The 72,089-nt window shown below is 44.5% G+C and overlaps 1 protein-coding gene and 1 pseudogene across 1 annotated transcript; one reads left to right on the top strand and one right to left on the bottom strand.

Annotated features, from left to right (window-relative positions):
• Positions 1-20,166: 20,166 nt before the first annotated feature.
• On the bottom strand, positions 20,167-46,153 carry LOC112229920 (prolyl endopeptidase). The gene is made up of 15 exons (XM_024396068.2): positions 45,963-46,153; positions 38,304-38,378; positions 38,063-38,196; positions 36,260-36,390; positions 35,771-35,980; positions 28,084-28,205; positions 27,653-27,758; positions 26,909-27,100; positions 24,771-24,968; positions 24,342-24,445; positions 24,116-24,252; positions 23,454-23,548; positions 22,915-23,046; positions 21,445-21,601; positions 20,167-21,305 (listed from the first exon to the last, which is right to left on the bottom strand). Exons 1-15 carry the CDS (start codon positions 46,002-46,004, stop codon positions 21,011-21,013), a joined length of 2,130 nt encoding a protein of 709 aa, XP_024251836.1. The 5' UTR covers positions 46,005-46,153; the 3' UTR covers positions 20,167-21,010.
• Positions 46,154-66,792: 20,639 nt separating this feature from the next.
• LOC112229355 overlaps positions 66,793-72,089 on the top strand; it is a 13,046-nt pseudogene continuing 7,749 nt past the window's right edge.

Genomic DNA, 72,089 nt, shown 5'->3' with positions numbered 1-72,089 from the left:
GGGTGGAGATTATAACAGAACATGGCCAAGATGTTCAAATGTTCATAAATGACCAGCATGGTCGAATAATAATAAGGCAGAACAGTTGAAACTGGAACAGCAGCACGGCCAGGTGGACTGGGGACAGCATCATGTCAGGTAGTCATCATGGTCAGGTAGTCCTGGACAGGAGAAGTACAGATATAACAAACTGACCCTAGCCCCCCGACACGAGCATAAATACTGGATGAGTTTTCATTGGGAATTCAGATTTTTAAGGGACCTTCGTGCAGTTCCTACCGCTTCCACTGGATGGCACCAGTCTTTAGAAATTGGTTGAGGTTTTTCCTTTGTGTAATGAAGAAGTAGCCCTGTTCAAAACGAGGGTCACTTCAAGTGTACTGTTACACGGACCCCAAACCGGCTGCGCGCGTGCGCCATCGTGCACTGTCGTGCATTATTTTGCCCCCCCACACCAAAAGCGATCACGACACGCAGGTTAAAATATCAAAACAAACTCTGAACCAATGACATTAATTTGTGGACAGGTCGAAAATCATTGAACATGTATGGCAATTTAGCTAGTTAGCCTGCGCTTGCTAGCTAACGTTAATTTGTCCTATTTAGCTAGCTTGCTGTTGCTAGCTAATTTGTCCTGGGATATAAACATTGAGTTGTTATTTTACCTGAAATGCACAAGGACCTCTACTCTGACAATTGGGGCGGCAGGGTAGCCTAGTGGTTAGAGCGTTGGACTAGGAACCGGAAGGTTGCAAGTTCAAACCCCTGAGCTGACAAGGTACGCTGCCAAACATACCCTTGTAAAACTGACCATCCTACCAATCCTCGACTTTGGCGATGTCATTTACAAAATAGCCTCCAATACCCTACTCAACAAATTGGATGCAGTCTATCACAGTGCAATCCATTTTGTCACCAAAGCCCCATATACTACCCACCATTGCGACCTGTACGCTCTCGTTGGCTGGCCCTCGCTTCATACTCGTCGCCAAACCCACTGGCTCCATGTCATCTACAAGACCCTGCTAGGTAAAGTCCCCCCTTATCTCAGCTCGCTGGTCACCATAGCATCTCCCACCTGTAGCACACGCTCCAGCAGGTATATCTCTCTAGTCACCCCCAAAACCAATTCTTTCTTTGGCCGCCTCTCCTTCCAGTTCTCTGCTGCCAATGACTGGAACAAACTACAAAAATCTCTGAAACTGGAAACACTTATCTCCCTCACTAGCTTTAAGCACCAACTGTCAGAGCAGCTCACAGATTACTGCACCTGTACATAGCCCACCTATAATTTTGCCCAAACAACTACCTCTTTCCCAACTGTATTTAATTTTTTATTTATTTATTTATTTTGCTCCTTTGCACCCCATTATTTTTATTTCTACTTTGCACATTCTTCCATTGCAAAACTACCATTCCAGTGTTTTACTTGCTATATTGTATTTACTTTGCCACCATGGCCTTTTTTGCCTTTACCTCCCTTCTCACCTCATTTGCTCACATTGTATATAGACTTGTTTATACTGTATTATTGACTGTATGTTTGTTGTACTCCATGTGTAACTCTGTGTCGTTGTATCTGTCGAACTGCTTTGCTTTATCTTGGCCAGGTCGCAATTGTAAATGAGAACTTGTTCTCAACTTGCCTACCTGGTTAAATAAAGGTAAAATAAAAAAATAAAAAATAAAATAAAAGGTACAAATCTGTCGTTCTGCCCCTGACCAGGCAGTTAACCCACTGTTCCTAGGCCGTCATTGTAAATAAGAATTTGTTCTTAACTGACTTCCCTAGTTAAATAAAGATAAATAAAATAAATAAAATAAATCCACACATAAAACGGCCAACCAAATCGTTTCTAGTTATCTCTCCTCCTTCCAGGCTTTTTCATCGTTTAACTTATATAGTGATAGCATCTAAAATGTCATTGTTTTACCACAACTACCGGCAAAACAGTTCGTCTTTCAGTCACCAACGTGGGTATAACCAATGAGGAGATGGCACGTGGGTACCTGCTTCTATAAAGCAATGAGGAGATGGGAGAGGCAGGACTTTCAGCGCAATCTGCGTCAGAAATAGGATTGAGTTCTATTTTTGCCCTTGGTGTCGCAGACGCTCGTTGGCGCGCGCGAGCAGTGTGGGTGAATTGAATAACATGGATTTCTAAATTTAATTTGGGACGTTCGCGCACGCGACGTGTCCGGTCTGGTCAGCATGTTAGATAGAGGCGCATAACCAGAAAGGCAGCGTCAGTTTGTTTTCTTCCTGTATTGAACACAGATCATCCCGTCTTCAATTTTATCGATTATTTACTTTAAAAAATACCTAAAGTTGTATTACAAAAGTAGTTTGAAATGTTTTGGCAAAGTTTACAGGTAACTTTGAGATATTTTGTAGTCACGTTGAGCAAGTTGGAACCGGTGTTTATCTGGATCAAACTCGCCAAATAAATTGACATTTTGGATATATATCGATGGAATTAATCAAACAAAAGGACCATTTGTGATGTTTATGGGACATATTGGAGTGCCAACAAAAGAAGCTCGTCAAAGGTAAGGCATGTTTTATATTTTTATTTCTGCGTTTTGTGTCGCGCCTGCAGGGTTGAAATATGTTTTATCTCTTTGTTTACGGAGGTGCTATCCTCAGATAATAGCATCGTTTGCTTTCGCCGAAAAGCTTTTTTGAAATCTGACATGTTGGCTGGATTCACAACAAGTGTAGCTTTAATTTGCTATCTTACATGTGTGATTTCATGAAAGATTTTTATAGTAATTTATTTGAATTTGGCGCTCTGCATTTTCACTGGCTTTTGGCTAGCGTCCCACATATCCCAGAGAGGTTAAAAACAGAGTATGTTACAATCCCAGATGTCTCTCTGGAAAGTGTTGTGGAAAATCTTGAGTCAAATATTTGCACAGATCCCGGAACCTGTAGATTCAGTTAGACTTTATTACAAAGTAACAGAGCCGAGCAATTCCATGAAACAGCTACATTCTCATATCACAGAGCCCTGCTTTTATTGAATTCCGTATTTGCATAACCAATAGAATCCCCTCCCTCTATATGAAAATAGCTTGACCTTCCTCCACCATTATCTTTCCGTCTCAGTTCTTGCTTGTTAACTCCCACATCTGACAGCTGTCTAGGTTATAATGGTAGCGGGGCCCTGGTCCTATATGTTCCATTCGTTATATAGCCATTCTATCTCAGCTCTTCAAAGTGGACAGTCTAGATGCTGCTAATAATGGAAATGTTATCATAGTCATGAGTTTAGCTCCCACAAAAGCAGCCACAGCCCTCCGTCTACCTTGTTATCTAGAGACTGGACATTAGCGAATAAAATACTTGGAAGCGGTGGGTGTTGAGCACGCCTCCGAAGTCTGACCAGTAGGCCGCTCCGTCTACAGTGTGTGCACTCTGTTCCCTCTGTCTTTTTTTCGGTTATTGTTCCCATGTCCATTGGCCATGTGAGTACCTATGCGTTGGTGCAGCTGTAATGCTGCGTGCTTTATACTATATTGTGTATTACGGGTATCGTCCCATGTCGTTCAACAAGGTTTACCCTCACTCTTTCGTTTGGGTACAGCCCAGTGTTTTTGTATATGTGTTTGTTTTGGGTGTATTAAAAACCACTATTGTGTATTCCTGTGCCTGTCTCCAAATCCTTTATACCAGCGTGACAATTGCACTGTGATACCAAAAACGGCATCAGTGTGCTTTAGGACCATGCCGACACCTCAGAGCGGTCGGATAGGCTGTTTAGAGGTTTCAGTCGGCTCTATTTAGGACTGCGCCGACACCTCAGAGCAGGAGGACAGGCTGTGTGAAGGCATCGCTTCTGAAAGGCTGGCTGGACCAGCATGGGAACGTTGAACAGAGGCAGCTGCTGTCAGTCTGTTGGTGTTGCGCTCTTTCTCTGAGTTGTTAAAGTAAGCAGAGCAGAAACTCCCCTCGTGACTGAAGGGAATGAATTAGCTAGCTAGTAGCTTCCACAGCCAGTTCAGCTCTAACCTGTAGCTATCTGTCAGATGATAATAATAGTAGCCATCTCATATCGCTAACAGCTGTTGTTTGTATGGAAATGTTTTGTATCCTTTTTGTCCCGTTTCAACAGAAGTAAATTTACTCCGCCTGTTGATGTACCGTTAGAGAGAGCTGGCCAAAAGACCTGAATCAAATGATGAAACCAGCGGCCCAACGTTTCTGATGTTTTTATTAGAGTCAGTATTGCAATGTCATGTTATTGATTTGTTTCCCTAGCTAATTCCCTACTTTTCACCATCAGTACACAACACTTGGATCATCATGTCGAAGCAGGGTCAGATGGTGACAGGTGTCTCAGTAGGGTCAGACAGCCAGGCAAGACCAGTCAACGGAGCTCAGGTGAATTTATCGGTATATCAGTTAAACAATCAAGTGGATTTATAAAGCCTTTTTTACATCAGCAGATGTCACATAGTGCTTATACAGAAACCCAGCCTAAAACCCCAAACAGCAAGCAATGCAGAAGTAAAACTGTATCTTAACAATATCGGTGAATTAACAATATCAGTGGATGATGCAAAGTTCCATCTTGAGTTGATGGGTAGACTTACAGTAGCTAAAGGACAGCATCTTAAGCTTAAAGCTACAGTCTGGGATCTGAGAATAATGGTCATTTCAATTGTTGAACCATTGATTCTATTCTTGGATAATATAATGTATAAATGTACACCAATGTATTTCTTCGGTCATGCCTCGTCTTAGGAGGATCAGATGGTGACTGGTCTCAGCAAAGTCAGGCAGCCAGGGAGGACCAGTCTGTGACAAAGTTGAGGTGAATTTTTGCAGATGTTGGGTTTGCGCCAGACATAGTGTTTTCCTTGATGGCCAAAAAGCTCAATTTTAGTCTCATCTGACCAGAGTACCTTCTTCCATATGTTTGGGGAGTCTCCCACATGCCTTTTGGCAAACACCAAACGCGCCTCTTCTCTTCTCCTCTGGCCACTCTTCCGTAAAGCCCAGCACTGTGGAGTGTATGGCTTAAAGTGTTCCTATGGACAGATACTCCAATCTCTGCTGTGGAGCTTTGCAGCTCCTTCAGGGTTATCTTTGGTCTCTTTGTTGCCTCTCTCATTAATGCCCTCCTTGCCTGGTCTGTGAGTTTTGGTGGGCGGCCTTCTCTTGGCAGGTGTGTTGTGGTGCCATATTCTTTCCATTTTTTAATAATGGATTTAATGGTGCTCCGTGGGATGTTCAAAGTTTGGGATATTTTTTTACAACCCAACCCTGATCTGTACTTCTCCACAACTTTGTCACTGACCTGTCTGGAGAGCTCCTTGGTCTTCATGGTCCCGCTTGCTAGTGGGGCCCCTTGCTTAGTGGTGTTGCAGACTCTGGGGCCTTTCAGAACAGGTGCATATATACTGTGATCATGTGACAGATCATGTGACTCTTAGATTGCACACAGGTGGACTTTATTTAATTAATTATGTGACTTCTGAAGGTAATTGGTTGAACAAGATCTTATTTAGGGGCTTCATAGCAAAGGGGGTGAATACATATGCACGCACCACTTTTCCATTTTCTTTTTAAAATTTTGAAACAAGTAATTTTTTTCACTTCACTAATTTGGACTATTTTGTGTATGTCCATTACATGAAATCCAAACGAAAGTATTTTTTAAATTGCAAGTTGTAATGCAACAAAGTAGGGAAAACGCCAAGGGGGTGAACACTTTTGCAACACACTGTATGTCTTTTATCTCAGCATGTATACAGATTCTCCCTTTTCCCTATTTCTGTTTGCTTGTGAACGTTGATACTGGAGACTGTTATCAAATGAAACTGTTTAAACCAAACATCTAAGAAATGCATTGCCATTAATTGGAAGGTTGGTTATCCTCCCACAATGTCCCATTGGATGGCAGAAATGTCGAGCTATGTATCACTAGATTTGATTTATTACAAGATTAAGGTTATACTGGGCAACTTTCATAAGGTCCGGATGCCTTATATGGAATACAACGCGACAAAAGGAGTCTGTATTGAAAACATGCCCACGCCAGGGGAGATACCTATTTAGGCAATCCCTAGCTGCTTGGCTGCTCAGTCCGGGCCCTGGTGGTCTGCGATCCTGTGGGTTGTCACGCTGGCCTTGGCCTAACACACCCAAAACCAATAAGTTAATGTTTTACTAAGATCCTAAAGCTGAGTGGGGTGTGTTGTGGTGCCGCAGGGTGGTGGACCACTAGGGACAGGACAGGGTGATCCAGCTACATACTGTAGTGTGCAAGTAAAAAGAGCTCTACAATACTATTAGGCCTATGGGATTATAATTATATGAAGGATGTGCTGTTTCTGTGTGTTAATGTATATGTGTAGTTGTATGTTTTTTTTTTAAACCTTTGTTTCCAAACCTTTTCCTTGGGAAAATAAAATACCAAATTGTTTAGGTATTGACTAGAATGGTGGGGGCAGGTGGGCTGGTGGCTTGGGCTCGCTGGACAGTTTTTAAGAGTTGTTAGATTTGTTAGGCTATTAGTTAAAGGTACAACACAATATTATTGATTGAATGACCTTTTACCTAGTTCAGTCTTACCACGTAAACATATTTAATAATGATCTCTTACCTAGCTTGATGACTGGGGGCATTTTTGCTTTTTTTTATTGTTCTAAATAGGGACGGCTAGAGGGGTCATATTGGATTGTGTAGAAATGCAGGAAATTAGCTTCCGATGCCCCCCCAAAAATCATGTCCCCCCCACTTCTAAAACCAACGTTGCACCCCTGCACTCCAGTACAGTAGGTGATGGTTGAATGGGATCCGCCAACTCAATCCCGAAGAATAACAAGAAGAAGAAGGGAACGCCTACTCTGTGAAGTGCGTGTGTGCCCTTGCACTCCTTCTACACAACACCATTTTTGAAACTTTGGCAAAGGGTAAAGTCTACAAAATGCAGTCCAATCTGTTTGTTAGAGATTTTAGTTTTGGAAAAAGAAATCTGTATGGAGATCAAATGTTTCATCAATGAGAATATTTGCAGAATGTAGTCCAAAATCAATCTCGCTCCATCTTTTCCCACTGCCGGCCACAGGGCTTCCTCTCATCACCATATTTGGTAGTCTGTGGAAACGCCAACCGGATGCTTCACATTTACACATCCGGTGAAATATCTGGCTCATTGTTCTATCTGTGCTATAGACCTTACTAGGTGGTGGGCCGAAGTTGAAGTTGGTCGAACCCCGCCATGGGAGATGTTTTTTTGTATATGACAGTAAATCATTCTCATGATGACTATGAAATGTGTTGGCACCTTCAATTCTTGCACTTTTTCTCATAAAAAGTATATTTCAACACAGGAAAATTTGCCAAACTGCTAAACTTGGAACCAATCAGAACTCCAGTACATAATCAACACAATGAAGGCAGGCAATAGCCTGCTTCTATCTACGATGTAAACACAGCCTTTTGTGAAAACGCAGGCTGCGGTCTGATGAAGAGGAACAGATACTGTAGCTAGCTCTCAAAGACTGAAATAAGATAAATATCTGTTTTTGAGTGCACTTGAAATATGCAGCATGCAATACGAATTGTCTTGATCGTATGAAGTGGTAACTTTGTTGACCATTTAGCCAATGTATCGAAAGCTAGCTAATGTTACAGTTTAAGTAGCCTAGTCAGCTACTGTAAATGTGTGTTAAATTAGCTATCGCTCTGTCAGTGAGTAAAATATTTTTTAGCATGTTTTGGCATGATTATACACAACATGACCAAAAGTATGTGGACATGTGAACGCTAAAGCTATCAGCTCCTGCTAGCTAGCACAGCTAGCTGTGTTTTAAGTTGGGAGTCCTTTTACAGCTTGCATTGATGGCATCATGTTTCTATAACTAAATCGTTAGAATACAAAAAATAAATGTATATATATATATATATATATATATATATACATACTTTACCTGATCACAGTTTTTCGGATGGAGAGCTCTCTCGAGCTGAACTGGCTGTTCTTCTTTCCTGGGTTTTATGGCAGACTACAACACAAAAATGTGCATTACCGACACCACCTGGACGGGGTTGAACAAACCAAGGCAAAAATAAAACCCATACGTGATAGGAAAAATGTATCCACCCAAAATAAAACAATTTAAAAAAGCACATTGACAAAACCAAAACCCCAAAACTCCCACTACTTCCTTCAAATCTCCATATCTCCCTTCTCAGGCCCTATGAGCTGTGACGGTGGTACGGCTTGTGAAAATACTCCATGCAACTCCTCTGCCGAGAGGTCTTTCAGTCCCACGAACCGTGCTAACATTGGAAATCCTGCGGAAAAAAATGGGTCTGCCTATGGAAAGGCCCGTCCAACTGATTGGTTCTGGCGCCGGGTCTGCCTATGGAAATCAAAGGCCCGTCCAACTGATTGGTTCTGGCGCCGGGTCTGCCTATGGAAATCAAAGGCCCGTCCAACTGATTGGTTCTGGCTCCGGGTCTGCCTATGGAAATCAAAGGCCCGTCCAACTGATTCGTTCTGGCGCCGGGTCTGCCAAAAAATTTAGATCCTTTTCATTCAGCGAGGTTTTAGAAAATGTGCTAAAACAGCGTTTGTATTTTTTTCCCTCATTATTGTCCATGGTGACAAAAGTTGTTCCATTTCACAACGTGAATTGGACACTTCAATTTCAGATGACCTTTATCACGACATGTTGCCTACCGCACGCGCCAGCACCATGGCGAGCGCGCGAAAATATCCACCGCAGGAGGCTCTCCATCCATCACACCCCAAGGCCACACGGAGGTAGGTTTCTGTCCATTCGATGCTCATTTTGTTTTAATGTATTTATCATTTTGAAAGAAAGCCATCTCTGCCAAAACCAACAAGGTCATCTCGCATCACCCCAATTTGCCAAAACCCCCTTTGGCATACGTTACCTATCGGAACGTGTAGCCCCAGGCATCATTCTCGAACAAATAAAAACATTTATGTAACCTAACTGGGGTCGCATTCATATCAGCAGGTTGCACACAGTGGGGTATATGATGCCACACCTGACTGAGTTGATATTCGTGTGATTATTGGCTCTGAGTTGTATGCCTACTGTATATAGGACGGGAAATCATTTGGAGCATCATGTGTTGTTGTGTTGGATCAGGGCTATCTATTTCAATGCAATCTTGTGAATAACATGTTTATTCTTCCGCAAACCGCCCTCTGTGCACACTCACATCATGTGTGGCAGTCTTTTCTCATAAAAGAGCTGCTGGGTTTTCCTTTTAACAGGAAAACTCTGTGGTGGTCCCAAAAGGAGAAACCAACGTGTTTCTTTTTTAATACAATGACAGCTACCAAGAGACCTACCAAGTTGCTGTTTACTTCTTTGCTAACCAGCATGCCATTTATAGCTACATTATTAAGTAATGCTGCTGCAAACTGTGACTTGACTTGTTCCAAACCTGTAAAATGAGTGTTCTGTAGAGACCAGGTTACAAGAGCAATGACTAAACTGACAGGTGAAATGTGGGTCCTTTTTCTCCAGACATGGAGCCCAATAAAGCCATGAAGCGTATATTTCTTTCTTCTATGTCAGACTATTTAATACATTATTTTTTATTTTATTATCTCAGAATGGATAATTCAGTGTTACATCTTCCTCTGTAATATGCATTTGCACTGACGAGAGTAGAGCATTTTGAATAAAAACAGAAGGAAGGAAAATCCTGCAGTGCGAATGACTGGAACGTTTGAAGTCTTTCTGTTGTTGGTACAGTATATTTTAAGCAGTTTTTGTCTTGTTCCGATAGGAGTAAAAGCTCTTATTGCTTTGATTACTCAGAAGATAGGGTAAGCTGCGCTGTATAGAGTCTCGGGGGACTGGAGCAAGGTGAGGAGAACCATTTTAAAGGGACTTCTTCACAACCCCAATAAGGAGTATAAGGGAGACAACTGACATGGAGTTTCCTTATTACATGAGTTGTGCCACTGTTTGACATCGTTCATATGGGGCGGCAGGGTAGCCTAGTGGTTAGAGTGTTGGCCTAGTAACCGGAAGGTTGCAAGTTCATACCCCCGAGCTGACAAGGTACAAATCTGTCATTCTGCCCCTGAACAGGCAGTTAACCCACTGCTCCTAGGCCGTCATTGAAAATAAAAATTAGTTCTTCACCAACTTGCTGAGTAAAATAAATTAAATAATAATAAAAATATCCCAGTCCAGGATATTTATTTATAAAAAAATGTATTTTAGGGGTGGATCACCTTAATATTGCGGAAGATTGTTGCTTCCATCAATGTAATTGTCTGCATCGTTTCCAATCCCCCATATGTTTTTTTTGGTAAATATATATATCCATATACATACCCATACATATGCATACATATAAACATGTATACATACACATACCTATATAGATATACATACTTTTTTGTTGTTGTTGAAAATACCTTTATTATTCCCCACAAACCCTACCACCCCTCCTATTGGAGTAAACTAATAAACAATAACACTTAGGCTTCTACCTTCAGTTTATACACATTATACACATTTTACAGACACAATCTATTTTACAATAGTTCTATTTGTCTTGTTTTTAGTCCATTCAGTTTGATTTCTATTAGTATCTGTACTATTTCACAGACCTCGTATGTTTTACATAGGCCAGGATATTGACTCTATACAACTATATGATGAAATTGAATGCACAAATATTTACCTAAACGAAAGCTAAAACAAGTTTTGTAGAGTCAAGCCTTTAGGCCCTTTCAGTAATTTGTGGTAGCACAGTTGAATGCGCCTCAAAATTACTTTTATTTATTTATTTATTTATTTAATTTGTGCCTTATGAGAGTTGGCATTATGACAGTGATTTATTTCATGGAGTTAAATTGTGTTTTGTAGTTGTCTAATGTTGAGCATCAAGTGTAACCACATTTGCAAGGTCACTAAAATGTCGTTAGCTTCACAGTGCCATCTTACTACTTTTTAAATTTATTCCTACACTTGTGAAGGATGGGCCTCAACTCTTCCCAAACCTGCCATTCAAATCCTTGAATGCCAATACCAAACTCCCTCAAACATGACAGGACCAACTCATTGCCCCGTGACATGTGTATGAACACTGTTTGAGTGATTGAGACACAGTCGCTCAGCACCAGGATGGAGGAGGAAGAGTGTTCTGGCCTAGAACCAAAATGGCTGCCCTTCATCTGTCAAGTGGACCACTCCCCCCCTTCCAGTTTCCCTAGTGCAGGAGGAAAAACAACCCAGCAGATGGTGTGAGAGATTGGGTGCTCCTGGGAGCCCAGCAGGGTTGTTTGGTCGACATGAGCCTCGGTCCAGAACCCCCGACTCAAGCTGGTTAGCCGTCTGTGGCCCTTACAGTGCCCCTCCTCTGCAGCTCACGTGACCCTCGGCCACTACAGTAAGGGGTGTGCTTAACACCGCCTGGAATGTACATTGTAAGGGTTGACATGTGAGACATCAGCTGGTCTCTGTATGTTAGTTAGAGACTGAGGAAGGGTGCGGGATCAGTGGGTTCATCTGATGACATATTTGAGATCCATGTGAGTCAAGCAACTAAACTGGAAATTTCACAGCATTTTTCTATACGACCTTAATAATATATGCACTCTGTGGTACAGTAAATTCACATCTTAAGTGGTTTAGCTGGCATCATCATTATAAATCAGTGCACACTGGTCTCTATCAATATCCTTCACCTTCCACTGTTACGCATATAACCTCCCAATGTCATTGACAATGTTGTCTCACTCATCGTTTCTGTGTTCAGAGAGGGTTTATCATTGTCATGTATTAGGGACACTAACTCACATTGGGAAATGCACTGGAACAATCAGGGGCGGACTGGGACAAAAATTCAGCCCTGGCATTTTAGCCACACCTCGGGAACCGCGGTCCATATTGACCCCGTTCCACAGTCCGCCAGTTGAGTATTTCAGCAGTACACTATAGCACAGCGTTCCTCAGCTTTTACTATACCAGTGGCTGGAGAAACATAGTCCTCCTTTTAAACCAGCTCATGTTTAAAAAAAATACAACATGTAAAATCACAACTGGAGATAGAACTCACCACTAAAAATGTGCCTTGTTGCCTCCCTGTTGTGCAGTCTGTCTCTGCATCTTCTCTGCTGTCACACTGTTTCTGTCTGTCTGTCACTCCTAAGTGTCAATTGTTATTACACATAGAACTGCCAGTACATCTGTGTCTCTCTGTTTTCCTCCTACCTCCACTGCACTCACCTCTGAGCTGTCTCTGCTAAGCCTAGCATCCTTTCCCACAGCACTGGTACTCGAAAACCAGGGGACCACAGTGCCTGTGCTGGGCCCAGCAACATCCTAGTTGTGAATTAATAAACAAGAAGAACTATTACTGACTGCTGCAGCAGCAGATGAGATGTCTGTGCTTCTAAACATTACTGGGACCAGAAGACCACAGAACCACATTGTCTGAACTGGGCCTAGCCACACCCTAGGGTAACAATTTATTTTAAGGGTCCACAATAAACCATTTATAAGGCATTTACAAACGGTTTACTCATAATTGATTAAACATTACTCCCACATTTGTAAATGTTAGTAAGTTAGTTATTTACAGTGTACAGTATATAGTGGTAGCAGTGGCAGAATCATGTTATGGGTGTGCTTGTCACCGGCAGGGACTGGGGAGTTTGTTAGGATTAAAATAAATATGAAAGGAGCAAAGCCCAGGTAAAAAGTTAGAGGAAAACCCACCTCAGTCTTCTGAAAACCTAACCCTGGGTTCTAATAAGCTATGTGGAATTGTTTTAAGAAGGTCATACCAAGGATATTTTTGCTATTTGATTTTGAATTTTAAGACCCCTTCAATTATCAAAAGAAAATATACAAAAAATATTTGAAACATTTTATTTGACTTTTATTTGATTTTATTTGACTATTTGAAAATACTTATTTTCCACCATAATCTGCAAATAAATTCATTAAAAATCCTACAATGGGATTTTCTGGATTTTTTTTCTCATTTTGTCTGTCATAGTTGAAGTGTACCTATGATGAAAATTACAGGCCTCATCTTTTTAAGTGGGAGAACTTGCACAATTGGTGGTTGACTAAATACTTTTTGCCCCACTGTATATACTTCCATACATTTTTTCAGCTGGTACTGGGAGGACCTTCAGACGAGTCTTGTGAGGTCATTGGGCGTCCTAGATCAAAACTGACTTGTACTGTATGTGTTCGTGAGAGTCACCTTTCTACAGAGAGGTCACATTAGTGTGTAGCCCAAACTTGCTCCTGTAAGTCGCTGTGGAAAAGAGCTTCTGCTAAATGACAAAAAATACAAATGTGAATGTAAACTGTTTGGATGTTACAGACAGAAGTTGGTAGATCAGCTGTACCTACTTCAGATGAGTCCCAAGACGCTCGTGGGGGTCGTAGATCAAAACGGAGAACACCATCGTGTTTGTGAGAGTCTGTTCTTTCCAGAATCTTTTCATAATAGTTTGTAGGCCAAACAGACGATTTTGTGAGAAGGACGATTTTCAGGATGTCTCATGGTCTGACAAACACCGCTCAAGCTCTGTCACCTTTCACCGCAGATGCGGAAGTGCGACATAGGCGGATGCCGTGGATTGAGACGCATCCAAAGCAACAACAAAAAATCTATCTGTAGCTAAAAGCAACTGATTTTTATGAGGATTTTATTAGAATGCCAATTAGATTTAACTGGGGGTGCGGACATCGACCTTCCGGGGTTAACTAAGGGGGTGGGGGGGTGGAGACTTATCAAATTATGATATTGAAGTTTTTATGTTTCTTCATTTGGTAAATGTTCTATAACTTACTTTTACTTTAACAGTGTGGAGTAGGTCATGTAGGAAAAAAACAGCTAATTTAATCCCTTTTTTAGATTTAATTTTAATGTAGCAAAATGTGATAAAAGTTCAAGGGAGTGTAGACTTTCTATAGGCACTGTAATACCTTATAATAGCCTAACTACATATTTCAAATTAGCGCATGTCATGTGCCCCCTGCCCACTTAGCTAAGTGTTTAAATATTAGCCTACAAATAATTCAATAGAAGAAAATGGAGAGAGAGAGAGAAGGAGAGAGAGACAGTTCCTTAATACTGCATATCATGTATAATACAGCCAATGGATACATTAAGGAACTGGAAGTCTCTTTCCGTTTTATTCTATAGAGTTCCATATAAAAACCTTCAGTGTCATAGATCGATGCCCAGGAGTAGTTTATGTGGATGCTGTGCTGATAGATTTCCAGCGTTGTCCTTTGTTTGACAGTGCGGTTGAGCGTATACATATCTTTCTGCCAAGAAGTGATGAGCCTTTCAGCGAATTAAATAGGCAGGACTTTCCAGCCTCCAGTGACAAAAAAAAAAAAAGCAGACAAAACATTCTGTGACTTGGGTGACTGGAGTCTCTGACAATTTTATGGACTTTCCTCTGACACTGCCTATTATATAGGTCCTGGATGGCAGGAAGCTTGGCCCCAGTGATGTACTGGGCTGTACGCACTACCCTCTGTAGCACCTTACGGTCAGATGCCGAGCAGTTGCCATACCAGGCGGTGATGCAACCGGTCAGGATGCTCTCGATCGTGCAGCTGTAGAACTTTTTGAGGATCTGGGGACCCATGCCAAATCTTTTCAGTCTCCTGAGGGGGGAAAAGGTTTTGTCGTGACCTCTTGGACAATGATAGTTCGTTGGTGATGTGGACATCAAGGAACTTTAAACACTCGACCTGCTCCACTACAGCCACGTCGATGTTAATGGGGGCCAGTTCGGCCCGCTTTTCCCTGTAGTCCACGATCAGCTCCTTTGTCTTGTTCACATTGAGAGGTTGTTGTCCTAGCACCACACTGCCAGTTCTCTGTCCTCCTCCCTATAGAGGAGGACAGATCAGGCCTACCACTGTTGTGTCGTCTGCAAACTTAATGATGGTATTGGAATCGTGTTTGGCCACGCAGTCGTGAGTGAACAGGGAGTACAGGAGGGGACTAAGTACACACCCCTGAGGGTCCCCAGTGTTGAGGATCAGCGTGGCAGACGTGTTGTTGCCTACCCTTTTGCAGAGGGAGGTGTTATGTCCCAGGGTCCTTAGCTTAGTGATGAACTTCGTGGGCACTATGGTGTTGAACGCTGAGCTGTAGTCCATGAACAGCATTCTCACATAGGTGTTCCTTTTGTTCAGGTGGGAAAAGGCAGAGTGGAGTGCGATTGAGATTGCGTCGTCTGTGGATCTGTTGGGAATTATGCGAATTAGAGTGGGTCTAGGGTATCCGGGAGGATGCTGTTGATGTGAGCCATGACCAGCCTTTCAAAGCACTTCATGGCTACCTATGTGAGTGCTAAGGGCGGTAATCATTTAGGCAGGTTACCTTCACTTCCTTGGGCACAGGGACTATTGTGGTCTGCTTGAAACATGTAGGTATTACAGACTCGGTCAGGGAGAGGTTGAAAATATTAGTGAAGACATTAGTGAAGACACTTGCCAGAAGTCCGCACATGCTTTGAGTACACGTCCTGGTAATATTTCTGGCCCTGCAGTTTTGTGAATGTTTAAAGGTTTTGCTCACATCCGCTACCGAGAGCTTTATCACACAGTCATCCAGAACAGCTGGTGTTCTCATCCATGCTTCAGTGTTGCTTGCCTCAAAGCGAGCATAAAAGGCATGTAACTCGTCTAGTAGGCTTGCGTCACTGGGCAGCTCGTGTCTGGGTTTCCATTTGTAGTCAGTAATAGTTTTCAAGCCCTGCCACATCCGAAAAGCGACAGAGCCGGTATAGTAGGATTCAATATTAATCCTGTATTGATGCTTTGCTTGTTTGATAGTTCGTCTGAGGGCATAGGGGGATTTCTTATAAGCGTCCGAATATATAGCCAATGTACCACAGCTAAGGGCTGTTCTTATGCACAACGCAAAACTGAGTACCTGGATACAGCCCTTAGCCGTGGTATATTGGCCATTTATCACAAACCCCAGAGGTGCCTTATTGCTGTTATATACTGGTTACCAACGTAATTAGAGCAGTAAAAATACATGTTTTGTCATACCCGTGGTATACTGATATACCACGGCTGTCAACCAATCAGCATTCAGGGCTTGAACCACCCAGTTTATAAAAGCCAATATAATGACTTGTTAGGCTATATTTCAAGTAACCTAGTGTCTAAATGTTCCCCTGAATCCCCCTAACTGGCAGCAGTAGGCTACATGATCTGTGTCGGTGTGCGTGAGTTTCTCTGTTTTCTTACTACCTCAACTACATCACATTGCGACAGTGACTTTTAGGGTTTGCGTTTGCGGTGATGTGCACTGGTGTGGCTAAAATGCAGAATTTTTGTCCCAGTCCGCCGCTGACTGTTCCAGTGCATTTCCAAATGTTAGTTAGTGTCCCGAATTCATGACAGTGATAAACCCTCTCTGAACACGTAGTTGTTTTCTGGAGGATTGGTCAGGCAGCATAGGGGTGAAGACGGATGCACTTAAAGACACTTTTCACGTCTTCTGGCTGACCAGTCGGGAACAGGGGTCTCAAGGTTGACAACTCTCTGATGCATGACAGTGAAACAGGGTTTCCATTGGCGTTCCTCACAGCAAGGTCAGCACTTCTGTACACACAGTTCTGTTCTGGTGTTCTGCACCCACTGAGAACACAGAGACAGCCCCGCTGATGGACTGTCTGCAGCCACCTGTGTGTGTGTGTGTGTCGAGCTCTGTTGTTTACCACATTCTGTTCTGACCCTCTCTCTCCCATGCAGCATACAATCAACTACTATGTTCAGTTGAAACCCCTAGCTAATGTATTTTTTTCAGTGCAAGGGGTAAGGTTTCTTGACTTAAACACAGTCAATTGTCAGATGCTATATTTTCACAACATACAGTATATTTTCCTCTGCATAATACCCACTTTGATTTAAAAACACATTCAGCTAAAAGCATTGCTAAAGCATTGTAGTTCTACATCAGTTATCTGCTGAGACCCATCCACTGCAGTGAAGCCAGAAGAGACAGGTGTGTGTCGGATGATCCAAAGCACAGATAAGGTCTATAATCATCTCCCTATAGAAGGACATTAAGAAGATATTGTCACAGCCAAGATGATCATATTTGACACTGCAGGGATAGCTTGGAGTGGCATGAAGTGTAGAAAGATAAAAGGGTGCCACAGTGCCCCTTAATCACCCCACATTCATCCTCCTTTCTTTATATATCCAGAGATAAGAGAAAGTTAACACACACTTTAACATAGGCTATATTCATGTTTTACTGAACATCATGTACCAGTCCTTGTAGCCTACTGTCAATTCCAAGGACCTGTCGTCCAGACTCAAGACTCAAAACTCCCAATAGGCTTTCCTCATAATCCGCTTTCATGCACTGTTTCAATTGCTAATTACACTGCATATATTTACAGAACTATAACTTCCTCAGGTTACTATCCTATAGATAATATATTGTGAACTATAACTAGTGAAAAGAAAGCAGTCCGTCTTCAATGAGACTATATGAATGTGTCCAAGCTCAACGTCTGCTTTTTCAACAGACAATAACCCTGCCCCTTGTCTCCACTCTCCTAATGAATTGGTTTTTACCCTGTTTGGGAAAAATGTACCCTTCCCTCCCCTCCTAATTTTCCAATTTGCTGTGTCATTTATATGTAATTGAGGATCGTATTGGGCCATATTAGTCCCACAAATAGGATGAAATACTTTATTGAAGTGCTGCTTTATAAAGAGGCCCTCGTAAACCAAACATCAATTGTGGCCCTTGGAGGAGACTAGGGCTCTCTGGTATATTGTTGGGTTTTGTATAAGAGGCTGTAATTATTTCTCGGAGGGCAATCCTGGTTGCTACTCCACTACCATTATATGGGACACTCTTTTTTTTCAATGGGTTGTAATGAAAAAGAGAGTGCTGTGTTGCTCTGCTAGTGTTTGCAACTCATATTCTTTAACCAAATAGGAAAAGCTTGTTTTCACCTGCAGAGACCTGGGCCTGCATAGGAATGTAAAGGTATTAGTATTTCTAAACATCGGAGCACCTTGCAGGAAAGTGGCTTTCCTTTCTGCTTGGGGGAAGTGGAACTTTGTGCCCTTGATGCTTAACTGTTCACAGATTGTAAACAGTCAAAGCAGAACATTACACGTGTTCTGCTTTGTGCGTCAAGACAAACCCTACCCTAATATTGAAGCATATTGGGCTACATTCAAAAGCTTTAAACGTTTTAAAAGTTGGAAAATTATGTGTAAAATACAATTGGCCTACAGAATCTGTTAAACTTTTGTTTTCATTGTCTACTTTTTCATGGATACCTGAGCTTGGTAAATGCACTCAGCACTATATCACTTTACAAATCACTGTGAAATCACCAAAGCCTTAACCTCCCATCTCTGGGTGGAGTATCTGGTTATTTGCAGGGTTGAATTCAGGGGACTTTTTGGCAGCAGATGTTCCCCTCAGCCTGTCGCTAGGATTCCTTAGTGGCAGAGGGGCCGCCCATGAAAACGCCATTAGGCCCCACCAGTCGCCAGACGAGCGTGTGTCCAGACTGTCAAATTGGGGCCAAGCCACAGCCACCCTACCACCCTCCACCCTCAAAGGAAATGTTTCAATCCTTGTCATACAATACACCCTGGTAGACATAACAACAAAACACCACCTGGGCCGTGACCCTGGCCCCAGCTGAACTGAGCGAGAGGCGCAGTGGTGGCAGATGGGGAGTCTGTGAATAAATCGATTAGGGAGCCATTGACGGATGGGCTTTGTAGGGGCGTACGACACACCAGAGAATTAATTTGGCTAGGCGAAAAAGCCATGCCAGGACCATTCATCTCGGCACAAATTTGGCAATTTCCCGGGTCTAGGGGCTCAATTAGGCAGTGTTTCCAACCGTTTTGGGGGGGGAATAAGGCGCATTGAGGAATACGTAGCGCTGATGTTTCTGATGTGTGCGTTAATGATGAAAGATTTAAGGAATAAGAAATGAGCAAAAGATAAGAGTGGAATAGCTGAATGTGTGTAAGCTCAGATCACACCAGGTAGATTCCACAGAGGTAAAGTTATTTGCTATACAACCAGGTTAAATTAAACAACCTCGTTTAGCCATAGTCAATCCCTTTCTTTCCTACATGTGCAACAGTGCCAATAGTGAATTGCGTCCTGTATTTCGGAATCCCCTGTGTGATGAGTTCCACCCCACCCTGATTCAGTGTCTTTCTAGATGATTTATGTGGCAGGGTCACTGTATGACCTCCAAACCCGCCCCATCCATTCAGCACCTGTCACCAAACCGCCTATGTGCGCTTACTGAAAACCCGGCCATGCGTGCAAAATGGCAATTTTCCATCCTCCCTAAAAATCCCTTCAGTGGGAAAGTAGGAATGTGATAAGTAAAACAGGTGTGCCACTCAATGTGCTAACGAGGGAACTGAACTGCACGCACCATTGGCCACAACATCTGTCACGCTGCTGAATTAGATTCTACCCCTGGAAGTTTGCAGAGTGAGAGGCGATGATGGGGAGCTTAGATTGGATACAAATTAGATGGGGGGGCACAGAACCCCTGGTCTCCCTCCTGGTCCCCAGAGTGTAGAGGGCTTGTGACAAATTATAGGGTGGCATATTGGAGGGGTACAGACCCATACCTGTCAGAGCCCAGGGCGGTACCACCTCTGACCTCTACACCCTCCCCTAAGAGATGCTAATGAGCTCGTCAACCTTAACCAGGCCTAATTGGAGGCGTTGATTGTCCCTTAAGGTCGGGCGGGTTTGAGCCAGCAGTGCGACAGCTTGCCACTTCCTGCTAGCTACGGTCACATGGCTCACCTCTGTTCTCTGTATAAACAAATTCAAGAAAAGACAGACACCTTGCATTTTAACAGACGCTCTTATCTAGATTGACTTACAGGAGCAATTAGCATAAAGTGCTTTGCTCACGGGCACATCAGCAGATTTTTCACCTAGTTGGCTCGGGGATTCAAACCAGCAACCTCTCGGTTACTGGCCAAACGGTCTTAACCACTAGGCTACCTGCTGCCCTTAAGCTTGCTATTACGGTGTGGTAGGACTGGAGTTGCAATTTGTGGTTGCGGTTATAAAACAAGTTGAAAGACTGAATAGATTAATTGAGCACGACTGAATGAACCCCCATATAATGCAACGAATGACAGCACTGTTTTTAATTTAGCCTTGTCTTTCAATACAGAGCGAGCACTTGTATAAACACATTTACAGCTAATAAAAATGAAAGACCTTGAAATGGGTCCATTTTCAAAGAGCTAAACACGTTCAGGCTATGGTGGATGGCACAATGGAGAAAGCCAAGGTATACATTTTGTGCTTATTTTTCTCTGAATAGGGTAGCTATTTGATAAGACTGTCATCGGTGAGGACTGTTAGCAGTCTGGCTGACAGCTAAGGTTGCACAGTCAGGAAGTGAAGCTCCGTAAAGCTATTCCACTGTAACATACTGCCACCTACTGGGTATAGAGGACAAGTGCATCCTAGAGAACTAAGTGGAAGCAATCTTACCCACAAAAAAATTCCATTACAGGAAAAAGTGATAAATGATGTACAATTGGCAAAACATCGTAGAAATAACATTTTATTTATACAAAATAAAGTGAATATATTGATAAGTTATCAAAACATCACAGCAGGGTAGGCCTACACAAAACACAGCCCTTATTTGAAGTGTTTCTAAAATAAATGGTAGAAAAACGATTGGAACCATTTCCCTGTTTGACTGTTAGATTTTATGGGTATTATGACACGTCCACTGTGGGGTTTTATAGTGTACAGTATCAGTTTGTCAAACACCACCTGTTTTCCCAGTGCAAGTTACTCTTGTCTCATCCTCCCTCCACTCCTTAAATTTCCCTCCCCATTCCTCTCTCCTAACCTCCTCTGTCTCTGCTAATCTCTCCCGCTACTCCTCTTTTTCTCACTTTTCCTTTACCTTTTCCCTCCCCTTTTCTCCTCCCTCCCTCCCTGCCTCCCCTCCCTCCCTCACTCTCTCCAGCTCAGCCCCAGTGTCTGGGCGATGAAGGAGAAGATGTGAGTATCCTCCAGGATGGCCTTAGCAGTAGGCTTGCCCGCTCCGTGACCGCTGCGGGTGTCCACCCTGACCATGAGAGGCTGGCGCTGCCCGGGGCTGCTGCCCACACCGTGCTGCAGTGTGGCACAGTACTTCAGGGTGTGAAGGGGCACCACCCGGTCGTCATGGTCAGCAGTCAGTAGGAGCATGGCAGGGTAGGAAGCGCCAGCATGAGGGTTAGGGGGGAGGTTGTGAAGAGGGGAGTACCTGAGGGTGAGAGGGGAGAGGAGGGAGAATGTATTTATTGTACAAATTACGAAGTGCATGTGCAGAGACGCAGTTGTGTTTATGTTCAGTATGTGATGTATGTTTAGTGTGTGTGTGTGATAAAGTATGCCCGACTTACTCAATGAGCCATTTGAACTGCTCAGGGTGGTCTGCGCAGCCGTAGTCAGTGGTCCAGGCGTGGCCGATGGTGAACTTGTGGAACTTGAGCATGTCCATCACCCCAACTTCAGCCACAGCACAGCCGAACAGGTCCGGACGTTGGTTCACACATGCCGCTGGGTGTGCGTGAGTGAAAGAGTTACATCTCATACACACCAGTGTCCGCACAGCAAAGACCTTGGAAGTCGTCAGTCACTCAGCCTTGTTAAAATACTCCAAACCAGGAAGTGGCTGCAGTGTTTGGCAATGCATATCCATGTGTATTACTTATGGTCTCGATTCCAAACTGTCTGAGCTAATGTTGTTATTTTGTAGAAAGCACTTGTTGATACTAGCCAGATAACTACCTAGCAAGATGACAAAGAACACATTTTATTCACTCTCCATAATCCTATACTGCCAGCCCATAGCAAAATGTTTAGCATATTTGCTACTAGCACAACATTACTAAATAGCTAGCTAAGGACGCTGCACTAACTCAGGCAGCTAACACAGGAAGCTGTTTCATGAAAACTAACTAACCCATTGTGTTTTAATTATAACGTTAATAATAGCTACAGTGGTTCGCTAGCTTGGACAAAGTATTTAGTGTTTTGTGCATTGCGCCTGTGCACATAGCTAGCTACCATCCCATAGCCTACGTTGCATATGAAGTGTGACTGGCTCATCCGTGGAGTCAATGCCCTCTTTTTCCCCCTTTTTTGTTGGCTTCCCCACGTGGGGGTTCGTGCTCTCTGACTGGCTCAAAGTCAAGTTGTTGTCAACTAACAAGAATTGAATTGGTAGGTGTTGCTACTGCTCTTACAAAAAAAAAAAAAAATGCAGTTTTAAAATGTGCAGTGAAAGTGCAGTAAATGCAATCAACTGTTATTTTGAATGCAGTATTTGCAACATACTGCAATCTTTTTTTAAATAAGGGTGGGTTGGCACACAGCAGGTTCTGCTTTTGTTCTAGCAAGGAAAGGAACGGGCTTCCACTGTGATAAGTACCTATCGGCAGTGAGATTCTCGGTGTGTTGTGAGAGGGAAAGACCTGTCTTACACTTGTTACACGCATAATTATACTTCTTTAAAACATACCCAACTCACTCTTTGACCCTCGCACACACTACAACAACATCCAATCTCGCCTAAATGGCCAATTAAAATAGGGAAGAACACTTTAGTTGGTTTTGTACAATGCCATATGGTTGGCAGTCTTTCTAAATCATGTAGCTTACTACTGTTTAATGTGCTGCGTAATCACTGTATTCATTTAAGCTAAGTAGCTAACTACTATTGGATGGATTTTAAATTAACAATCATACTGAAGATATAAAAAAAATGAAAATAGATAATACAGTAATGACTGATCGAACTAGGAGACCATTTAGAAAGATGGTCTTAAAACACACACACACAGACACTCTTCCCCATCCCCTCTCCATACCCACGAGCAGTCCCCCATTGGAGGCTCCGTTGATGGCTATGCGGCTGGCTGTGGTGTAGTTCTCTTGGATCAGATACTCTGCTGCACACTGGAAGTCATCAAAGCAATTCATCTTGTTCCCCAGGGTACCACCTAGACAGAGACAGGAATTAAACTCAACAGGATACAGCCATAGTCTATAGATATTATTATATTAATAATATATGCCATTAAGCAGACATTTTTAACCAAAGCATGCAAACCATCCATACATTTTACGTGCAGGTGGACCCGGGAATCAAACCCACTATCCTGGCGTTGCAACTGCCAAAGCAGCACCATGCTCTATCAACTGGGCTACAGAGATAGACTGGGGCTGGATCTCAATAGTCATAACTACAGTAGTTTCCTGCTCATCTTATTTGCTCCACCCAAGGGTGAAAGGTGAAGGCAAAATGGTGAAAAGCTGTGCTCGTAAAATAGACTAGCGAATCACAGCTCATAGTTTTAGGTTAAATCAAGCTATTTTTGTGTGTCTTTTTGCGGTGAAGATACAATACCTTTGTGCCAGGTCTGTCCGTACTCCCCTCCTCCTCTGATGTTGGCTACAGCCAGGATTCCCCCCAGGTGTCTGACAAACAGCAGGTACGGAACACTGACACACAGAGAGAGAGGCACAGAGAGAGAGAGAGAGAGAGGCACAGAGAGAGAGAGAGAGAGAGGCACAGAGAGAGAGAGAGAGGCACAGAGAGAGAGAGAGGCACAGAGAGAGAGAGGCACAGAGAGAGAGAGGCACAGAGAGAGAGAGAGGCACAGAGAGAGAGAGAGGCACAGAGAGAGAGAGAGGCACAGAGAGAGCGAGACACAGAGAGAGAGAGAGAGACACAGAGAGAGAGAGACACAGAGAGAGAGAGAGACACAGAGAGAGAGAGACACAGAGAGAGAGACAGAGAGACACACAGAGAGAGACAGAGAGAGAGACAGAGAGAGAGAGAGAGAGAGAGAGAGAGAGACAAAGAGAGAGACAAAGAGAGAGAGACACAGAGAGAGAGAGAGACAGAGAGAGAGAGAGACACAGAGAGAGGCACAGAGAGAGCGGACAGGTGTCACTCAAATCCCACCGACACAGAATACAGGTCATTTGGATGACTTATATTTGTGAATTCCTGGAGGGGAAAGATACATAACGTTCCACTTGAGACTCATGCATTGTGATACTAACTTGTAGTATGGTTGGATGGAGTTCTCAAAACCTCCGTATCCGTACAGGAAGACAGGATGTGATCCGTCCTTCTTTAGACCACGGGCGTGCACCAGGAACATGGGGATTTTAGTTCCATCCTTACTGGGGTAAAACACCTGAAACCCACAACAATGTCATCATACTGAGATTGTCCAGATACTAAAAGTCGTTACTGTTCTTAGTTTGCAATCTGCTGTTGTCATACCTGGTTGGTCTCATAGTCCTCCTGTTGAATACCCTTCACCTCCACCTGTCTGAACACGGTGGGTTCTGGAGACGCCTGGCTCAGGTCACAGTGGTAGATCACACCTGAGTGGGACACGGACACACAGGGGTTTGAGGTCATGAGGAGGTCAAAGGTTAGAGATGAAGAGAAAGTTGGCAGAGAGGGTACCCAACAGTAGTATTCAAAGTGAGTCTTCTTTGTGTTGAATGATAGCCGTCACTCCATAGTGAGGATATTAACCCTAATGAATCATAATTAGGTGAAAGCACAAAAAAAGGAGGCATAAACACTTCAGGTTATGCAAATGAACATCAGCCTCGTCCATAGGTTAGTCCCAATAAATGACATATCCTTTTCATATATCTAACGCTGAATAAGTTGCGTATCCCCTGCGAGACAGTACAGTACCTGGCGTGGTGAAGGAGGTGAACTTGTAGAAGAAGTCAGAGTGTTTCTTCTTACAGCTGAGGCCCACCACAGTGCCCACGTCCAGAGGCAGATCTCTGACCAGACCACCAGTGGACAGCTCATACAACTGCAGGATGTCCTTCACGTCATGGACATAATTGACCAGCAGGTGGTGCTGGTTCACACAGGCTACAGTGCCTATGGGAACGCAGAGAAAATGCTCACAATGTAGGCTAATTGGTTTCTTTATGAGCATATCAGCAGGTCATTTATTTATGTTTAAAAACTTGAAGCATTATAACAAAAGCATAATGCACCAACAACCTGGCATATACACTGAGTGTACAAAACATTAGGAACACCTTCCTAATATTGAGTTGCACCCCCCTTTGTCCTCAGAACAGCCTCGATTCGTCGGGGCATGGACTCTACAAGGCATCGAAAGCGTTCCACAGGAACGCTGGCCCATGTTGTCTCCAATGCTTCCCACAGTTGTGTCAAGTTGGCTGGGAGTGGACCTCTACTCTGAATAGTTCGCTCCATCTCATCCCACAGATGCTCAATTGGATTGAGATCTGGTGACTGGGCAGGCCACTGCAGTAAGCTGAATTTACTGTAATGTTCTTGGAACCATTCCTGGATAATCCTAGCCTTGTGGCATGGGGCATTATCCTGCAGATGGATACACTGCTGCCATGAAGGGATGCATGGTGATGGTAATGGTGTTCAGATATCCTGTGGCATGCAAACGCTGCTCCACTTTTATCAAGGGAACCAAGGTGTGCCATGAAATCACACCCCGCACCATCACCACCACCAGCCTGCAATGTTGACACGCAGCATGATGGACGCATGTACTCGTGGTTTTCTCCATACCCTAGCAGGATGCATGTTTTGGAATATTTTTTTCTGTACAGGCTTCCTTCTTTCCCTCTGTCAATAAGGTTAGTATTGTGGAGTAACTACAATGTCGTTGATCCACCCTCAGATTTCTCCTATCACAGCCATTAAACTCTGTAACTGTCACCATTGGCCTCATGGTGAAATCCCTGAACGGTTTCCTTCCTCTCCAGCAACTGAGTTTGGAAGGACGCCTGTATCTTTGTAGTGACTAGTGTATTGATACACCATCCAAAGTGTAAGTAATAACTTCACCATGCTCAAAAGGATATTCAATGTCTGCTTTTATTTTGAATTTTTACCCAACTACCAATAAGTGCCATTATTTGGGAGGCATCGGAAAACCTTTGTGGTTGAATCTGTGTTTGAAATCCACCGGCTCGACTGAGGGACCTTATAGATAATTGTATGTGTGGGGTACAGAGATGAGGTAGTCATTCAAAGATATAATGATATTATTATTATATTAAACACTATTATTGCACACAGAGAGAGTCCATGCAACTTATTATGTGACGTGTTAAGACCATTTTTACTCCTGAACTTATTTAGGCTTTCCATAACAAAGGGGTTGAATACTTATTGTATTCATTCTAAAAATATAATTCCACTTTGACATTATGGGATATTGTGTGTTAGCCAATGACAAAAAAAAATCTAAATGTGGAGGAAAAAATCAAGGGGAATACCTTCTGAAGGCACTGAACAATGGTGAAACATTGGTTTCACCATTGGTTGATGCAATGCAACACCTTCACATCTAGTTAGCCAGGAACTTGACGAGGGCCGACCTAGTACCTTGCTACGTCACAAACCTCTTGCAGATGTATTTTGTTCTAAAACGTGATACATGAGTCAAAGTTCCCTTCCTAGCAAAAGTTGAACTTTTTATTTTAAATTCATGATATGACGAAGGTCGGTTAACCAAGATGAGAAGTTACCACTCACTGTGGTTGATAGACTGAAGCATGAATATGTCAATTAAAAAGGTTAAACCTAACCACACGGTATATATTTAATCCAGTGGTCTCCATCCCTGATTCTGGATTTTCAAATCGAAACTCGGGTTTTCGTTTCAGCCCAGCACTAAAAACATCTGATTCTGCTAATCACCATCATAAGGATTAGGTATTAGGTCATATCAGTTGTTTTAGTAGTGGACTGGAACAAAATCCTGCACACCCTGTAGCTCTTCAGAACGGAGGGAGGATTTGAGACCACTGCTCAAGTTCTCTTACCCAGGACGTCCTTGTCATGCTGGGGTAGGAGGGTCCTCCAGTGGTCCTTGTCTGGTTTCTCCAGGTCAATGTTGATCAGGCAGTAACGAGGGGCGTCCAGGTTGGTGCGGAAGGTGAACACACTGCCCTCGTTGGTGATGTAGGAGTACTGCGCCTCAAAGTTAGCCACCAGCTTCACCCAGGGCAGCAGGCCTATAGGTATAGGTGCAGTCAAATACTGAACAAAAATACAAACGCAACAGGTTAATTGTTGGTCCCATGTTTCATGAGCTGAAATAAGAGCCCAGAAATGCTCCATACACACAAAAAGCTTATTTCTCTCAAATTTTGGGCACAAATTAGTTTCCATCCCTGTTAGTGAGCATTTTATTGGGGGTGGGGTAGTGCTGAGGAGTATTTCTGTCTGCAATAAAGCCCTTTGGTGGGGAAAAACTCATTCTGATTGGCTGGGCATGGCTCGCCTGTGGGTAGGCCTGGATCCCAAGTGGTGGGCCTATGCCTTCCCAAGCCCACTCATGGCTGCGCCATGAGTGGGCAAAATTTACATTTTGAATCATTTCGTCCAGGCCATTTGAAAAACCAAAATGTCCGCTTCTCTTGCAGTCGTAAACCCATACACCAAAAGTTGTTTTAATTTCTACACATTTTAGAAGAAAAAGTGAATCATGCAAGGGAGCGAAAATATTGGACCGCATCTGTACAGGACAATAAGAACATTGTCTGATTAAGACGATAGGGACAGACCTGTGATGCCATTGGGCAGCTTCTGCAGGTCACAGTACCATAGCTGGTTGACTGGCTCACAGCCCTCTGTGATGTCCAGCACTGCATACCTGCCGTCATCTGACACCTAGAGAGAGAGAGAGAGAGAGAGAGAGAGAGAGAGAGAGAGAGAGAGAGAGAGAGAGAGAGAGAGAGAGAGAGAGAGAGAGAGAGAGAGAGAGAGAGTGAGAGAGAGAGAGAGAGAAAGCGCGAGTCTTTACTTACAAACTGAGATCAAATGATAGAAAGAGAAGACGGATCTGGGATTGAGAAAGAGAGGCAAACAAGGTGGAGGAGGGAGACAAAAGTGAGGGAAATGAGACAGAGAGTGATAGCAGTAGATTTACATGGAGAATGTGGTGTACAACAGGTAGGAAATGGAATGGAAAAAGCATTTGCTCTTCTAAGCCCACCGTTACTCCACTGTGCCATTTTGGATTGTCAGGGAACTCAGCCACCAGGATGTCCTCTGATTGGTTGGTGCCAATCACATGGTAGTAGAGTTTCTGGTTGAGGTTGGATGTGGTCTCTGTGCCTGTGTGGAGAAATGCAGAAAGCTGATTGGGTAACAGCACCTTTAGCGGAGTTGCATCAACTGAATGCATGCGGTTTTCAGGGATACAGCCAATTCAACCTAGCTTCCTTTTCCGCTGAAAACTGGATGTGGGAACTAGGGCTGTGGTGGTCATGTAATTTTGTCTGCCGGTGATTGACCGTTAATTAGCATAAACACAGGGCCTCCCGCGTGGCGCAGTGGTCTAAGGCACTGCATCGCAGTGCTAGCTTGGTTCGAGCCCAGGCTCTGTCGCAGCCGGCTGCGGCTTGGAGGCCCATGGGGCGGCGCACAATTGGCCCAGTGTCGTCCGAGTTAGGCTGGCAGGGATATCTTTGTCTCATTGCGCACTAGCGACTCCTGTGGCAGTCCGGTTGCAGTGCACGCTGATCAGGTCGCTAGGTGTATGGTGTTTCCTTCGACACATTGGTGCGGCTGGCTTCCGGGTTGGATGTGCATTGTGTCAAGAAGCAGTGTGGCTAGGTTGGGTTGTGTTTCGGAGGACGCATGGCTCTCGACCTTCACCTCTCCTGAGTCCGTACGTGAGTTGCAGTGATGAGACAAGACTGTAACTACTACCAATTGGATACCATGAAATTGGGGAGAAAAAAGGGGTAAAAAAATAATTAGCATAAACACGTTTAGCATCTCCTTGCTTCCTAACATAGCCTACAAGCCACTAATGCAGATCTTTGGAACATCTACATTTGAAAAAAGTCTAAAAATCAATTTGGTTCCCAAACTTTTTATAGTCCCGTACCCCTTCAAACATTCAACTTCCAGTGGCGTATCCCCTCTAGCACCAGGGTCAACCCACTCTATACGATATATTTAATAAATATAAGAATGACAGTGAGTTTTTGTCACAACCTGGCTCATGGGAAGTGACAAAGAGCTCTTACAGGACCAGGGCACAAATAATAAAATAATGAGCAATAATTCTGCTCTTCATTTAACCATCTTACATATAAAACCTTATTTGTTCATTGAAAATTGTGAATAACTCACCACAGGTTAATGAGACGGGTGTGCTTGAAAAGATGCACATAACTCTGCAACGTTGGGTTGTATTGGAGAGAGTCTCAGTCTTAAATCATTTTCCACACACAGTCTGTGCCTGTATTTAGTTTTCATGCTTGTGAGGGCCGAGAATCCACTCTCGCATAGGTACGTGGTTGCAAAGGGCATCAGTGTCTTAACAGCGCGATTTGCTAAGGCAGGATACTCTGAGCACAGCACAATCCAGAAATCTGGCAGTGGCTTCTGATTAAATAACATTTTCACAGAACCGCTAGTTGCAATTTGGATGAGGCTCTCTTGCTCAGATATCGGTAAGTGGACTGGAGGCAGGGCATGGAAGGGATAACGAATCCAGTTGTTTGTGTCACCCGTTTCGGAAAAGTACCTGCGTAATTGTGCACCCAACTCACTGAGGTGCTTCGTTATATCACATTTGACATTGTCCGTAAGCTTGAGTTTATTTGCACACAAAAAAAAATCATACAATGATGGAAAAACCTGTGCGTTGTTAATACAGACAGAGAAGAGCTCCAACTTCTTAATCATAGCCTCAATTCTGTCCCGCACATTGAATATAGTTGCGGAGAGTCCTTGTAATCCTAGATTCAAATCATTCAGGCAAGAAAAAAAACATCACCCAGATAGGCCAGTCGTGTGAGAAACTCGTTATCATGCAAGAGGTCAGACAAGTGAAAATGATGGTAAAAAAACTAAGCTCGTCTCTCAATTAAAAAAAGAAAACGTGTCAATACTTTGCCACTTAATAACCAGCGCAATTCTGAATGTTGTAAAAGCGTTACATGGTCGCTGCCCATATTGTTGCATAGTGCAGAAAATACACAAGAGTTCAGGAGCCTTGCTTTAAACAAAGCTAACCATTTTCACTGTAGTGTCCAAAATGTCTTTCAAGCTGTCAGGCATTCCCTTGGCAGCAAGAGCCTCTCGGTGGATGCTGCAGTGTACCCAAGTGGCGTCGGGAGCAACTCCTTGCACGTGCGTTACCACTCCACTATGTCTCCCTGTCATGGCTTTTGCGCCATCAGTACAGATACCAACACAGCTTGACCACCAAAGTCCATTTGATGTCACAAAGCTGTCCAATACTTTAAAAATATCCTCTCCTGTTGTCCTGGTTTCCAGTGGCTTGCAGAAGAGGATGTATTTCTTAATTGACCCCCCATAAACATAAAGGATATGTACCAGGAGCTGTGCCAGGTCCGCCCTGTCTGTTGACTCATCCAGCTGTAACGCATAGAATTCACTGGCTTGTATGCGAAGCAGTAATTGTTTCAAAACATCTCCTGCCATGTGATGTGTTGTGAAACAGTGTTGTTTGATGAAGCCATTGTCTGTATAGGTTTTTTGGGGCCTTTTCACCCAGCATTGTCCGAGCCATATCCGCGGCAGCAGTAAGAATTAAGTCCTCCACAATAGTATGGGGCTTGCCTGTCCAAGCCACTTGGTATCTCACCATATAAGACGCTTCTAGACCCTTCTTATTAATAGTATCTGTTGCTTTTATACATGTCTTACTACTTGAAAGTCATCTTAATTCTCGCTCAAAAAACTCCTGTGGCTTATTTTTCAAATTGTCATGTTTAGTTTCTAAATGTCTGCACAAGAGTGAAGGTTTCACTGAGTTGTGAGATAGTACTTTTACACATAAAACACACTGTGGCTGAGGAAAGGCACTACTCCCAATATAAGTAAACCCCAAATAATTGTAGTTCTCATCATATTTGCGCCTCTTCGATGGTCCAACGTCCCTATCTGTTGTTCGGTGCTTTTCAGGGGTAAAGGGGCAGTAGCTCTTCGACTGCATCAGACACAACTGTCCATGCTAGCTGTGCTAACAACAAATGTAGAGTTACTGATGCTAGCATTGAAAGTGCTCGTGGAAGCAGAACAACTTGTGTCGTCGACAGGTGCAGGTGTATTACTGCTGGTATCTCTACATCTCTACCAATAGAGCTGGTAGGTGTCTCTATGGACACGGGCCTAACTTTTTTTTAACCATTTATCCATTTTTGAGCAAACGGAATGAGCAGCAGCTACGTTTGGCTACATACGGACCATTAGTGGAATTCCCTCGAGAATAATGGTTAATGTGATTGGATGTTAATTATATGATATGAAGAAAATGTAGTCTATTTCAGAAGAACAGAATAGCATACTCTAAGTTGTCCTTATGTTAGGTCCTGATATGGCTTATGCCATATGGCTGTGGGCTACACTAGTTCATTTAGCAGACAAGATTTGCTTCAAATTCCGTGGCATTATTTTTTTATTATTTTATAGTATGAAGAATACAATTGAATATAGATTAATAAAATAGACAGGATATTTTCCCCAAATGATTTCAAAGGAAGTGCGCACATGCTGCTATTCCGTGTTGAGCGGTTAAGAACGAAACTGGTCCTCCTATATGCTTGATTTAGAGTTATTTATGTAACTTTCGTTGTGGTACAAACGTTGGGATATGTGTTTATGTTTAATACATTCTAAGGCTGCATGATGGGACTCTAATGATGATTTGAAAAAAGTCGCAAGCTGCACACACTTTATCAGTCTCTCATTCACACTTTGACAAGCACTTGATAATATTCTCACCAGGCCTCTAATTTCCCAGCAGCATCCCTCTTGTGTGACCATAATGCCTCCTAAAAAGTCCATACCTTTTGTGGACAAAGTAGCCGTTGTGCCCTTGGGCTGAATATAATAGGCTAATTATAATTTCCTTCTCCTGGCTGCCGTGCTCTGGCTGCCGCACCTCTCACTCACATGGCTCTGTCAGATGTAGATCCCAAATTAACACAACCACTCGCATCAACAATTTTTTTTTTTAAAGCAATGAGGTTGATCGTTTAGCTTAAAATGTTGATAAACTATTAGGTCATTCTTTCACATTATAAGCGCAGCAAGCACAAATGTTCCAAAATGCAATCAATTAGAGGGAAAACACTTTTCTCGAAAGTGACGGCAAAACGCGATTATGCATGTAATGGTGCATTTCTATGGTGAAAATTATCTTCCTCAAACTTGAAAATCTTGCACAGCCTATGTATACCAGTTAGGCTCTACATCGGTTATAAATAGGATTAATGTGCTTCATTTTAAGAAGTTATTTGGTCACTTTAGTTGTGATACAAACCTTATCAAAACCTATAGGCGAGGATACATAAGGTGTGCGACTATGATTTGAAAAAGTTGAGCTGTTTCTTGCCTTATTAATCCACAATGCCTTAATGCACAAGCTGTGCATCATTCACAAGTGACAGGCTGATATTGTCACCCATCAGACTATTCTTCATTTAATGTTATCTTTACATATACTAAATAATATGTGTGATATTACTTGATTTAGAATGGACCATTATCATGCTCCTGTCAGGGGCATGGAAAAAATAATAATGGTTAATGGTTCATTTTCATGCCAGCCATGTTGCGTAACATGAGCTCATGAAATGTTCAATTACATTTGCATTGATGTCAGAGAGATAAGAACAGGCCTGGGCAACTCCAGTCCTCGGGGCCAGATTGGTGTTACGCTTTTGCCCCAGCTAACACACCTGACTCCAATAATCAACTAACCACGATCTTCAGTTAAAAATGCTATTAGTTTAAATCAGCTGTGTTTGCTAGGGATGATGGGGGAACAGTGTGACACCAACTGGCCCCCGAGGACTGGAGTTGCCCAGGCCTGGATTAGAGGTACAATAGAGTGCTGAGTACCGGGCAGTTAGCAAGTTTGGTAGGCGACTAAGAAGCCATGGCTAAACGGCCACGTGGCATTTAACTGCCGTCATGACTCATGACCGCCGATGTGGCGGTAATATGGTCACTTTAACAGCCCTAGTGGGAACTCCGCTCAGGCATTTATTTTACGCCTGCTACATCGGGTTAAGGTAACACTGATCAGTGGTGATTGATGATTGGTGGAAACACACTGAGAGAGATATTTGGTAACAGCGTTATTTTACGTTCTAGGCATGGGGGAGAAAATGTGTTACGAGACATGATCATTTAGAAGATTGTCTACACTTCCTCTTTCTCGTTTTCTATTCTCCCAGTCAGTATTAAATACAACGTTTTGGCCCCGCCCGCCTGTGGGGAAACCCCAATGGCTCACAGCAAAAACTTGACAGTCAATTACAAAACTACATTTAAGAAAAGTACAACCTGTCTAAAGATGACATTTTCAACATTGCCTGCTCCCAAGCGTTCTCACCTTAGAAAAACATACTATTGTACGGCTTCCCTCATGCCCCTTTCCGTGATGGCGCTAACTAACGTTAGCCACGTCAGTGAGTGAGTGGTTAAAAAAGTGAGTGGAGTTAAAAAACAGACTATACTAAACGAATAACTGTAAATTTCGTATCTGTGATTAAAGGTTTTCCACACACATGCAGTGCCTTCAGAAAGTATTCAGACCCCTTGACTTTTTCCACATTTTGTTACTTTACAGCCTTATTCTAAAATTCATTACATCGTTTTTTCTCTCTCAGTCTACACACAATACCTCATAATGAAAAAGATACACTGTTTTTATCCATTTTAACAACAAAACAAAAAAATGTAATATTACATTTGCATAAGTATTCAGACCCTTTACTCAGTACTTTGTTGAAGCACCTTTGACAGCGATTACTGCCTTGAGTCTTCTTGAGTATGACGCTACAAGCTTGGCACACCTGTATTTGGGGAGTTTCTTCCATTCTTCTCTGCAGATCCTCTCAAGTTCTGTCAGGTTGGATGGGGAGCGTCACTGCACAGCTATTTCCAGGTCTCTCCAGAGATGTTTGATCTGGTTCAAGTCCGAACACTGGCTGGACCACTCAACGACATTCAGAGACTTGTCCCGAAGCCACTCCTGCATTGTCTTGGCTGTGTGCTTAGGGTTGTTGTCCTGATGGAAGGTGAACCTTTGCCCCAGTCTGAGATCCTGAGCGCCTCTGGAGCAGGAGTGGCTTCATTTTAGGATCTCACTGCACATTGCTCTGTTGATCTTTACCTCGATCCTGACTAGTCTCCCTGTTGCTGAAAAACATCCCACAGCATGATGCTACCACCACCATGCTTGATGGTGCCAGGTTTCCTCCAGACGTGCCTTTTGGCAAACTCATAGCGGGCGGTCATGTGCATTTTACTGAGGAGTGACTTCCGTCTGGTCACTCTACCATAACGGCCTAATCCCATCTCCACAGAGAAACTCCAGAGCTCTGTCAGAGTGACCATCGGGTTCTTGGTCACCTCCCTGACCATGGCCCTTCTCCCCCGATTGCTCAGTTTGGCTGGGGCGGCCAGCTCAAGGAATAGTTTTAGTGGTTTCAAACTTATACCATTTTAAGAATGATGGAGGCCACTGTGTTCTTGGGGACAGAAATGTTTTGGTACCCTTCCCCAGATCTGTGCCTAGACACAATCCTGTCTCGGAGCTCTACGGACAATTCCTTCAACCTCATGTCTTGGTTTTTGCTCTGACAGGCACTGTTAACTGTGGGACCTTATATAGACAGGTGTGTGCCTTTCCAAATAATTTCCAATCAATTTAATTTACCAGAGGTGAATTCCAATCAAGTTGTAGAAACATCTCAAGGGGCGGCAGGTAACCTAGTGGTTAGAGCATTGGGCCAGTAACCAAAAGGTTGCTAGATCGAATCCCCGAGCTGACAAAATCTGTCGTTCTGCCCCTGAACAAAGCAGTTAACACACTGTTCCTAGGCCATCATTGTAAATAAGAATTTGTTCTTAACTGACTTGCCTAGTTAAATAAAGGTGAAATAAAAAATACATGTAAAAAAAGGTTGATCAATGGAAACAGGATGCACCTGAGCTCAATTTCAAGTCCCATAGCAAAGATTTGGAATAAATAAGTTGTTTCTTTGTTTTTAATACATTTGCAAAAATGTCCAAAAACCTGTTTTTGCTTTGTCATTATGATTGATGATTTTTTTTGGGATTTAATCCATTTTTAGAATAAGGCTGTAATGTAACAAAATGTGGAAAAGGTCAAGTGGTCTGAATACTTTCCAAAGGCCCTGTACATTAGCTACATGTACCCTACTTGGACACTGAGTCACCACAATTTCCCACTCTCCCATACCGAATAGTCTGAAGTCACAGGGCTCTTCTCACAGGCTCTATTTCCCTATGTAGAAGTATTGACCTTGTTACATGTACATTGAACAACACGGCAGCTTTTCGGCATGTTTTGATATTTCTATACATCACAACATCAACTACAAAAAAAAATGTTTTTTTACAATGACGGGAAAGAATGTTTGTTTTTCCCAATTTGTGAGAGTGGTTGAGGGGAATTCCTTCTCATGACATGAATACCGAGTATTTCTGCCCTCCACCCACATGCACTGTGCATGTATCTTCGCTTGTGTGCGTACGTGCTTTTACAATAGGTGTGTGTGTGTGTTTCAATGTATCTGTGCACTTGAACACTATTTTGAGCTGTATACAGTAGATAACATATACATGTGTTTGTGTATGTTTGTGTGCCTGTGTGTGTGTCTCACCATCAGCCTTGCCGTCCTGCCGGGGGTAGCAGTTATAAAACACTCCGCGGGCATCGTGGGTCCAGGCCAGGCAGCTGAACTTCACCCTGTCCAGGACATCAGGCAGCTTCGTGAGGTCATCAGCCTTCAGGAAGTGCACCGTCACCCAGTCGGAGCCGCTGGAGCTCAGGCCGTACGCAAAGTACTCGCACTCCTCCGATAGGCGCCCCACTGGAAGGAGAGAGGAAGGGGAAGATGAGAGAGGCAAGGATAGAGGAAGAATAGACATGACATTATGTGTGATATTCAAGTGTATAATGTAGTCCTATCATTGATGTTTTTGTGTTTTAGCAATGTACTCCCCCTTTGTCACAGCAATGAAATCTAATAACAAAGGAAGAATGTACATGGCTTAACAAGAGAGGGGTGGGGGGGAGAGTTGTGAGGGCTCAGGTTGAGACAGACAAAGTTACAGTGTGTTTGTGTGTATTACAGTAACCAGGAGCTCACTCTTCAAGGCTACAGTCCCATCCTCAGACAGTGTGTTTGGGTCAAAGAAGACTGTGGCTGGTCCATCCAGAGAGTCCTGCACATAGAGTGCATCCTGGTTCTGCAGGCCCTGGTTATGGAAGTAGAAATACCTACAGAGGAAACACACAGTAACACCGGTTACGTCATGGAGAGCATCAGACACACATATGTACTCTTTATACAGTGTATAACAACCCAACCAGTGGAATAACCTGTATGTGACATATAATAATGGCAGTATGTACCTGCAGTTATTAAGTAGTTACCTCTTTTGCCCTCAATTTTGTGAATTTTCTTGGGAAACAGAAACAACAGTAATCAGGCTTTTGCTCCAGCACTGAATCTGTTGATTCAGCTCATCGACTGATTCCTAACCTGTTCTTGTAGGGGCAGCTGTATTTTAGTTAACATGTTTCCTCTCTTGTAGGGGCAGCTGTATTTTAGTTAACATGTTTCCTCTCTTGTAGGGGCAGCTGTATTTTAGTTAACATGTTTCCTCTCTTGGGGGCAGCTGTATTTTAGTTAACATGTTTCCTCTCTTGTAGGGGCAGCTGTATTTTAGTTAACATGTTTCCTCTCTTGTAGGGGCAGCTGTATTTTTTAGTTAACATGTTTCCTCTCTTGTAGGGGCAGCTGTATTTTAGTTAACATGTTTCCTCTCTTGTAGGGGCAGCTGTATTTTAGTTAACATGTTTCCTCTCTTGTAGGGGCAGCTGTATTTTAGTTAACATGTTTCCTCTCTTGTAGGGGCAGCTGTATTTTAGTTAACATGTTTCCTCTCTTGTAGGGGCAGCTGTATTTTAGTTAACATGTTTCCTCTCTTGTAGGGGCAGCTGTATTTTTTAGTTAACATGTTTCCTCTCTTGTAGGGGCAGCTGTATTTTAGTTAACATGTTCCTCTCTTGTAGGGGCAGCTGTATTTTAGTTAACATGTTTCCTCTCTTGTAGGGGCAGCTGTATTTTAGTTAACATGTTTCCTCTCTTGTAGGGGCAGCTGTATTTTAGTTAACATGTTTCCTCTCTTGTAGGGGGGCAGCTGTATTTTAGTTAACATGTTTCCTCTCTTGTAGGGGCAGCTGTATTTTAGTTAACATGTTTCCTCTCTTGTAGGGGCAGCTGTATTTTAGTTAACATGTTTCCTCTCTTGTAGGGGCAGCTGTATTTTAGTTAACATGTTTCCTCTCTTGTAGGGGCAGCTGTATTTTAGTTAACATGTTTCCTCTCTTGTAGGGGTAGCTGTATTTTAGTTAACATGTTTCCTCTCTTGTAGGGGCAGCTGTATTTTAGTTAACATGTTTCCTCTCTTGTAGGGGCAGCTGTATTTTAGTTAACATGTTTCCTCTCTTGTAGGGGCAGCTGTATTTTAGTTAACATGTTTCCTCTCTTGTAGGGGCAGCTGTATTTTAGTTAACATGTTTCCTCTCTTGTAGGGGTAGCTGTATTTTAGTTAACATGTTTCCTCTCTTGTAGGGGCAGCTGTATTTTAGTTAACATGTTTCCTCTCTTGTAGGGGCAGCTGTATTTTAGTTAACATGTTTCCTCTCTTGTAGGGGCAGCTGTATTTTAGTTAACATGTTTCCTCTCTTGTAGGGGCAGCTGTAATTTAGTTCCTACCTGTTTCCTCGCTAAAAGGGGCAACTGTATTTTAGTTCCTACCTGTTTCCTCGCTAAAAGGGGCAACTGTATTTTAGTTCCTACCTGTTTCCTCGCTTATAGGGGCAGCTGTATTTTAGTTCCTACCTGTTTCCTCGCTTATAGGGGCTGCTGTATTTTAGTTCCTACCTGTTTCCTCTCTTGTAGGGGCAGCTGTATTTGGGGTAGTCATAGAGCTCAGTTAGCCGCTGGTGAAACTGAGGCCTGACCGCACACTGCTCCAGGAATGGCATGGTCAGCTTATTCTGCTCCTCCACAAAGGCCTGGGCAAACACATGCACACGCACACACACGTCAGAGTTCAGGAACAGGTTAGAACTATAATGTTGTAATTCATCCCTTGTTATTGTGTATTTTCCATCACAATCACCTTTGTTTCATCACTGTCAGGATCTTCCAACCAGGCATAAGGGTCATATATCTTAACCCCATGGTAGTTATCCACCTACAGGATTAAAAACAACACTTAAGTATTGCAATACACACTAAAAAACACACTTACGTTGCACAAAATGTTTGAAAAGGATGAATCACTACCGCACCTGTCCAGCAGAGTCACATAGAATGTCAGTAAATCATCTTATGTTACATTTAATGGGGTATTGTCACGAGTCAGACCGAGGGTGGTTCCCCTTCCCGGGCGGGTGGCGCTCGGCGGTCGTCGTCACCGGCCTATTAGCTGCCACTGATTGTCTTTCCTCCCCCTCCTTGTATGTTTATTGGTAGCACCTGTTTATGTTTAATTAGTTTGTCTTTATTAGACAGCCGGCCCGCCTGGTTGTTGTGCGGGATTATTTCAGTGTAACCTTCGGTTCTGTTGTAGAGGTACGTGTTAGTGCCTGGTCGTGATTTTTTCCGTTGTACATTTTGATTCCCTGTGTTTGGGAACGTAACTATTGTGAGCACCCTGTGGTGCATTGGTGCTATTAAAGACGCACAGCATTTCACTCTCTGTCTCCTGCATTTGACTCCACACCCACGACACCCGGAGCATTACAGAATCCCGCACCACCAAATTGAATGGAGTCAGCAGGAGCAGCAGCCAACCCTCTCCCATCGATGGAGGAACGGGTTCTCCACCACACCACCGCCCTCCATCGGATCGGATCCGCGATGGATCAAGTGATGGAGAGAATGGACCGATGGGAGAGGAGTGGTCTCCTCTCTCCACCTTCGGCACCCACGGTTCCGGAACTCCCCATCTCCCGACTCCAGCACCCTCCGTCTGACGCCACCGAGGGCTTATGATGGAGCGGCGGCGGGTTGCCAGGGGTTTCTGCTTCAGCTGGAGCTATACCTGGCCACCATCAGACCCACTCCCTCAGGAGCAGAGAGGGTGAGTGTCCTCATCTCCTGCCTCACGGGTCGTGCTCTGGAGTGGGCGAACGCAGTCTGGAATGGCCCAGACTCAGCGCGGGAGCACTACCCAGAGTTTTCCCGCCGCTTCCGCCGTGTTTGATCACCCTCTAGACGGCCGGGCGGTGGGAGAACGACTATTTCATCTCAGGCAGGAGAGGAGGAGCGCCCAGGATTACGCGCTGGAGTTCCGGACCTTGGCAGCCGGATCTGGGTGGAACGACAGGGCCCTTATGGACCACTACAGGTGTAGTCTCCGAGAGGACGTCCGCCAGGAGTTAGCATGTCGGGACACCACTCTGTCACTGAATCAGCTGATTGACATGTCCATTCGACTGGATAATCTGCTAGCTGCCCGCGGGCGTTCAGAGAGGGTCCTGTGCGTTCCACCACCCAGCCCCTCCGCTCCCATTCCGATGGAGTTGGGAGGGGCTGCGCCAAGGGGTACCGGAGGAGGAGGCCTTCCCTGCACCAACTGTGGTCGGAGAGGACACACGTCTGATCGGTGCTGGGGGGGTCCGTCTGGGAGTAGAGATGGCAGGCGAAACGCTTCGCGGTCACCCCAGGTGAGTCAGCATCAAACTCACCCAGAACCCCCTGTTGGCCACATGTTTGTCTTAACTTTTTTTCTTCACTTTTTTCCCTCTTCCCAGGATAGGGCGCTAGTCGATTCAGGCGCAGCTGGGAACTTTATGGATCGCGGACTCGCCCTTAAGTTAGGGGTTCCGCTGGTGCCGATAGATTCTCCTTTTCCCGTGCACTCCCTAGATAGCCGGCCATTAGGGTCAGGGATGGTCAGGGAGACCACGGTCCCACTGGACATGGTGACGCAGGGGAATCATAGGGAGCGTATCAGTTTTTTTATTATTGATTCGCCTGCGTTTCCAGTGGTGCTGGGGACTCCCTGGCTGGCCCGGCACAATCCTAAAATTTCGTGGAGACGGGGTTCTCCAGGGGTGATCAGAGGAGTGTTCTGGAAGGTGTTTGGGAGTTTCCATCGGTGCCACGTCGGTGGAGAGTCCAGACCAGGGTTCCACGGTGTGCATTCCCCCCGAGTATGCCGATTTGGCAATCGCTTTCAGTAAAGTGAAAGCGACTAAATTACCACCTTATCGACCGGGCAGGGATTGTACGATAGATCTCCAGGTAGACGCTGCGCTTCCCAAGAGTCACGTGTACCCGCTGTCCCAGGAGGAGACGTTGGCAATGGAGACATATGTCACGGAGTCGCTGGGACAGGGGTACATCTGGCCCTCCATTTCACCCGTCTCCTCGAGTTTCTTTTTTGTGAGGAAAAAGGAGGGAGGTTTGCGTCCGTGTATCGATTATAGAGGTCTAAACGCCATCACAGTGGGGTATAGTTACCCTCTACCTCTCATCGCTACGGCGGTGGAATCGTTCCACGGAGCGCAGTTCTTCACAAAACTGGATCTCAGAAGCGCGTATAGTCTGGTGCGTATTCGGAAGGGAGACGAGTGGAAAACTGCATTTAGTACCACATCAGGCCACTATGAGTACCTCGTCATGCCGTATGGGTTAAAGAATGCTCCAGCCGTTTTTCAATCCTTTGTAGATGAGATTCTCAGGGACCTGTGCGGGCAGGGAGTGGTTGTTTATATCGATGACATTCTGATCTACTCGGCCACTCACACCGCGCATGTGTCTCTGGTGCGCAAGGTGCTTGGTAGACTGCTGGAGCATGACCTATACGTCAAGGCTGAGAAATACGAGTTCTCTAAACGAGCCATCTCTTTTCTGGGATATCGCATTTCCACCTCGGGGGTAGTGATGGAGGGCGACCGCATTAGGGCCGTGCGTAATTGGCCGACTCCGACCATGGTAAAGGAGGTGCAGCGGTTTTTTGGTTTTGCCAACTACTACCGGAGGTTTATCCGGGGTTTTGGCCAGATAGCGGCTCCCATCACCTCACTGCTGAAGGGGGGCCCGGTGCGGTTGCAGTGGTCAGCAGAGGCGGACGGAGCATTCAACAAGTTGAAGGCGCTGTTCACTGATGCACCCGTGTTGGCACATCCGGACCCCTCTCTAGCATTCATAGTGGAGGTGGACGCGTCCGAGACTGGGGTGGGTGCCGTGCTATCACAGCGCTCGGGTACGCCACCAAAGCTCCGCCCCTGCGCTTTCTTCTCAAGGAAGCTCAGCCCAGCAGAGCGTAACTATGATGTGGGGGACCGGGAGTTGCTAGCGGTGGTTAGAGCTCTGAAGGTGTGGAGACACTGGCTTGAGGGGGCTAAGCACCCCTTTCTCATCTGGACCGACCACCAGAATCTGGAGTATATTCGGGCAGCTAGGAGACTTAACCCACGTCAGGCAAGGTGGGCCATATTCTTCACCCGGTTCCGGTTTACTTTGTCTTATAGACCGGGCTCCCAGAACGTAAAGGCTGACGCACTGTCCCGCCTTTACGACACGGAGGATGGGTCCACCGAACCTACTCCCATCCTTCCCGCCTCAAAGCTGGTAGCACCAGTGGTATGGGAGGTGGACTCGGACATCGAGCGGGCGGGCGTTACGGACCGAACCCGCGCCTCCTCAGTGTCCAGCGGGGCGAAGGTACGTGCCGCTTGGTGTTCGGGACAAACTGATTCGGTGGGCTCACGTCCTACCCTCCTCGGGTCACCCTGGGGTGACGAGGACAGTGGGGAGCCTTCAGGGGAGGTATTGGTGGCCTACGTTGGCTAAGGACGTTAAGGGTTATGTCTCCTGTTCAGTGTGCGCTCAGAGTAAGGCTCCTAGGCACCTTCCTAGAGGGAAGTTACAACCCCTCCCCGTTCCACAGCGGCCATGGTCACATCTGTCCATAGATTTCCTGACCGACCTTCCGCCGTCTCAGGGGAACACCACGGTTCTAGTGATTGTGGATCGGTTCTCTAAGTCCTGCCGTCTCCTCCCGTTGCCCGGTATCCCTACAGCCCTACAGACTGCGGAGGCGTTATTCACCCATGTCTTTCGGCACTACGGGGTGCCGGAGGATATCGTTTCTGATCGGGGCCCCCAATTCACGTCTCGGGTATGGAGAGCGTTCATGGAACGCTTGGGGGTCTCTGTCAGCCTGACCTCCGGTTATCACCCCGAGAGTAATGGGCAGGTGGAGAGAGTGAACCAGGAGGTGGGTAGGTTTCTGCGGTCGTATTGCCAGGATCGGCCAGGGGAGTGGGCACGATACATTCCCTGGGCTGAAATGGCTCAGAACTCACTACGCCACTCCTCTACTGACGTGTCCCTTTTCAGTGTGTGTTGGGGTACCAGCCGGTCCTGGCACCATGGCATCCGAGCCAGACCGAGGCTCCTGCGGTGGAGGAATGGGTACAGCGCTCCAAGGAGACCTCGAGGGCCGTCCAGGAATCTCTACAACAAGCGAGGGGACGGCAGAAGAGGAGTGCTGACCGCCACCGCAGTGAGGCCCCCGTGTTTGTACCGGGGGACAGGGTCTGGCTCTCGAACCGAAACCTACCTCTCTGCTTGCCCTGCTGGGAAGCTGGGTCCGCAGTGTGTAGGGCCCTTTAAAGTCCTGAGGAGAATAAACAAGGTGTGTTATCGATTACAACTCCCTTCCTATTATCATATTAACCCCTCGTTTCATGTGTCTCTCCTCAGGCCGGTGGTAGCTGGTCCCCTGCAGGACAGTGAGGTGCCGGAGGTCCCTCCCCACCCTCTGGACATCGAGGGGTCCCCGGCGTACACGATCCGGGCCATTCTGGACTCAAGACGCCGGGTGAGGGGCCTGCAGTACCTCGTGGACTGGGAGGGGTACGGTCCGGAGGAGATGTGCTGGGTACCGGTGGGGGACATCTTGGATCCATCCATGGTGAGGGATTTCCATCGCCTCCATCCGGATCGCCCTGCACCTCGTCCTCCGGGGCGACCTCGAGGCCGGTGTCGGCGCGCTGCGGGAGCCGCGCGTCAGGGGGGTACTGTCACGAGTCCGACCGAGGGTGGTTCCCCTTCCCATGCGGGTGGCGCTCGGCGGTCGTCGTCACCGGCCTATTAGCTGCCACTGATTGTCTTTCCTCCACCTCCTTGTATGTTTATTGGTAGCACCTGTTTATGTTTAATTAGTTTGTCTTTATTAGACAGCCGGCCCGCCTGGTTGTTGTGCGGGATTATTTCAGTGTAACCTTCGACTCTGTTGTAGAGGTACATGTTAGTGCCTGGTCGTGATTTTTTCCGTTGTACATTTTGATTCCCTGTGTTTGGGAACGTAACTATTGTGAGCACCCTGTGGTGCGTTGGTGCTATTAAAGACGCACAGCATTTCACTCTCTGTCTCCTGCATTTAACTCCACACCCACGACACCCGGAGCATTACAGGTATGGTGTGGCAATTTCCAATTAAAAAAAGATAACGTAATAACAACACAACTGACTGATTTATGGCCTATAGCACAGTGTACATCCCTCTGGCTAAAGACAAAATTAACGCAACAGTTCCTCAGAACTACAGGCCTTCGTTAGAGCCTGCAGCAGGAACAGTATCTCACTGGTTATTTTATTACCTTGAAGCTAGAATTCTTAGTTACTACATAAAAATAAAATAAATAAAAAAATATATACACTGCTCAAAAAATAAAGGGAACACTAAAATAACACATCCTAGATCTGAATGAATGAAATATTCTTATTAAATACTTTTTTCTTTACATAGTTGAATATGCTGACAACAAAATCACACAAAAATTATCAATGGAAATCAAATGTATCAACCCATGGAGGTCTGGATTTGGAGTCACACTCAAAAATTAAAGTGGAAAACCACACTACAGGCTGATCCAACTTTGATGTAATGGCCTTAAAACAAGTCAAAATGAGGCTCAGTAGTGTGTGTGGCCTCCACGTGCCTGTATGACCTCCCTACAATGCCTGGACATGCTCCTGATGAGGTGGCGGATGGTCTCCTGAGGGATCTCCTCCCAGACCTGGACTAAAGCATCCGCCAACTCCTGGACAGTCTGTGGTGCAACGTCGCGTTGGTGGATGGAGCGAGACATGATGTCCCAGATGTGCTCAATTGGATTCAGGTCTGGGGAACGGGCGGGCCAGTCCATAGCATCAATGCCTTCCTCTTGCAGGAACTGCTGACACACTCCAGCCACATGAGGTCTAGCATTGTCTTGCATTAGGAGGAACCCAGGGCCAACCACAACAGCATATGGTCTCACAAGGGGTCTGAGGATCTCATCTCGGTACCTAATGGCAGTCAGGCTACCTCTGGCGAGCACATGGAGGGCTGTGCGACCGCCCAAAGAAATGCCACACCACACCATGACTGACCCACCGTCAAACCGGTCATGCTGGAGGATGTTGCAAGCAGCAGAACATTTTCCACGTTGTCTCCAGACTGTCACGTCTGTCACATGTGCTCAGTGTGAACCTGCTTTCATCTGTGAAGAGCACAGGGTGCCAGTGGCGAATTTGCCAATCTTGGTGTTCTCTGGCAAATGCCAAACGTCCTGCACGGTGTTGGGCTGTAAGCACAACCCCCACCTGTGGACGTCGGGCCCTCATACCACCCTCACGGAGTCTGTTTCTGACCTTTTGAGCAGACACATGTGATGTCTGCTGCACATGTGCACATGCACAGACAGTGCTCCTCCTTGCACAAAGGCGGAGTTAGCGGTCCTGCTGCTGGGTTGTTGCCCTCCTACGGCCTCCTCCACGTCTCCTGATGTACTGGCCTGTCTCCTGGTAGCGCCTCCATGCTCTGGACACTACACTGACAGACACAGCAAACCTTCTTGCCACATCTCGCATTGATGTGCCATCCTGGATGAGCTGTACTACCTGAGCCACTTGTGTGGGTTGTAGACTCCGCCTCATGCTACCACTAGAGTGAAAGCACCGCCAGCATTCAAAAGTGACCAAAACATCAGCCAGGAAGCATAGGAACTGAGAAGTGGTCTGTGGTCCCCACCTGCAGAACCACTCCTTTATTGGGGGTGTCTTGCTAAATGCCTATAATTTCCACCTGTTGTCTATTCTATTTGCACAACAGCATGTGAAATTTATTGTCAATCAGTGTTGCTTCCTAAGTGGACAGTTTGATTTCACAGAAGTGTGATTGACTTGGAGTTACATTGTGTTGTTTAAGTGTTCCCTTTATTTTCTTTGAGCAGTGTATGTATACCCATTGATTATTGAAGAATATAACATACAAATGCCCCATGAGCTTAGTTCAACTGTGGTACCCCATCAAAACCCCAAATACAAGATAATTTTACTCCAATGTTAGTAAACAATGTACATATAAACAAACACTGTATAGCCTCAAAACATAGTTGAAACAATATTTGTTTTGTGATGGATGGTCAGTCTGCATCCATACCGGTCTATGAATTATTGTGGTTACATTTCTCCAGGCCCATCCCTCTGCTTTTTTACCAAAACACAGGCTTTATTATTGTTCCAAATAATGATTCTAGCTTTAATCTCATGACATTTCCCCTGTATAAAAGCAGTATAAAGATAAACGCCATAATTTGACATTTTTTTCAGGGTTACTCAGCTCAGCCACACTGGTTTTGCACGCAGTGAGGGCCTGCTCTTTTTTGCTCTCTCATCCTGCAATCTCTTCCTTCTTGTGCGCGGCGCCTAACACTTTAAGAATGGGCGAGAAGAGGTTGGAAGTTTGAAAGCGCTGTTGGAATTTGACACCGACCTTAGTCTCATCTCTCCGAGCTGCCGGGTACTTAAATGCCATGGCGCAGTGTTTAAATGTGTTCTTATGTCTCTTCAAAGCCGTCCGTCTGTTTTACTTTCTTTGTCTGTCCGGCTGTCTGTCCGTACCACTACTCCACACGCTGCATGACTCAGTGACAGGATGCCCGAAGTGAAAGTGAAATCATGTTCCCCTCTATTGTTATGACGGTTCACTAGTTACCACAGCCACAAGGTCAGAATGGTCTCTTATCGTTAAAAAAAATCGTGAAAACAGACACTTGATTTTTTTGGTGCTAATTTAAGTATAGGCATAAGGTTAGCACTGCGGTTTGGATCAGGATTGGGTTTAAAATGGGATTTTATGAAGATCATTTGCAGAAATAGGCGGGGTTTATTACGTTGTGGCTGTGTTAACTAGTGACTACCGGGTTTCACAAACTGACATGGGCAAAGATTTGCGTTCAAGTGCTAGTCGGAACTAGGAAACTCCTACTTGTAAATCGGTTGAGCGCTGCACGTGTATAACTACAACCATTTAGCAAATTTCTGAGTTTCCTTGTTCCAAACGCAGCATAAGTCATTGTTTATCTGTGACAGGTCTGTCTCGCTGAGGTCTGTCCTGCTCCCAACAGGATGTGACGTAATCACGATTCAGGCAGGTCAGGGCAAGGCACTGTCAATGACTACGGTGCTCTTATTTATTTAAAAGTTGTTGCTATGTTTGTTATTAAAGTTGTTATTTATTTATTTGTCTGAAGTTATCAAATCAAATCAAAATCAAATTTTATTTGTCACATACACATGGTTAGCAGATGTTAATGCGAGTGTAGCGAAATGCTTGTGCTTCTAGTTCCGACAATGCAGTAATAACGAGCAAGTAATCTAACTAACAATTCCAAAAAAACTACTGTCTTATACACAGTGTAAGGGGGTAAAGAATATGTACATAAGGATATATGAATGAGTGATGGTACAGAGCAGCATAGGCAAGATACAGTAGATGATATCGAGTACAGTATATACATATGAGATAAGTATGTAAACCAAGTGGCATAGTTAAAGTGGCTAGTGATACATGTATTACATAAGGATGCAGTCGATGATATAGAGTACAGTATCAACGTATGCATATGAGATGAACAATGTAGGGTAAGTAACATTATATAAGGTAGCATTGTTTAAAGTGGCTAGTGATATATTTACATAATTTCCCATCAATTCCCATGATTAAAGTGGCTGGAGTAGAGTCAGTGTCATTGACAGTGTGTTGGCAGTAGCCACTCAATGTTAGTGGTGGCTGTTTAACAGTCTGATGGCCTTGAGATAGAAGCTGTTTTTCAGTCTCTCGGTTCGGGGATATTTTAAGTGCAGAAAAAAACTACACCCTGTTTTGAGTAGTAACGTTGAAAGGCAGATAAATGGAAGAGGAAAACAATGGAAGATTTGAGATGGGCGTCTTGTGTCTGTCTGAGTGTGTATGAACAGCAGGTTGACGTTTATTGTCATGAGTCTTGTCCTGGAGGCAGAACTCAGCTCTAAAGTCAACATTGGCTATATTGTAATTTAAGGTTAGGGTTAGGCATTAGGTTTAGCAGTATGGTTGGGGTTAAGGTTAGAGTTAGGTTTAAAATCAAATGTTATGCCTTGTGGCTGTGCCAGCAAGTGACCACTACAGAGCTGCCTCCAGAACAGTATTAATGACAAAAAACGCTGAACAAAGGAGGTTTTGTTTGGTGTTAGTGGATGACTGTAATATACAGTACAGTTGAAGTCGGAAGTTTACATACACCTCAGCCAAATACATTTAGACTCTGTTTTTCACAATTCCTGACATTTAATCCTAGTAAAAATTCCCTGTCTTGGGTCAGTTAGGATCACTACTTTATTTTAAGAATGTAAAATGTCAGAATAATAGTAGAGAGAATGATTTATTTCAGCTTTTATTTCTTTCATCACATTCGAAGTGGGATAGAAGTTTACATGCACTCACTTAGTATTTGGTAGCATTGCCTTTAAAAATGGTTTAACGTGGGTCAAACGTTTTGGGTAGCCTTCCACAAGCTTCCCACAATAAGTTGGGTGAATTTTGGCTCATTCCTCCTGACAGAGCTAGGGTAACTGAGTCAGGTTTGTAGCCCTCCTTGCTCGCACATGCTTTTTCAGTTCTGCCCACAAATGTTCTATAGTATTGAGGTCAGGGCTTTGTGATGGCCACTCCAATACCTTGACTTTGTTGTCCTTAAGCCATTTTGCCACAACTTTGGAAGTATGCTTGGGGTCATTGTCCATTTGGAAGACCCATTTGTGACCAAGCTTTAACTTCCTGATGTCTTGAGATGTTGCTTCAATATATCCACATAATTGTCCTCCCTCATGATGCCATCTATTTTATGAAGTGCACCATTCCCACTTGCAGCAATGCACCCCCCACAACATGATGCTGCCACCCCTGTGCTTCATGGTTGGGATGGTGTTCTTCGGCTTGCAAGCCTCCCCCTTTTTCCTCAAAACATAATGGTGGTCATTATAGCCAAGCAGTTCTATTTTGTTTCATCAGACCAGAGGACATTTCTCCAAAAAGCACGATCTTTGTCCCCATGTGCAATTGCAAACCATAGTCTGGCATTTTTATGGCTGTTTTGGAGCAGTGGCTTCTTCCTTGCTGAGTGGTCTTTTAGGTTATGCCGATATAGGACTCATTTTACTGTGGATATAGATACTTTTGTACCTGTTTCCTCCAGCATCTTCACAAGGTCCTTTGCTGTCGTTCTGGGATTGATTTACACTTTTTGCACCAAAGTACATTAATCTCTAGGACACAGAACGCATTTCCTTCCTGAGCGGTATGACGGCTGCGTGGTCCCATGGTGTTTATACTTGCGTACTATTGTTTGTACAGATGAACGTGGTACATTCAGGCGTTTGGGAATTGCTCCCAAGGATGAACCAGACTTGTGGAGTTCTACAATTTATTTTCTGGTGGTCTTGGCTGATTTCCCATGAGGTCAAGCAAAGAGGCAATGAGTTTGAAGGTAGGCCTTGAAATACATCCACAGGTACACCTCCAATTGACTCAAATTATGTCAATTAGCCTATCAGAAGCTTCTATAGCTATGACATAATTTTCTGAAATGTTCCAAGCTGTTTCAAGGCACAGTGTAAACTTCTGACCCACTGGAATTGTGATACAGTGAATTATCAGTGAAATAATCTGTAAACAATTGTTGGAAAAATGACTTGTGTCATGCACAAAGCAGATGTCCTAACCGACTTGCCAAAACTATAGTTTGTTAACAATACATTTGTGGAGTGGATGTAAAACTAGTTTTAATGACTCCGACCTAAGTGTATGTAAACTTCCGACTTCAACTGTAACTGTATTTGTTGGATTGCTTACTACATGTTGGAGAGATAAAGGAGGATTTCTGTGTGTGGCTTTGTGACATACACGTGTCGCAGGAGTGTGACAGGGACCAGGTCTCAAAGTCCTTACGTGCTTACGCGTGTACTCATGTCTGGTCTGTGGCACTGAGTTTTTGATGTGGTTCTCAAGAGATGCCACTCTTTGAATGTCAACACATTCTTGTCACATCCTTGGCGCCACACACACACACACACACACACACATGCATGCACACATGCATACACACATTCGCGTACGCACTGCACTTGCTCACAAACATAACCCAACAACAACAAAAACGCCTCCACACACCATTGAGGTAGTTCAATTGAACGCCAGCTGGTGGAGTTGACCTGTACATTTCCAGGATTTCAGCAGATGTTTGTATTGCGCAAACAGAAATGTCAAGAAACAACAAAGACATTAAGGGAAGGCAAACCGTCTCTCTCTCTCTCTCTCTGTCTCTCTCTGTCTCTCTCTCAACACAGTAGAGGTGGTGTGGACAGATCTGCGTTAGCCACACTACCTGCTTCCTGTGGTGTGTCTCATCCAGTGTCCTGACAGCTTCACTCACCTGTCTGTGTCCTCAGGGGTTGGCTATCCGCCCTCACCTCAAGCCTAAACACACAGAGCCATCATGCTCGGCGGTCTCTCCACCTTGTCAGTCTCCTACCTTTCAGGAACTACAGCATTTTGCATTGTATTATGCATTTAGCATTGTATTATTTTTTCAATTGAATTGAACCTTTATTTAACGAGGCAAGTGATACATGGTTAGGATACGAAAGTGATATGTGGTTTTCACGCCTGGCCATCTTAAGATGAATGCACTAGCTGTGGGTCGCTCTGGATGGGAGCGTCTGCTGAATGGCTGAGTTGTCATGTGAAAGTAATGGTATATATATATATATATATATATACTATTCAGACCCCTTGCCTTTTTACTTATTCTAAAATTAATTCAATTATTTTTGCCCCCTCATCAATCTACACACAATACCTAATAAAGACAAAGCAGAAACATTTTTGCACATTTCTATAAAATATATATATATATATAATAATACAGTAATACAGTGTGATACAGTACATCCTTTCATAGACCATAGTGTTGTTATTGATACAGTAGCTGTGTCATGATTAAAGAGAACAGGTTCTGATACAAATTCATCTGACTATTAGAAATTCAGCAAGTCATACCCAAAACGAAATGATGTCACCAATCAACCTTATTCCTGATTGACACTCCTATAGGTAACTCCGCATTTTCCTAGACTGTCCTTATGACTCAACACAACCTACTTGTAAAAATAACTCAACAATCCTGTCAACAATCCTCCACAGTTTCACTTGCCAAATGACACAAATACACAAGTGATAAGCTCATTCTTTTTTTTTTTACATGATTACATTTCCGACGCAGATTACTTTTCTGAGGTGACTCATATTTGCCATTTACTGTGCTTTCTATTGAAGTAGTGTGATAATACCTAAAGTAATTCCGTTTATGAGGTTAATGATTACTGTTCATGGCCTTGAGAGAGAGACTGCATCACTCTTGTTGTTTAACTTCAAGGAGACGGAAGGATTTCTGACAGTGCCCCATCAAAACAACTATATACCACTCTTTCTTTCACATCCCGCTGTCCTGCCTTCGTCCTCTCCATATTTCCTATCCTCTCTCTCTCTCACCCCCCTCTCTCTTGTCCTCCTCTATGGCCCTCAGGTATTCACCTGTTACCTAATGGAGCAGGTGTTTTGGACCCCCCTGACTCTGGCAGACAGACAGATAGTCTCTCCTCAGGTTGTATGGAGAAACTACAGAGGCAGGCCAGTGACCACACACAACACACATAACAACCCTGGGTGGTCCTCTCAACACTGGGAAAACATGAAGACGTTTTCTTTTATAGAGAAATTAGCCTGTCAAGCAGACTGTTATTGCTTCACTGTTTTTTCTGGTCAACAACAGCTGCTGCTTCGACTTCTTTTCAATAGTAGACTACTATTGATATGTTTGTTTTTCATATGTATAAATCTTGAGGTGTAACGGCATTCCTCCTCCTCTTCTGAGGAGGAGAAGCAAGAAGGATCGGAGGACCAAAGAGCAGCATGGTAAGTGTTCATGATGATTTATTCAAAACTAACTGAACACTGAAATACAAAAAAAACAATAAACGATGTGAACAAAACGAAAACCGAAACAGTACCGTGTGGCCCAAACACTCACACGGAAACAAACACCCACCACTCAAAAGTGAAACCCAGGCTACCTAAGTATGATTCTCAATCAGAGACAACTAACGACACCTGCCTCTGATTGAGAACCATACTAGGCTGAACTCAAAACCCCAACATAGAAAAACACACAGACTGCCCACCCCAACTCTTGCACTGACCATACTAAATAAAGACAAAACAAAGGAAATAAAGGTCAGAACGTGACATGTGGTCTATGTTGCATGCTTCCAATACAATTGTGTCAAATTGAAACGTTGTTTGTGAAGCATGAAAAAGCAGACAAGATAATGTAAACAGTCAAACTTCTAGTTAAACATTATTTTAGCTCTACGAGTGTATATTTTACACAAACTCTTTTTTTAAGCTTGGTGAGAGGCTATGAGCCTTCACAATTTACTGCTATTTTCTCTATTGTGGTTTCATAGATTAATTAGCTGAGGAGTAAAGATGGTTTTGTGCATTGTGGAATGGAGTTTGGCTGAGTCATAAAACAGGTTTTGAGTTTCGGATGTTCAGTCTGTCCAATCCGTAAAGCTGTGGAGAATGAGGGAGTAAGGGGTCAGGGATGAGAGGCATGCAGTCATACAGATGGTTCATTTTGGTCTGATTAGTGTTGCAGTGAAAAGCAAGTTTGTGTCCCAAATGGAACCCTACAGTGCATTACTTTTGACCGGGGTCCATAGGTCTCCGGTGAAAAGTAGGCTAGTGCACTATGTAGGGAATACACTCTTACAAAAAAAGAACCCTTTTTGGTTTCAAGTAGAACACTTTTGGGTTCCATGTAAAACCCTGTCACGCCCTGACCTTAAAGAGCCATTTGATTTCTCTATTTGGTTAGGTCAGGGTGTGATGTGGGGTGGGCATTCTATGTTTTGTTTTCTATGTTTCTTTATTTCTATGTTTTGGCCGGGTATGGTTCTCAATCAGGGACAGCTGTCTATCGTTGTCTCTGATTGGGAATCATACTTAGGTAGCCCTTTTCCCTCCTTTCAGTGTGGGTAGTTGTCTTTGTTAGTGTCACTAATGCCCAGTTAAGCTTAACGGTTGTTTTTCGTTTGTTGTTTTGTTGGCGACATTTTAAAAATAAAGGAAAATGTACGCTCATCACTTTGGTCCACTTCTTTCGACGGCCGTGACAGAACTACCCACCACCAAAGGACCAAGCAGCGTGGGAAAAAGGAGGACTGGACATGGGAGGAGATCCTAACCTGAAAGGATCGCCTGCGGTGGGAGGAGTTGGAAGCAGAGAGGAAGGCGGAGGCAATGAGAAAGAGTGCCCAGGATTACACAGGGTCACGGCTGGCACTAAAGACCGGGAGGCCACTCCAAAAATATTTTTTGGAGGGGGGCACACGGGGAGTTTGGCTGAGTCAGGTTGGAGACCTGAGCCAACTCCCCGTGCTTACCGTGGCGAGTGTCGTACTGGTCAGGCACCGTGTTATGCAGTGGAGCGCACGGTGTCTCCAGTGCTCGTTCACAGCCCGGTGCGCTACCGTCCAGCTCCCCGAATCGGTCAGGCTAGAGTGGGCATCCAGCCAGGTCGGAGTGTGCCGGCTCAGCGCATACGTCTCTACGGCCCAGGATATCCTGCGCCGGCTCTGTGCACTGTGTCTCCGGTGCATCTGCACAGCCCAGTGCGTCCTGTGCCTGCGCCCCGCATGTGCCGGGCCAAAGTCACCATCCAGCCAGGACAGGTTGTACAGGCTCAATGCTCGAGACCTCCAGTGCGCCTCCACGGCCCAGTGTATCCTGTGCCCGCTCCCAGAACCAAGCCTCCTGTATGTCTTCCCAGCCTGGTGAGTCCTGTTGTGCCTGCTCCCAGAGCCAGGCCTCCTGTGTGTCTCTCCACTCCAGTGATGATCCATGGCAAGAAGCCTCCAGTGATGATCCATGGCACGAAGCCTCCAGTGATGATCCATGGCACGAAGCCTCCAGTGATGATCCATGGCACGAAGCCTCCAGTGATGATCCATGGCACGAAGCCTCCAGTGATGATCCATGGCACAAAGCCTCCAGTGAGGAGTCATGGCACAAAGCCTCCAGTGAGGAGTCATGGCACGAAGCCTCCAACGACGGCCTCCAGTCCGGAGCCTCCAGCAGTCCGGAGCCCCCAAACCCTTTCCACAGAGGGTTCTACATGCAACCCAAATGGGTTCTACCTGGGACCAAAAGGGATTGTCTTATGGGGACACCCAAAGAACACTTTTGGGAAAAAAATTCTAAGGGGGTGCCATTTGGGATGCACAGCCCAAGACAAATGAAGCTTGAAATAGTGGAACATACATGTTTTGTATCAGTAATGCCCATTTATAAATGTAGATGGCAAAGATTTACAGAAAATACAGTACATTTAAAGTACACAAACAAAGTTTGACCCCAAACTTTGATGAGCGCGACGACGATGATGATGAGTATGAACTGTTGAAGGCAATTGTAGATTGCTGATATGATACATCAGTGGAGATGAAGACGAGCGCAATGAATCAGAGTATTGATGATGATGACAATGAAAACAACAGGGATAATGATGACAATGACAGACTTAAGACTTAGCACGTACGACAGCAACATCTCCCTATATACATTACCTCACCACCATACTGTAACTCTGTTAGCAAACTGATTGAACGATCAGTCAGCATGCATAAAGCCCTAACTGGCCTGCTGTAACTAAGGTGTGGTGAGGCTGGGTTTAGTGGGGAGGAAAGTGGACCCGGTCACAGACAGTTGCGTGGTTATGAAAGCAGCCAGAGCCAGACAGGCCGCTGAGACAGTGGTCCTCCCTCCCATCTGTGTTAGTCCATTAGCATATGGGCTAATGGGCTAACACATACAGTCAGGTAGCCTGCCAATTTGTACCGGGATTAGCCAGTCAGATTATAGAGAAGCCACAAGACAGCCTGAGAGGGAGAGGATGTAGTGGCTCCTGAAACAGGACTGGCTCTCGGGTCACTGCCAAGTTAAGGGATGATGTGGAGACCATGTTAGGGCACTGAAAAAGACACGAATAGGTAACGAGAGAGGGAAAGAAAGAGCTCAGAACATATATGCTGCATCCACTCCTTACACTGTCAATGAATTGCAAAACTCAAACACACACACACACACACAGACACAGACTGTGAAGGGAGCATTGTGATCAGTCATACTCTACTCTCAGTGTAGAGTATGGGGGGCTGACAAGGGATAATATGTGATTACATATTATATTGACTATTTGGATTATCATTGTGGTCATAAATTCAACATGAGATTTGACATTTTTCAATTGGACCTTTATTTAACCAGGCAGCTATACAGCACTCCTATCTGCAGAGTCATCGTCTAGTCTACATTTGTAAGACCACGCACCGGTGCTGGCATTGCCTGATGACATTACAAGCAATACAAGTAATACAACAATGGTCTGCGATAGTATTGGTCTTGGGATCTAAGTATCATTCATCTTGGCAATCTACAGCTAAATGCTATCCATGTGGTAGCACAGCTAAAATCTCTTTGTCGGAGCTCGGTTACAGTAGTTGGAGACAGCATGGCACAAGTTAATCCACATAATTAATATCTGCTGTTTAGATCCAGGAACTTCTACCAGCACACTGTACATTGTATCACACTAGTGGCTGCCTTGTGGGACACTTCTAAGAGTGGTGTAAACTGGCTTTTGAGGGGGCTGTCTTCAAAGAGACTGAGCTAAAGGGCATGATTGTAGGCTATGAATGTATCAGAGATGTACATTCTCTCAACTTTCTAACCATTTCTCAGTACAGAGGAAGTAGTGGCAGGAGGTGTTGCATGGTGTCTGTGCCCTCAGACTGCTAGCTCATGCTGGCTAATGTAACTGTTTTTGTTAACTGGCTAGCTTACACTACTGACACAAGTTAGCTAACTTCCAGAATTCAAAACCATTCGATTTTTTGGTAGCTTAGGCAAGCACACGGTAACTAGCTATCTAACTTTACTTTTATGTGCACCATTCAATTTTAGTTTACTGGAATTAGCATGTTCAGTCTAGACAACTTTCATTGTTTTTACTATGTTTATTCTGTTTTTGTTAGCTGGAGCATGCGCATGCTAATACTAGCTCCTTAACCTTTTACTGCTATCACATTTCAGGGAAGACCCAGAAGCAGTGTCGAAGTAACAAAAGTTTATTATTAGAACAGTGGCAGGCAAAACGACAGGTCAAGGGCATGCATAGGTCAGTAATCTAGATCAGAGTCAAAAGGTACAGAACGGCGGGCATTCTCAGGGCAGGCTGAGGTCAATAATCCAGGGCGGTGTGACAAGGTACAGAACGGCAGAATGGTCAAAACCAGGAAAACTAGGAAACAGGAACTATAGAAAAAAACAGGCGCAAGGGAAAAAATGCTGGTTGGCTTGAAGGACAAAGCGAACAGAGAACACAGGTATAAATGCACTGGGGGTAATGGGGAAGATGGGCGACACCTGGAGGGGGGTGGAGACAAGCACAAAGACAGGTGAAACAGATCAGGATGTGACAACCGCAGTGGGACAAATCACGGTCACACAGAGTGATTCTTGATAGTCTTAAAAACAAAAGTATACGCCGCACAGACATGGTTATGGGCTTACAAAAAAGGAGACACCATGTCAGATACAGAGTTGACATTTATTGAATTTAGAGTTTGCATCCCAATATTACACTGTATATGCATCACAGAAGTCTGAAATGTAGCAAGACTTTTTGACATACAAACACCAGATTTTCATTGTAATTTATGTTATTAATTATGAAATCATAAAAAATATTAATAACGTTTCACCCATGAGGCCAAAGAGGGCGCTTTTGGTCATTGACTGCAGGAAATGGCTAAATGGCTGTTTTTTCTTCTTCTATGTGACAAAACTATTTGATTTGTGTTAGCTTGGGACAGCACATGCTAGCTCATGCTAGCTACTGTCTATGTGTCAAAACCATTTTTTAGAAGTTGGGACATGCTGTCTGGTTTATTTTACTATAGGTCCCCATTATTTGATTTTTGGTAAGACTTGTCACCATAACAGTTGTAGCGTATGGGTGGTATTAGCACAAACCCAAACCCCGCACTAATTGGAAAACACAGGATTTATCCCCATACTGATCCCCATACTGTTTTTATTTATTTACTTGCTCTTTTGCACACCAATATCTCTACCTGTACATGATCATTTATCACTCCAGTGTTAATCTGCAAAATTGTAATTATTCGCCTACCTCCTCATGCCTTTTGCACACTTTGTATATAGACTCCCCCCTTTGTTTTCTACTGTGTTATTGACTTGTTAATTGTTTATTCCATGTGTAACTCTGTGTTGTCTGCTCACACTGCTATGCTTTATCTTGGCCAGGTCGCAGTTGCAAATGAGAACTTGTTCTCAACTGGCCTACCTGGTTAAATAAAGGTGAAATAAAAATTAAAAATAAAATCCACATGCCACCCACGTGCGGCCCAACTACAAAACATCCCCGAGGGGTGTTCCACTGTCTGCATGGGCTAGGGGTTAACATGTGGGCTCGTCTACTGGGGTGACCACCAAAGACCCTCAGAACAACTTTACCACAGATCCGTCTGTTAGACAGGGAGGATTTGAGCCCAAATCCCATAGATCAATAAAAGTGTCTGCTAATTAGGCTGGTGGAGAAATTGAAAAAAAGAATGCGAGGAGGAGGAGGAAAAGAGGAGGACAAACAAATAGAACACCCTGTGCTGAATCGGTCGTGTCTGGGCAGAGGACAAGCCCCAGACAGACACGCTCAGGGAGCAAACCAGGTGAAGTACAGGTGATGAGGTTTCCTGACTTCACACATCACTAAGTAACACATCATCTCTCTTAGTCCCTCCGTTCTCTCTCTCTCCCTCACCACTTATTTCTTGGCATTCTCCAGTCCAGTGTTAACGCAATTGGTTTCTCTGACCCCAATCCTCCCCACCTCCTCCTTCTCCTCCCTCCTTCTTCTAGCCATCATCATCACTTTGACCTAATTCTCGATATTTAATCTGCTTCTTCTCCTCTTTCGGACAGCAAATCATCCCCCTAATTGTCTTAATCCTGCTCGTCTTTAACTGCCCCTCTAGGCCCTACACGTGCTCTGCCGTGGGGATGGGAAAAAAACATGATAACTCCTCCTCCTGTCAGTTACAACTGATCCATAATACATGAAAATTGGACTGGCGTACTTTAGATCAAATGAGTAGCATAAACACATTTTACTGGTGTTTCGATTGATTTAGTTATTTGAAAGGAATAGAAATTGGTAATAATATGGGAATATTTTTTATGTGGTGATAACATTTTAGGAATTATTTCAGCGGTGTATTTCATTTAATAATGAGTGAGATGACGTGAGAAAAGGAGGTAGGAGGAGGAGCCATACCATTCCAAATCATGCTCTTGGTACTAAAAACAAAAAATGGATTTTGAGCAGAAAAACTGATTGAAGAGAAAAACAGAAATACCGTACCAGCAAGGTGTGGAATAATACCTTCTGTCGCAATAATAAGGGACCTCTAATGTATGTCATGTGTCTGTCTGTCAATCTCCCTGAAAAGCAACGATAGACCTAACCAGATATAAACACATTCAATACTCCCATGGCTGACTTGATGTGATCTCTAAAGGCAACACATCTGCACATTGTCCATTTCTACATGAGGATTTTATCGAATACCACTCTGAGTTGTATTATGGCTTCAAATCTAGCGTTTCTGAGCCAAAGATATTAGCATTGACTACTAAGCAGATGATCACCAATGGAAAGGTTCGTGAGGGCTCCCGAGTGGCGCAGCGGGCTGGTTTGATTCCAGACCCTGGTTTGATTCCAGGCTGTATCACAACCGGCTATGATTGGGAGTCCCATTGGGCGGTGCACAATTTGTTAGGGTTTGGCCGGGGTAGGCCGTCATTGTAAATAAGAATTTGTTCTTAACTGACTTGCCTAGTTAAATAAAATAACAAATAAAAAAGTTATTTGTGAAGCTACACATCTCCCTCCTTCCTCTTTGTTAGTGTGTTACCTAGAGGTGTGAAGTTTACGGTTAGTTATTTTTGGCTGACACTGGTCTTGTGTCATTGGTCGGTAGAGACACTCCTAAGGAAGACTGAGTGAGCTCTCACTTTTTCTTCCTTAAATGGTCAATTACTTGGTGTATGACTTTTCAATCATAGAGCGGCATGTCTCAAATGCTCGGCTATGAATACCCAACTGACATTTACTCCTGAGGTGTTGAACTGTTGTACACTCTATATCTACTGTGGTTCCCTTTCAGTCGGTCACTCAGTAGAACATCAACGACCAATCATATTCACCTGAGGAAAACTGAAATCACGCCCAACAGGCCACTGGATGTTGACCCTGCCCTCGGGAGCCCCGACCTCCTGGCTATATAACCAGGGCTCACATTCATTTCCTTAATTCTTCACTTTTCAGCTCACCCGAAGGATGTTTTTTTCAAGGACATTAAGACTACGAGATTGAGCTCTGAATTAGCTTTCTGTTAGTGGGGAGAGAGTACTCGTCCCCCTAGATGTTGCGAGTTTTGGGTCTAGGTGCCTGTTTTGGTGTTTTTGTGTCTAAAAAAAACCCACGACTTTCTGCTCTGCTTGTGAAGTCAGTGGATGGCCAGTGGCAAGAGTCAGTTCAAAAAGGCTAACGAGCTGAGTTTGAACCCCCGACCGTGCCCTAGAGCACATGGTTTCAAATTGAAGGATACTCACTAGTGTCGTCCTGTTTGCCTGGGGTGGAAACACGCTTAGGAGGCTTTCTGCTCAGACCAGTTCGTGTGACCATTGTCTTCTACTTCCGTTTGGTGTCGGGCTGACTTTGTGAGTAAGATTGGGGCTGCTGGCAAAGGGTCTTCGGATTAAACTACCTCGAATGGGTTTGTCTGAGGTGGGAAGAGGCCATCAGCGGTGGTCGGACTTGATATGGGAGTCATCCCAGCCGAGTGAGGCTCATTCCGGTTTCTCTGTTCAGAGTCCGGATTCCCTGGTTGACTCTGGAGGGTTTTCAGTGTGAATCGGATGACATCAGTCTGGGGCAGCCTAATGTCCCGGACATGGATTTGACGGGGGAGAGTGAATCATTGGTGGTCAATGCACCTTTTTTAATTTTTTTTATTTTACCCCTCTTTCTCCCCAATTTCGTAGTGTCCAATTGTTGTAGTAGCTACTATCTTGTCTAATCGCTACAACTCCCGTACGGGCTCGGGAGAGACGAAGGTTGAAAGTCATGCGTCCTCCGATACACAACCCAACCTAGCCGCACTGCTTCTTAACACAGCACCATCCAACCCGGAAGCCAGCCGCACCAATGTGTAGGAGGAAACACCGTGCACCTGGCAACCTTGGTTAGCGCGCACTGCAGTACAGCGCCCTTAACCACTGCGCCACCCGGGAGGCCCACAATGCACCTTTGATGGAGCTGTGTCGTAGGGTGGCATATCACCCGAGGGTGGATTGGCTGTCTTCTCCCCCGTATCATCCCGGATCGCTCAACGTAGATGCTGCTATACTTTCCAGGGGGGTGTGTCCTATCTCTGTGGAGTAGAAACTGCATCCTTCGGTGGGTGCCCATATACGGGACCGGTTCGGCAGGGCCGACGTCGATCTTTACAAATCTCAAGAAAACGCGCATTGCCAACTGTTCTTCTCAAAAAAGGTATCTGGGAGCTCCTTTGGGAATGTATGCTTTGGCGTATCAGTGACCTCTGACCCTGCTCTATGCGTTTCCTCCGGTGGACCTGATTCAGGCCACTGTGGAGAGGTTCCGTCAGCAGGGTCTGTTGTTGATTCTGGGGGCTCCCCATTTGACACAGACAACCCTGGTTCCCAGAGATCATCCGTCTGTTGCGAGGGACCCTGTGTCGTCGGGATCTATTGCCGCAGGCGTACGGGAGAATTTGGCACCAACGACCACAGATATGGATCTGTGGGTTTGGCCCCTGAAAGGTTGAATTTGACGGCTAGGGATTTACCCTCGAACGTGATTACATCTATATAGTCGGCGCATGCTCCCTCTACGAGAGGGTTGTGTACAGATAAGTAGCACACGAGATTTGGTGTCAGATTAAAGGAGTTTCTTCTTTTCAGAGCTCTTTGGTGGACATTTTGATGTTCACACAAGAGTTTTTTGAGCAGGGCCTTCCTTTTTCAACATTAAAGTTGATATGGCAGCCATCTTGACGTGTCATGTCGGGATTGACGTCTCTACCCCAGCGTCTGATCCGTTGGTGGTTACATCCTAATTCAGCTTTTGCATCCAAGGTTATACCTATGTTTACCTATGTCTTCCAGGTCCCCGGCCTTTGATCTGTTCCCGGTCTCACCTCCTCCGTTTGCTTTCAGTGAACAACGGAGGTTGCATGGCCAGTGTCAGGTGCGCGCTTTGCCCACGTACAGGGCATTTGGAAAGTTTTCAGACCGCTTCACTTATTCCACATTTTGTTACGTTACAGCCTTATTAGAAAATGGATTAAATAAGAAATGTTCCTCATCAATCTACACACAATACCCCATAATGACAAAGTGAAAACAGGTTTTTTTTAGAATTTTTTTCAAAATAAAGCAGAAATACCTTATTTACATAAGTATTCAGACCCTTTACTGAGACTCGAAATTGAGGTGCATCCTGTTTCCATTGATAATCCTTGAGATGTTTCTACAATTGATTGGAGTCCACCTGTGGTAAATTCAATTGATTGGACATGATTTGGAAAGGAAAGCCCTGTCTATATAAGGTCCCACAGTTGACAGTGCATGTCAGAGCAAAAACCAAGCCATGAGGTTGAAGGAATTGTCCACAGAGCTCTGAGACAGGGTTGTGTCGAGGCACAGATCTTTTATTTTTTTTTATTTAAGTAGGCAAGTCAGTTAAGAACAAATTCTTATTAACAATGACAGCCTAACCCGGACGACGTTGGGCCAATTGTGAGCCACCCTATGGGACTCCCAATCACGGCCGGTTGTGATACAGCCTTGAATCAAACCAGGGTCTGTAGTGAAGCCTCTACCACTGAGATGCAGTGCCTTAGACCACTGCGCCACTCGGGAGCCCAAGATCTGGGGAAGGTTACTAAAAAATGTCTGCAGCACTGAAGGTCCCCAAGAACACAGTGGCCTCCATCATTCTTAAATGGAACAGGTTTGGAACCGCCAAGAGAGAGCTGGTCGCCCTGCCAAACTAAGCAATTGGGGATAGGGACCTTGGTCAGGGAGGTGACAAAGAACCCGATGGTCACTCTGACAGAGTTCATCTGTGGAGATGGGAGAACCTTCCAGCAGGACAACCTCCTTCCAGAAGGAGGTGGCAGCATCATGCTGTGGGGATGTTTTTCAGTGGCAAGGACTGGGAGGAGAAAGATGAACAGAGCAAAGTACAGGGAGATCCTTGATGAAAACCTGTTCCAGAGCATTCAGGACCTCAGACTGGGGTGAAGGTTCACCTTTCAACAGGACAACGATCCTAAGCACACAGCCAAGACAACGCAAGCGTGGCTTTGGGACAAGTCTCTGAATGTCCTTGAGTGGACCAGCCAGATTCCAGATTTGAACCCGATCAAACATCTCTGGATAGACCTGAAAATAGCTGTGCAGCAACGCTCCCCATCCAACCTGACAGAGCTTGAGAGGATCTGCAGAGAAGAATGGGAAAAACTCCCCAAATACAGGTGGGCCATGCTTGTAGCGTCATACCCAAAAAGATTTGAGGCTGGAATTGCTGCCAAAGGTGCTTCAACAAAGTACTGAGTAAAGGGTCTGAATACTTTTGTAAATGTGATATTTCAGTTTTTTATTTGCAATTTGCAAATATTTCTAGAAACCTGTTTTTTTGCCTTGTCATTATGGGGTAGTGTGTGTAGATTGAGGGGGGGGGATTATTTAATCCATTTTAGAATAAGGCTGTAATGTAACAACATTGTAGGAAAAGTCAAGGGTTCTGATTAGTTTCTGAAATGTTTCTGGAAAAAAAGAAGTAGAGGAATAGGGATTGAGGGAAGTAGGGGAAAACGAGGAGGCATTGAAGAGGGGTATATTTTAGACAGGGTTCTCGTTTGCCCATTAATCCGTTTACTAATGTGCCCATTTGGTTTCTTTAGTACAATACCAACATATTACCAAGACCATCACTCCCCCCCCCCCCCTAATGTGATAGTCATAACCTCTAACATGGTCACTAGCTCACTTCACTTTCATTCTTACAGAGAGCCACACATGATTAGGAACTAACTATTTGTTTATTGTAGCAACAAATAAATCCCTTTGCCATGTTACGAGTACTGCCCATCTAATGTCATCTGCTGTGTTATACAGTGTAATCAACAAGCAGATAAATTCACCTGAAACTCTTGAAGGTTTTTATATTTTGACATGATTTAAACATGACAACTGCCCATATGCAGACTAAACGTTCCTTCCATTGCTATTGACTCATGAAGCATGTTAGAAAATTTTATCTTAAGATGACAGTGAGTCTACAAAACATTAGGAACACCTTCATAACATTAAGTTGCACACCACAGTTGTGTCAAGTTGCCTGGATGCCGGACCATTCTTGATACACACAGGAAACTGTTGAGTGCGAAAAACCCAGCAGCGTCGCAGTTCTTGACACACTCAAACTGATGCGCCTGGCAACGACTACCATACCCTTTTCAAAGGCACCCTGTGAATGGCACACATACACAATCCATGTCTCGAGACTTAAAAGTCCTCCTTTAACCTGTCTCCTCCACTTCCTCTACACTGATTGAAGTGGATTGAACAAGCGACATGAAGGGATAATAGTTTCCCCTGGACTCACCTGGTCAGTCTATGTCATGGAAAGAGCAGTTATTCCTAATGTTTTGTACACTCAGTGTATGTTATTATGCTGGTGCGGTGGCAGGTGGCCACCACACTGGCAAAGTGATCTGATAAATTGATAAAACACAAAGGGAGACATGAAAGAGGAGCGAATGGCTCGTTTTCCAAGTTGTCCTACATTCATGTGAACCACGCTGACATGCTGCCTCTAGTTCAGCGAAAGCATTATCTGTGTCTGTGGGTGTATTTTGGTATGTCTGTGCTGTTTCTGGGAATTCTTGGTGTGCTTTACGCAACAGTGTGTGTCTCATTGAGTGTGTATAAGTGCTTATCATTTTGTAAAAGGGGGTGGGGGGGGTGACCCGTGGATGAACTTGCCTCCATGCTGTGGCCCTTCTGGAGGTCCTGAATGGTTAGAGTTGAGACGGTGAGGGGGGTGAACGGGGGCATGGGTTGGGTTGGTGAGGTGGGGGCTAGTTTTTGAGGAGGTTAGGGGTTAGATGGATAATGAATTGGATTCATTTAAGAGTTACACATTAATTGCCTTCCGTGGGTGTTTGGAGCGTCTGGGCATAGTCCCCTAAACTTTACTGTATAACAAGTTCAGTCGTGATGAATTCCAGATAAATGTTTTGCCAAAGCAGATAAAGAGGCTACTCTCCCACGTGCATCTTTTGTCTCTGTTAGACACAACCTTGCAAGTCCAGTAAGATACTAGATTTTCATTATCGCCAACTGTTAGTCAGGTACAAATTAGTGAAACATCAATATGGCTTGAAATGGTACATAAGTGGTACTGTATGATTCTCTAACTGTTGACTTTCACCTGCTTCAAACTGTCTGCGTGGGCTACCACAGCTTCCTCCCTTCCTCCCCCCTTCCTCAAGCCCAGTTCTTAGGAGGTAGGCAACGCTGCTGCTCCTGGAAAAGTGCAACTGAAGCAATCACCCCGGACAGGAGAGGGGAGGAGGGGAGAGAGAGAAAGAGAGGGAGATCAGCCAAGCATCACGCCGAGCCTCCCTGTCCTGAGCCTCATCTCAGACAGTCTGCTTATTACAGAAATTAGCCACCGGGGGAAAGAAGCTTAGAGAACTTTAGGGTCCCCCCCCCCAACTCCCTCATACACAAGCAATGGGACAAGACTGTAACTACCAATTACAAGAAAACTTACCGATACCGATATATTTGCAGATTTTGTGTTTTACAGCAGGGAAATTAAAAAGTAAAATATTTCCACACCAAGTTCTCTTAAATTTCCATCCGAAAGAGTAATTGTCCAAGAAATTTCTTCAAATCTTGATTTCTTACATTGTGACAATAATGACAACGAGAACGGGCGCTAGTGTTCAGATAAGCATGAGATTCACTTTTTTCCATCCCATTTAATTGATTATCGGTTATCGGCAGAATTACTGTCCGATATCAATATACCGGTAAAAGGCCAATACCGTCCGATAATATAGATGAAACTATATATATATATATATATCGGCCAGGCTCTAAAAAGAAAGTGTGACCAAAAAACCTTGCTATAAGACATCATAGAGGCCTGTAACCTATACAAGCATTAATAACACTTAATAACACTGATGGTTCATCGAAAGTGTTACCAAAATCCTCGGTCTTGAAGGTGTTAGACAAATACAGTACAGCTGAGACTGGCGTTCCGTCACCTCACAGGATGTCTATGCCACAACCCGATGTCCATGTGTTGCAACGGGACTAGCCAGAAATATATACGCATAATATGCGCACATGCCCTATACCCCAACACAACACATGTACGCATAAGATTCATCAAATCAAATACAGGAAGTCCTTCTTATAATCCAAACTATACAAATAAACATGATCAACTATTTATGAACTATATATAAATAATATTTTCATATGTATATATTTCAGCGTAAGATGTCCTAACGACTTCATTTTTGCCTGATTTTTAAAATGGATTTTATATTCGTTCAGTTCCCGAGGTTTTCCTGTAAAAATCTTGAGGAATCAACCTAGAGGCATAGAATTCTACATTGACTCCCCGCTTCCAGTTATCCAGTAAGATCTTACAACAATTTACAGTCATTTCACAATACAATGGATGTCACTGGCTCGCTGTAACTTTGAGTATTGAAAAATTCAGATTCTATTTTCTTTTCAGCTTTCACATGTTGTTTGTGCTACCTTTGGCCTGGCTACCTTTAGTGTGGAGCACAGGCGACCTAACTCTCTAAACAGAGGACAGTTGTTCAAAGTACACTGAACCGAAAGGGAAGCTCATCTGAGGTGCTGACCCTCTCTCTTTCAATTAAATTCAATTAAAGGGGCTTTATCGTCATGGGAAACATATGTTAACATTGCCAAAGCTAGTGAAGTAGATCATATACAAAAGTGAAATAAATAATACAAATTAACAGTAAACATTACACTCACAGAAGTTCCAAAAGAATAAACACATTACAAAAGTCATATTATGTGTACAGATATACAGTGCTGTGACAATGTACAAATGGTTAAAGTACAAAATGGAAAATAAATAAGCATAAATATGGGTTGTATTTACAATGGTGTTTGTTCTTCACTGGTTGACCTTTTCTTGTGGCAACAGGTCACAAATCTTGCTGCTGTGACGGCACACTGGTATTTCACCCAGTAGATATGGGGGTTTATCAAAATCGGGTTTGTTTTCGGATTCTTTGTGGATCTGTGTAATCCGAGGGAAATATGTGTCTCTAATATGCTCTTTCAGGCACTCCTGTTACAGGGCAGGTTGAGGGTTTGCGCGTGCACGTGTGTGAACTTTGATCGTCCATCTGAAGAACCCTCCAAGTTCACACTCACCCTCCAAATGTATGACCACTGATGATCCTTTGCACCTCTGTGCTTTATTGTGAATCCAAATAAAATATTTGAAGTGTGTGTGTGTGTACTTGTGTGTGACCTTTCAGGGTCCTTTGCACCTAAATGTTTTATTAGGAATTTTTTTAAAGTGTGTGTGTGTGATCTGGGGGATTGAGGAGACCAAGATGTTGTAGGCTGAGGACGTTGTTCCACCAGATCAGATTGCTCGTTAAGGGTCAAACCACGCAAAAGTCTATTAGTGTGTTTGTCAGTGGCCACAAGCGAGCCATCTGCTATTCTTTCTTTCATTCATTCAGATGTCTTACGTGGGCCCCGGGGTGTTCCTTTGTGTGTGTGTGTGTGTGTTCAATTGTGTGTGTGTGTGCATGGTCACATTCAGGCAACTGTCCAAAGCCACCAGTTATGTGTCAATTGGTCGCACGTCCAACTAATCCTCTCAGTCACATGGCCAACGGCGGCTTCTCATTGGACGAGAGGATGGGGTAAAAAAAGCATTGTCCAACGGTGGCTCGGGAGTTTTGGTGGCAGAGGCAAAGTGGGCACAGCCTGGATACCCGAACGATCTTACAGGGAGGAATTCCTGGAAAAACAAAGCGAGAGTGACACTGGAAAAAGTAGAAGACAAGAGAAAGAGAGGCGGAGAGGGATGACCTTACCAAAGAGATGATGTTCCCACAGCAAAATGATTGTCTAAAAGTAATCTCTTTTTTTTTTTAGAAGGAAGGGAGGTGTTCAAGCAATATGTCAAATACAGTAATTGTGAACTTTTGTATTCGAGTCAATGCTGAGTGAATGAACCGTGAATGAACAGCACTGAATGGGCTTGACCTCTTGGGTCTGATTGAGTTTGGATTGGGAAAATAGCTCATGGTCAACAACGGGGGGTTGAGAAATGGAGTTGACTTGTTTACACTTACTTGATGGACTAGGATTTGGATTGGATTTGATCATCCTTGGCGATATTCCGATTAATATTGGGGCTTGGAATATGTTGAATATTTTTGCTGGGTTGAATGGAAAAGCTGCATAGATTTTTGGTGAAATTAAGCATGTTGACTTGATTCATAGTTCCGGTATTGAACAATAACTTATGAGCTTGATGATGTTTTGGCTGAATTACATTGCTGATCATTTTGTCATTTAGTGGTTCTGTTGCCTTTTTTGCTATATATATTGCTGCTCCGTGGATTATATTGACGACGACAAACATTGTCAACACCCTATCATGCAGTGGGATTAAGTCACTTTCAATCAATTCTCACAGTACAGTGTGTTGTTTATCAAGTGACAATGACAAGTGACAACAAGAAGCAAGGCAAAGGAATTCCACTAGTGTCACTAGTGAATTCAAACATACCATTTTAGTCATGCTAGGATGAAGTAGCATGACACCCCTTCTCTCCCTTTTCTCTCTTCCAGACCTCAAGCTTTAACCAACGCATCTAAAGACAAGGGCCCCCATGAAAAACCAAAGTATCACCGAAGTAACACCGTACCGACGCACCCCAACCCAAACCAAGTCCAGCGGGGAAGAGCGAATCAACACAAAGAGTGTTAAGATGAAGCTGGAGACAGCCCCAGATATGAGTGAGTGGCGAGAGGACGACTTTGCCCTCAACTGCACCTACATTGTCCCTGACCAGGTGTCGGACCCCAGCTTCGGTGTGCCCAAAGCCATGACGTCCATACCCCGCAACCTCACCTTTGAGTACAGCACAGAGAATGAGGTAGGAACTTTAATAGAAGTCACATTTAAATCAGCATTTCTGTGCCAGATTTAGAACCAGGAGGGGAATACAGTACACGTTCACAGCCAAGCGCATGTTTGTGTATTGACATTTTACTGTGATGCACAATGTCTTTCTTACATACTCTATTGATTAAGTCTGAATGAATCTGGGACAGTCCGCGGTCAATGACAAGTTGTGGTCAAGGCTCGTGTTTGGTTCAAGCAAGAGTTGCTCCATTCCATTCCTGCTCTGCTCAGTGTTACAATGGCCATGTCGTGTGTGCGCCGGTAAAAACCCCGAGCCTCTTTACCGTTACCAAGTCTCTAGGTACTTTGTCATTATCTGTCTTTTCCATACCGCATCACAATTACCTTAGTTTCTTCACTGCCAGGATCTTCCTACCACAAACAGGCATAAGGCTCATGGTATCTTGACCCCGTGGTAGTCATCCACCTACTTAACAAGAGGACAGGGACCATCACAGCTGCATCCAGGAGATCCAACCTGAGCCGTAAAATCACATCAACAGTTCCCGCTCTGGCCCTCCTTCCCCCTCCCCTCTCCATCCCTCGTTTTCCTCTATTTAGGTGAATCAGCCTTCTACACCATATGTCCAGGCTATGAGTGTCAGTGAATCAGCTGACTGGCATGGCCCTATTATGACTCACTAGAGAAGGGATCTGAGGTGTGAGGTTTTAGGCCGAGGGTGTCCTAAAATGTACACCGCGCGCTCTTGTGAAAAGTGAACTTACAATTGTGGCAGAAGAGATGTCTCTCTCTTTTTGGGGGGAAAAACAGGTTGTAATTATCTCTCGCACACTTCTCACTTTTCTCACTCTCCATCTGCTTCACTTTTCGTGTGGTTAAGTGAGCGTACGGTTCCTTCCTCCTTCTCTCAGTATTTTCACCCGAGCAACTCTTAGATGTCCCTCCTTTAGCTGTGAGCGTCTCTTCTCTTCCCCTCTCTGCTGCTTTATCTGCCTAGGCCTGCGAGAGGTGCGAAAACTGTGGTTATGAACGCATGGTAAGGTTTTTTGTGACTTTGTTAGTCTCCTTCCACCCTCACAAACACAAACCATCAGCCAAACCAGATGTAGCAAGTTGAATACACAGTGCAAGACTTCACTTTCACACCGGGTTGTGAGATCCTGTTTCAGCAGAGGCAAAGTGACCCTCAACTCTACTGTACTTGCATGCAAGACGGCTACATTACTTGCACTTGTAAGCACAATTTTTTTTCATATGAGTGTCTCACTAAAACACACGTGTAAAGTATTTCAAACATGTCACAGTCTTTTGGTAAGGCTGGCTGTGTACCCTCAGAGAAGTTTCCCTTTCTGATAATGGCATTATGTCCATTTCTCCCCTGAGTAGTTGGCATTTGCTTGGGGAATCCATATACCCTATGGCGTTTTTATGTCTTGGAATCTTACCTTTATGTGTGTGTGTGTGTGTGTGTTTTTCCCGGTAAAGGTCACAGTGCCAGAGGGTGTGTCAATCAACAGGAAACAGACACATGCCAATTTAATAAAAAATAAAACCTATGAACTACCTATGGGGACTTCACACGTACTTATTAGTCCTTGCCAACCATTGTTTGTTACCAGTCATTGTTTAGTCATGGCGATTGCCGATTATGCAAAAGCACTACTTTTGAATTTGGGGATTCTTTCAGTTGTTCACCAAGTAATTATTGACTAACAAAAAGATCACAATGCGCAATGCCAAGAGTTGGCAGGAGTGGTGTAAAGCTACCCGACATTAGACTCTGGAGCAGCGGAAACGCATTCTCTGGAGTGATGAATCACGCCTCACCATCCGACGGACGAATCGGGGTTTGACGGATGCTAGGAGAACGCTACCTGCCCCAATGCATAATGCCAACTATCATTTTTGGTGAAGGAGGAATAATGGTCTGTGGCTGTTTCTCATGGTTCAGGTGAGGCCCCTTAGATCCAGTGAAGGGAAATATTTTATGAAACAGCATACAATGACATTCTAGACAATTCTGTGCTTTCAACTTTGTGGGAACAGTTTGTGAAAGGCCTTTTCCTGTTTCAGCATGAAAATGCCCCTGTACACAAAGTGAGGTCCATACAGAAATGGTTTGTCGAGATCAGTGTGGAAGAACTTGACTGGCCTGCACAGAGCCCTGACCTCAACCCCATCAAACACTTTTGTGCTGAATTGGAACGCCAACGGCGAGCCAGGCCTAACCGCCCAACATCAGTGCCCGACCTCACTAATGCTCTTGTGGCTGAATGGAAGCAAGTCCCCGCAGCAATGTTCCATCATCTAGTGGGAAGCCATTCCAGTAAACACCTGAGGCCACACATAAGACCATGAATGGAAGGATTTGGCTGGTCAGAGTAGAAGAGTGGTCACTCCACCCTTCCACTCCTCCTTCTCTCCTCCTTCCAACGCTCTTCGTAACTCCTAAGTGTGCCAAGAGGGGGGCTGAGCGGGACTGAGCAGGTGAGGGGAGGAGGTGGGTAAGTAGGTTAGTCTCCAACGATTAACTTTCGTTTGGGGCGCAGGGCAGGCATCGTCACAGGCCGTATTTCCTGGCTGCGAGAGGACCTATTCCGAGCTGGGACAGTTAGGGGGGGAAGGTGGGAGGGAGAGTGGTGGCGTGGTCCAGTCAAGAAGCGAGTGATACTCCTCTACTCCTTCCCCCCTCCCTCCTTCTTCCTCGTCTTCTTATAAACCCGGCTGAGCGGTCGTTAATCAGCAGCCCTGTCGCAGCTCAGTCATTAGTCACGCTAAAACGGGGCCACACAATGTCCCTGTCACACTCACTCTCGTCTCACCCTCCGTCACCCCCTGGCCAGGACTCAACAGATCTTCAAGACAAAGCCCCTTAAGACCCCCCGAGCTATGGGTGCGTCTCACCGATGCTCCCTGCCAAGCGTGTGTGTCCCCCTGTGCCTTGTTCAAACTTCCAGTACTTTCTAAAGAATCCCTATTGAAGTATGAGTCAGGTTGCTATTCCTGGCCCACGAGGCTCAGGGGAGAGAGTTCAGTCGACCGTAGTGATTTCCCCGTTTCCTTTTCCCAGCTCTTGAGTTAACTGTGGATGCGTCTTTTTCTTTGCGTCATACAAGTGTGTAACTTGAGTCTGGTAAACTCCGCGTCTGAGTGTAGACATTGAGCACGTACCAGAAAAGGGGCACGACAGAAACGCACGACAGGCACGACAGAGACTGGTGGTCATTCTCACCAGCGGGGGCAGCGGTGAGCTGAGTTAGGTCGTTTACGCTCTGTCTCTGTCCCTGTAAGAGGCTCTGCATGGTCAATCCAACGTCTGCGGCGGCCGTAGAGCGTTCACTGCAACACGGCCTCCGCAGAAGTCAGGGAATTTATACCTTCTTGAGCTTTGCTGAGCAGAGCAGAGCTGCTGTGAAGTAAGTTGTCATGGAAATGAGTTTGTGTTTATACTGTCAATGCAGAGCTATTACGGACCCCTCCGCATTGTTAAATCACTTGCTCGGTGCACGGCGATGCGGTACAGAGCTCAATTTGGCCTCTGCATGGCTCCGGAGGCTCCGCAATCGCGTCACACCATTCATACTGTGCCTCCAACCACATTGTCGGGTCAAGCATAAATTGGCTTTAAGTCAATGGCGTTTATGAGGACAGTCAGCAGGTGAGAGAAGCAGGTCAGAGAAAGTGTAATTCCCTTCATTCATTTAACTCATTAGACAAGAGGAAGAAAGCGAGTCACCTTGGAGCTCTGGAGAGAAGATCAGAGCTCCTGTCTGGGTCAACATGTCAAGGCCATAGAAATAAAAATTGGTAGAACAGAAAAAGTTCCTCAGGCCACAGCAAATTGACAGCACCCTCATGCTTCTAATAACTCTATTTCTATGATCAAGGCTGTCTTAAGGGACTGGCACTGTTTGACTGACTCTAATGTTTGATAGCATGGGTCCCAGATCTGTTTGTGTCGTCTTGAAATCTGGTTCTGTTAGGCTAACTGTTTGATGATGTATTGTCTTGTGTTTAGGTGACAGGCGTGTTCAGCAAAGAGTACATTCCTCAGGGGACTCGGTTTGGACCTCTGCAGGGTGACATCTACACCAAATACAACGTC

Source organism: Oncorhynchus tshawytscha, linkage group LG31, assembly GCF_018296145.1.
Source record: "Oncorhynchus tshawytscha isolate Ot180627B linkage group LG31, Otsh_v2.0, whole genome shotgun sequence".
NCBI classification, from domain to species: Eukaryota; Metazoa; Chordata; class Actinopteri; order Salmoniformes; family Salmonidae; genus Oncorhynchus; species Oncorhynchus tshawytscha.
The sequence above is the reverse complement of the archived record's forward strand: the minus strand, read 5'-3'. Positions and strand labels throughout refer to the sequence as shown.

Coding starts and splice junctions, on each gene's coding strand:
- LOC112229920 (XM_024396068.2), bottom strand. CDS start 46,004: ATGGCATTTAAGTACCCGGCAGCTCGGAGAGATGAGACTAAG. Junction 27,759..28,083: donor AATGGCACAGTGGAGTAACG/GTGGGCTTAGAA, acceptor CTCTCTCTCTAG/GTGTCAGATGACGGCAGGTA. Junction 24,253..24,341: donor AGGACTATGAGACCAACCAG/GTATGACAACAG, acceptor TGTGGGTTTCAG/GTGTTTTACCCCAGTAAGGA.